General features: G+C 36.5%; 1 protein-coding gene across 2 annotated transcripts; it reads left to right on the top strand.

Moving 5' to 3' along the window:
- The first annotated feature begins 13,735 nt into the window (after positions 1-13,735).
- On the top strand, positions 13,736-54,845 carry LOC118924791 (pregnancy zone protein-like). Of its 2 annotated transcripts, none has more exons than XM_036909901.2 (36): positions 13,736-13,888; positions 15,816-15,996; positions 16,776-16,929; positions 17,088-17,140; positions 17,717-17,737; positions 18,054-18,222; positions 19,517-19,601; positions 21,689-21,812; positions 23,266-23,380; positions 26,493-26,602; positions 28,678-28,839; positions 29,448-29,675; positions 30,745-30,808; positions 34,796-34,938; positions 36,862-37,011; positions 38,902-39,066; positions 40,353-40,452; positions 42,967-43,114; positions 43,496-43,724; positions 44,233-44,356; positions 44,553-44,674; positions 44,884-44,935; positions 46,924-47,007; positions 47,515-47,691; positions 47,979-48,066; positions 48,557-48,713; positions 49,092-49,166; positions 49,435-49,612; positions 50,058-50,281; positions 51,084-51,302; positions 51,449-51,579; positions 51,920-52,010; positions 52,672-52,740; positions 53,111-53,213; positions 53,964-54,005; positions 54,675-54,845. In XM_036909901.2, the coding sequence occupies exons 1-36, from the start codon at positions 13,806-13,808 to the stop codon at positions 54,695-54,697; spliced, it is 4,443 nt and encodes a 1,480-aa protein (XP_036765796.2). In that variant the 5' UTR covers positions 13,736-13,805; the 3' UTR covers positions 54,698-54,845. The 2 variants fall into 2 exon arrangements, with proteins under 2 accessions (XP_036765796.2, XP_036765795.2); XM_036909900.2 differs by having other exon boundaries at positions 38,902-39,141.
- The last annotated feature ends 209 nt before the right edge of the window (positions 54,846-55,054 follow it).

Raw genomic sequence — 55,054 nt, 5'->3', positions numbered from 1 at the left:
ACGAGTCAGTTTGGGCAGGGCTGTTGTCTATATCCTCACTCCTCACATCCCAAAAGAACAGTGTACACAGAATATTTAGAGTATAAATAAGCATTTAACCAAATATAAACTCTGGCCAAAGTTCCCAATCCCCTCCCTGCTCAGGTCTGGCTAACTGCCTACTGCAACAATAAGACTGTCCAGTTGAGATGCTGTTACAATTTTAAATGAACCCAGAGATGGGAGGGATATCAGCAAGATGACAGAATAGGTTTCAGCCCTTCTCCCCACACAGAAGAACTGATTAAACAACCATTCATAGACAAATATCCTTTCAAGAAAACTCCAGAGTCTGGGTAAGAAATGACAGCACCCTCAATAGAACACAAAAACTTTTAAAAGTTGCATTGAAAATGGTAGAAAAATAGGTTCACTTCACCTGCATTGCCCCTCTCCAGGTTGGCAAGGGAAGTCCCTTTGGCCCACAAGTTCTTTTATGGGTGAAACAAAGAAATATTTGACTTCTGCAGCCTTTTGAGTGCTACTTGAGAGGCCTGTTTATGTCACACCTCACCTAGAACACTAAGGGAATCTGTATGGCTAGATTGGAGAGAGGTAGCTAAGAACAAAGAAAAGAGGCAAAGACTCTTAACAACCAGCACACAGATTCCCAAGAGTAGGGCTTTAGATCCCAGTACCAGGGCTGCCTATGGACCAGGCCAACTGGTCAGTCCACAAACCTCACCACAGGCCTGCTCAAAATCTTGGGCCAAGCTGAATGATGAACTGCTTTCCTTGCAAAAGACAGTCTATAAAGTCTTTGCACAGACACCAACACAAGGCTGTGAGGATCACAAAGAATCAAGGAAACATGACACCAACAATGGAAAAAAATAAAAGCACCAGTAATTGACTGTAAAGAAATTGAGATCTACAGATTGCCTGACAGAGAATTCAAAATAATCATTTTAAAGAAGCTCGGTGAGCTACATAAAAACACCAATAGATGACTAAATGAAATTAGGAAAACAGTACATGAACAAAATGAGAAGTTCAATAAAAAGAATAATAAAAAAGGAAATAGAAATCTGGGGGTTGAAAAATACAGTGACTGAACTGAAAAATTCATAAAGAGTACATCTTGACTTCAAATGTATTACAAAGCTATAGTAATAAAAACAGTATGATACTGGCATAAAAACAGGCACATAAAGCAATGGAAGAAATAGTGAGCCCAGAAATAAACCCATGCATATATAGCTAAGTGATATACAACAAAGGGGCCAAAAATACACAATGAGGAACGGATAGTCTCGTCAATAAATACTGCTTGGAAAACTGAATATCCACATGCACAAGAATAAAATTGGACCCTTATCTTATACCATACACAAAAATAAACTCAAAATTGATTAAAGACTTAAACTAAAATCTTGAAACTGAAATTCCTAGAAGGAAACATATGAGAAAGCTTCTTGACACTGTCTTGGCAATGATTTTTTTTTGGATATGACATGAAAAGCACAAACAACAAAAGCAAAAATATACAAGTGAGATTACATTAAGCTAAAAAGCTCCTGCACAATAAAGGAAGCAATTAACAAGATGAAAAACAACCTGCATAATGTGAGAAAATATTTCCAACCTATTTCCAACCCATGTATCTGATAAAGGGTTAATATCCAAAATATATAAGGAACTCCTACAACTCAATAGAAAAATAAAAAACAATCCATTTAAAAAATGGGTAAAGGACCTGAATAGACATTTTTCCAAAGAAGACATACACATAGCCAACTTGTATATGAAAAGGTTCTTAACATCACTAATCATCAAGGATATGCAAATCAAAACCAGAGTGAGATATCACCTCATACCTGTTGGGATGTCTATCATCAAAAAGACAAAACATAGTAAGTGTTAGCAAGGAATCAACAAAGGTGTACAAATCCCTTGTACACTGTTGATGGGAATGTAAATTGGGGCCATCAGTATGGGAAACAGCATTCCTAGTGTTTTTTGGTTCCTCAAAAAAATAAAAATAGAACTACCATATGATCCAGCAATCCCATTTCTGGGTATATATCCAAAGGAACTGACATGGGAATCTGAAGGGGTATCTGCACTTTTGTGCTCACTGCAGCATTGTTCACAGTAGCAAAGATATGGAAACAGCCTAAGTGTCCATTGAAGGTTGAATGGGTAAAGATAATGTGATATATACGTAGAATGGAATATTATTCAACATTAAAAAGGAAGCAAATGTTGCCATTTTGACATTAATAAACCTGGAGGACATGCTAAATTAAATAAGCCTGACACAGAAGGGCAAATACTACATCATCCCTCTTAAACCAAGAATCTAAAATAGTCAAACTCAGAGAAGTAGAACGTGGAAAGGAGGTTATCAGGATGGGAGGAGGGAGAAACAGGGAAGTATTAGTCAAAGGATACAATGTTTCAGTTATACAAAATAAGTAAGTTCTAGGGATCTGCAGCATAGCTTAGAGTCTACAGTTAACAATACTGTGTTGTATACTTAAAAATTTCCCAAAAGGATAGATCTCATGTTAATATTTAATAAGAATAATAATTAGTAATGATCATAATAAAGAGAGCAGGTGAGAAAAAAAAGAATTTAGTGAACACTGTGTAGAAAAGGATATTTGAATCTTTTATTACTTGATGGCTAACACATTGCCAGGAAAAGAGTAAGTGCTTACCATTGGTTGAGAATAACTTAGAATAGTATAGGCTGGAATGAAAAAATAAACCCAGATAAATCTCAATGAATATGATTTGTGACCTAGAACTGTAGGCCCCCTAAGCATTAAACTTAGACCTTGAAAGATCATGAAAGATGAAAAACAAAATGTAAACAAAGGAAGATACATGGAGCCTAAGTAAAAAATTTAATGATAAGAAAAAGATATTAGGGTAGATATTGTACTATTAAAATATTCAGAGAAGTGAAGTAGGGATTGGTAGTAAAGGTCAAGGGGGACTTTGATTTTATTTTCAGTCTTTTAACCATTTTATTGGATAGTCTTTTTCCATATGATTCATGTATTTAAGTAAATATAACTAAATATCAATTATAGATGATTACAGGGATGAATAATTAATACACTTAATTTTTAATAAACGTTTGTAAAATATTAATATGCACCAAACATAAGGCATTTCAAGAAGATGAATCTTAAAGTTTGTCAAAAGTTTATTGTGAAGATTAAATGAATTAATATATATATATATAATTCATTTTCAATAGTGACTGACACAGCAATAATTCAGTAAATGATAGCTATTATTATTGAATCTTGTTCTCAAAACATAAATTCATTTGCTAAGAAGTTAAATTTGACATTTCATATATCAAGTAAGTATTTTTCAATACTATATTTTACCTTCCTCCAGAATTACTTTTATAGTCAGATATAATTGATCAGCAATCTGATGAACTTTAGAGTAAAATTCTGAGAGAACAATTTCCTGAAACTTGGGTTTAGAATCTAACCATAACTCAGTGAGATGTTTTTTCTTAAATTGATTTTTATTTTTACCTGAATAAGTGAGAATAAGCAATATTCATATGTGTCAGCCTTATCAAAAGAGTCAAAAGATTGAAAATTGAGTGTTTTAAAAGTTCTATAGAAACTCTGATAAGTTTCTATTAAGTTCTCTTGTCTTCCTCTTACTTTCTCCTTTCTTTCATTTTCCCCTTATTTATTTTTCTTACTCTTACTTATTTATCATTTAGTTTTACAATAACTTGATTTTGGTAGAGGAAATTGTATGGAAGACTATGGAACAGACTGAAATCTTTTGTGTTTTATTACACAATGAACATAATAATAAATACATATGGATATAAAGGAAAAAGAAGCATGGAGAGGAAACAAATTATCAATGAAGTGAAAAGAGGAAGAATGGGAGAAATAAAAGGAGGAAGAGAGGTGTGGTGAGTGAGTTTCTACATAGGTGTCACCATACATTCAAGGATAGAACTAATGTGCACATTTTAAACTTGAAAACTATTACATGGCTCATGTTTCTAAGCTTATCAGTAAAGTTGGGGAGAAGTGTCAAAAATACTTCGTAAAATTAAACTAGTGACTAATTAATGTATCCTGAGTAAATTAAACAATCATTAATTCATGTATCCTGCTTCCTCCAACTCTAAATATTTTGATGTTAAAGCCCATCACAGTGTCTATAATAATGAAAGTTAGAAAGACACAAAGATAAAAGCATCTTTCCTATCCAACATTTCAATAATTTATACTTTGGTAGGGATTATGAGAAAAGATGTAGTGTCAATAAAATTTAAAGTAAAGTAAAAAGATGAGAACTCAGAATTAAGAAACAGAGCAGAATCAAATGAAGTCTAAGATAGGGAATACGGAACCCCAGCCGAGTCAACAGTCCCGCTGGCCTGATCCCTGGATCAGCATGTAATTGAAAATATGAATCTAATAGGACAAAAACTAGCAAATCCCGTATGTATATTCTTTTAATCATTGGTCCTGCCTCTCAGAATCTGTGCTGGGAAATTCTTAAAGGTTGGAAATATGTCCTGGAAGCCCCAGAATTTTTCAGCCTGCTCCACTACTAGGCCAAGTGTTCACATGGAGAAAAATATACAGAATTATCCGTAAATTATAATGGAAGATCAGTGATCACAACCAGGGTTCTTGCTTCTTTTATATTCACTAAAAATATTGCTATGAGTGTCCCACCTGTGTTAAGTGAGTTTCAGTTTCATTCTCCATATGCCAGTGATTGGAACTCTCCCTCCCCCAATGTCTACTCAGATGGCAAAAGGACACTTCATTCTCTCCCACCCACAGTTGCTCAATGCTCTGTAAACATATTTTTTCTTTGGAAATAACATTGGTTTAGAAATATGTCCAAAGGTAATGATGTTTTTTTCTCACTTTTTAAAAAATAGCTTTGAGAATTTTTTAAAAATCTATTTTTATACAATTAATATTATATCAAAATTACAAGTAACTACAAAGTCAACTTTTTTCACACTTTTTCTTCTATACTGCTTGTTTATATAACCCATGTTTTTATTAGAGTCAGAACTTAAGTTTTATTATTTTTCTTATAGCCATAAATAATTAAAGCTTTTGATGTGATAAAAGCTTCATGCCTGTCACTTTTGATAGATGTATAATATTCTACCAAAAGGCAGTGTATTTCTTAATTGTTGTAAACATTTCAGTTCATCTAAAGTTTTACTAATATTAATTTGTATTTTTATGAAAGATTGGATGTGTGCATTTTTACTCCATATGGGAATTTCTTGATTAAGTCAGTTATATTTGGTACTTAAAACCATAGATCTTACACACCAGTTATTTATAGCAAACGTTATTTAAGGTAAAAAATCAACAATAACTGGGAAGGCATTCTTACTAATAATAACAACGACATAGTACTTAATCTGTGCCAAGTACTCTCCAAGTGCTTTATTTATATTAATTAATGTAATCCAATCATAGGGGAATTATTATAAAGCCAACTTTATATTTGAGGAAGCTGAAGTATCGGGAGGTTATGTCATTTTCCCAAGATGGCACAGTAAAAGGGGAACCTGGGATTCCATCTCAGGCAGTGCGACAGTTGAGTCTTTTCTCTTCACTGTGCTATGTTGCTTTGAGACCAGCTAAAATTTTCCCATATTGTATTTTAGATTGCTTCTTTTCTAGGTGCTTTTCCTGCTTATATGACCATTACTTTAGGCAGGATATGATACAAAATTATTTTATTTATTCTTTAATTCAGCACATATTTATTGAGTGTCTATTGAACTGATGACAAGAATTTCATTACTCTATTTTCATTGATGTGAGTTAAGTGACTAACTACTACTATAAGTTGGAATGCTGTGACACTGATCTTTGACTGACATTTAACTAAAATCTGCCATTCAGGTTCAGCTTTGGCCTCAATCTATTTCAATTTCATTTCTAGAGTCCCTGAAAGTGTGCATGATCAATATCCTATGATCTTTGTAGGTAATAATTATATAAAATCACTATCATAATGATAATACCATCAAAGCAAGACTTGTAGATTTATTCTCATGTATGAAAATTCACTTATTGCTATCTGTATTATAGAGGTATCTTGGAGTGAAAAACTTGCTTGTCTCTTACAAAAAGATAATTCAAAATATGGATATTTGCTAACTCTCTTAGGGCATCAGAAGCCTACTGGTATGTTCATACATCCATCTGTTTTAAATATATTTCTGGTGTAAAAAAGTATGAAATTGGAAATGGGTAATTTTGACCCACTTTCTAATTTCCTATACTCGTACATACTGGAGTGGGAGGGCAGAAATAATGACAATTTTTGTTTAAAAACCCCACGTTGTCCCTCATCCAACTCTTGTCAATGCTTGTATTGACCCTGAAAGTTCCAGAAGAAGAAGGCAGAGCACGTGGAAAGAAGGACTGAAGTGGAAGTGTCCTACTGCATGTACGTAACAAACAGCCGGCAAGTCTGCCTCATCTTAGAGTTCAGAAGTGGGATAATTGTCACAAGGATGCATATTAGTGAGCTTATTAGAGTTAAAAATGAAGCATTATTTTTCCTATCAGAAGCAAGTCTAACTTGACTGATTATTTTGACAAGGAGAACCGGCTTTGAAAATTAGGTTATTGGTGGACATTTTCTAGAAATGTAATCAGCTAAATGTATAATAGTCTAGATAATAACCTCAGATAATAAGGTAAAAGCATCATATGAGGTTTTATACCAACAATAGTATGATTGAATTGATAATATTTCAACTTTCGCCAATTTCTTGAGTATATTAGTTGTCTGTAAATAGGAAAGTAAAATCAGTAGCATTTATAAGTGCCAGTAAGCCTTTTTACACATACTTCCTAGAAACTGAGACTGAGAATGATTCTAATGACTGAGATGCAATACTTTTGCAGTTAATCTAGTTTTCAGGGCTTTGCTTTCAACAAATTAAGGAGGATATATTTGATTTATCAACTGATAGATTGTTAAAGTTATTTTTAAATGATTATTATAATGTGATCTTTGGCTTATAACTTAGATGCCTACACAACTAAATGATATTGTTACAACAGAACTTCTCTCATTTCTCTTTTTATGTGAGCAAGACTTCTTTGTACTTACATCTACTAAATAAGAAATAGAATAGGATTAATCTAGAATAGAAACTGAGTAGGATAGAAAAAATAAGAAGTGAATAGATAGTTGAAACTTGCCTCAATCTACAAATAAGTAATTTTCATCCAAGGATACATAATCGGAAGGAGCCAGATAGATAAAATGTATACTTTATTTCATTAAGAAATGATTTTCAAACAAACTTTTTTTAAATTAAGGTATCTTATGAAGGTTTCACATGAAAAACAATGTGGTTACTACATTCACCCAAGTTATCGAGTGCTGCCCCCATACCTCATTGCAGTCACTGTCCATCAGTGTAGTAAGATGCCACAGTCACTACTTGTCTTCTATGTGCTACACTGCCTTCCCATGATCCACACCACACCATGTGTACTAATCATAATACCCCTCAATCCACTTCTCCCTCCATCCCCACCGCCCTCCCCCACCCCTCCCCTTTGGTAACTGCTAGTCCCTTCTTGGAGTCTCTGAGTCTGTTGCTGTTTTGTTCCTTCAGTTTTGCTTCATTGTTATACTTCACAATTGAGGGAAATCATTTGGTATTTGTCTTTTGCTGCCTGACTTATTCACTGAGCATTATACCCTCTAGCTCCAGCCATGCTGTTGCAAATGGTAGGATCTGTTTTCTTCCTATGGCTGAATAGTATTCCATTGTGTATATGTACCACATCTTCTTTATCCATTCATCTACTGATGAACACTTAGGTTGCTTGCTTCCACATCTTGGCTGTTGTAAATAGTGCTGCAATAAACATAGGGGTGCACATGTCTTTTTGGATCAGGGATCTTGTTTTCTCCAGGTAAATTCCTAGAAGTGAAATTCCTGGGTCAAATGGTATTTCTATTTTGAGTTTTTTGAGGAACCTCCACAATGGTTGAACTAATTTACATTCCCACCAGCTGTGTAGGAGGGTTCCCCTTCCTCCACATCCTTGCCAGCATTTGTTGTTTCTTGTTTTTTGGATGTTGGCCATCCCAACTGGTGTGAGGTGATATCTCATTGTGGTTTTAATTCGCATTTTCCTGATAATTAGCAATGTGGAGCATCTTTTCATGTGCCTGTTGGCCATTTGAATTTCTTCTTTGGAGAAGTGTCTGTTCAGATCCTCTGCCCATTTTTTTTAAATCAGGTTATTTGTTTTTTGGGTGTTGAGGCATGTAAGCTCTTTATATATTTTGGATGTCAACCCCTTATCAGATATGTCATTTATGAATTTTTCTCCCATACTGTAGGATGACTTTTTTTCTACGGATGGTGTCCTTTGCTGTACAGAAGCTTTTTAGTTTGACATAGTCCCATTTGCGCATTTTTGCTTTTGTTTCCCTTGCCCACTTTTTCAGGAAAAAGTTGCTCATGTTTATATTCAAGAGATTTTTGCCTATGTTCTCTTCTAAGACTTTTATGGTTTCATGACTTACATTCAAGTCTTTGATACATTTTGAGTTTACTTTTGTGTATGGAATTAGACAATAATCCAGTTTCATTCTCTTACATGTAGCTGTCCAGTTTTGCCAACACCAGGTGTTCAAGAGGCTGACATTTCCCCATTGTATATCCATGGCTCCTTTATTATATGTTAATTGGCCGTATAGTGTGGGTTTATATCTGGGCTCTCTAATCTATTGCATTGATCTGTGGGTCTGTTCTTATACCAGTACCAAATTGTTTTGATTACTATGGCCTTGTAGTAGAGCTTCAAGTTAGGAAGTGTAATTCCCCCATCCTTTGTCTTCCTTCTCAGGATTGCTTTGGCTATTCAGGGTCTTTTGTGGTTGCATATGAATTTTAGAACTATCTTCTCTAGTTCGTTGAAGAATGCTGTTGGTATGTTGATAGGAATTGCATTGAATCTGTAGATTGCTTTAGGCAGGATGGTCATTTTGACAATATTAATTCTTCCTATCCATGAGCACAGGATGTATTTCCATCAAACAAACTTTTTATCAAACACTCTTTTGTTTCATATTTATTAAGATTGTAATAGATATGTATAATTTTGACAAGTAATATACTAGTAATGCTTGTAATGATAATTTTTTAATTGATTAATTAATTAAATTTATTTTGTTGTCATTAATCAACAATTACATGAAGAATATTATGTTTACTAGGGTCCCCCTTCACCAAATCCCCCCCACAAACCCCATTACTGTACTGTCCATCAGCGTAGTAAGATGCTATAGAATCACTACTTGTCTTCTCTGTGTTGCACAGCCCTCCCCATGCCCCCCCCCACATTATACATGCTAATCATAATGCCCCCTTTCTTTTTCCCCACCGTTATCCCTCCCTTCCCTCCCTTTCTCCCCAGTCCCTTTCCCTTCGGTAACTGTTAGTCCATTCTTAGGTTCTATGATTCTGCTGCTGTTTTGTTACTTCAGTCCTTTTTTATTCCTATTGTCTTTGGGTTTGAGGTGAGTCTCTTGTAAGCAGCATAGAGATGGGTCTTCCTTTTTTATCCATTCTATTATTCTGTGTCTTTTGATTGGTGCATTCAGTCCATTTACATTTAGGGTGATTATTGAAAGATATGTACTTATTGTCATTGCAGGCTTTAGATTCGTGGTTGCCAAAGGTTCAAGGTTAGCTTCTTTAGTATCTTACTGTCTAACTTAACTCACTTATTGGGCTATTTTAAACACTGTCTGGTCATTCTTTATTTTTCTCCCTTCTTATTCCTCCTCCTCCATTTTTTATATGTTGGTTGTTTAATTCTGTGCTCTTTTGTGCTTCCTTTAACTGCTTTTGTGGGTAGTTGATTTTATTTTTTGCCTTTAGTTAGTATTTGGTTGGTCTGCTTTCTTTGCTGTGATTTCATTTTCTCTGGTGACATCTATTTAGTCTTAGGAGTGCTCCCATCTAGAGCAGTCCCTCTAAAATACTCTGTAGAGGTGGTTTGTGGGAGGCAAATTCCCTCAACTTTTGCTTATCTGGGAATTGTTTAATCCCTCCTTCATATTTAAATGATAGTCGTGCTGGATACAGTATTCTTGGTTCAAGGCCCTTCTCTTTCATTGCATTAAATATATCATGCCATTCTCTTCTGGCCTGTATTGTTTCTGTTGAGAAGTCTGATGATAGCCTGATGGGTTTTCCTTTGTAGGTGACCTTTTTCCTCTCTCTAGCTGCCTTTAAAATGCTGTCCTTGTCCTTGATCTTTGCCATTTTAATTATTATGTGTCTTGGTGTTGTCCTACTTGGGTCCTTTCTGTTGGGAGTTCTGTACACTTCCATGGTCTAATTGATTATTTCCTCCCCCAGTTTGGGGAATTTTTCAGCAATTATTTCTTCAAATACACTTTCTATCCCTTTCTCTCTCTGTTCTTCTTCTGGTACCCCTATAATGTAGATATTGTTCCTTTTGGATTGGTCACACAGTTCTCTTAATATTGTTTCATTCCTGGAGATCCTTTTATCTCTCTCTGTGTCAGCTTCTATGCGTTCCTGTTCTCTGGTTTCTGTTCCATCAATGGCCTCTTGCATCTTATCCATTCTGCTTATAAATCCTTCCAGAGATTGTTTCATTTCTGTAATCTCCTTCCGGACATCATCCCTTAGCTCTTGCATATTTCTCTGCAGCTCCATCATCATGGTTATGAGCTTTATTTTTAATTCTTTTTCAGGAAGACTGGTTAGGTATATCTCCTTCTCAGGGTTTGCCTCTGTGATCTTGGTCTGTATCAGTTTCTTCTGCCTTTTCATGGTGATAGATATATTTGTGGGGAGCTGGTGCATGTGTTGGGTAAGAGAAAGTCCCTTCTTGTCAGTCTGTGGCCTTCCTCTCCTGGGAGAACAGCGGCCTCTAGTGGCTTGTGCTGGGCAGCTGCGTGCAGACGGGGCTTCTGATCTTGCCCGGCCGCTAATGGAGTTTAGCGCTGCAGTTGCTGTGGGCGTGGCCTGCCTCAGGTTGCTTCTCCAATATGGCGGAGCCGTGTTGGAGAGGGAACAGGCGGGAGGCTGTTTATCACAGTGAGGGGCCTCTGCGCTGCGCTGCAGGGGTTCGGGTGCCCAGAGTTCCCCGTGATTCCCAGATGCTGGGCTAAGTGTCCTCGGGCACTTCCATCCAGCTGTGGGGTCCCTGTTCCCTTAAGACTACAAAAAAGCACTCGCTTTTCTTTGTTCCGGGTGTGATGGCTGCGGGGACCCACTCACAGGTCTTACTGTCCTGTTTCCCTAGTTTCCAGCACCCCACGCACGCACTGTGTGTCTGTGCTCTGGTGCGTATGGCTAGGACTGCCTATTTAGCAGTCCTGGGCTCCCTCTCCCTCCCGCTCTGACTCCTCTCCTCCCACCGGGAGCTGGGGTGAGAGGTGCTTGGGTCCTGCCAGACTGCGGCTTGTATCTTACCCCCTTCGTGAGACGCTGGGTTCTCATGGGTGTGGATGTGATCTGGCTGTTGTCCTGTATCTTCTGGTCTCTCTTTTAGGTTTAGTTGTATTTGTTGTATTTTCAAAAATATATGCGGTTTTGGGAGGAGATTTCTGCTGCTCTACTCACCCCACCATTTTGGTTCTCCTCTCTGTAATGATAATTTAAACCAGAAAAGTTATATTACTACTCAGAATTTTATAGGTACAAGAACGTTTTTAATAATTTTGATTAACTTTAGTCACAGAGATACATGATAAGGTGATCATTAAAATATACTGAAGCATAAAATCCCAGGATAAAGTTATCTGGGAAATTAGAATGGAAATACAAGATCATGAAGAAACAAATTTCTGACTGGTATAAAAAAGAGATCACATATGTTTTAAATGGATGATGGTAGGCAACAAATGACTACAATATTTAAATTTCTCTGGATATGTTTTAAAAAGTGATATTGCAGTTTTAGTTTCTAAGTGTCCATATTTATAATACTTTTTATCATCTTCTCATGATGAATACTCTTAGCTGTCAAGTTAAGTATGCATGAGGAGTTAAATATTTTAAAAAATACTTCTACGGAATACAAGGCAAAAGGTTGAAGACCACAAGAATATAAAAGCCTGAGAATTCTAAGAAAGTATTATTTATGCTATTTTAAATGCAATAAATATTTAAAATGTATCTGCTAAATTTTTTCAATTAAAAATCACAATAGTAAAGTTTTGATAAGACTTAACATTTATTTTTCCATTCCCAAAATTTAAGCCATGATGATAATTTTTACATCATCCCAATATGGATTTTTAAACTTAGCCATTAGGCATTTGGCCAAAATATAAGCTTATTGTATATCCAAAAATTATTATTATGCCTGGGAGAAATAATACAGAGACCTCTTAAAAGTTATTTAATATGTATTATATGTTAACCGATATCTTATTAAACTGGTGGAGAATAAGGGTTTTCATTTTCAGTAGTGACTGAGTCAGCAGTAATTCAGTAAATGATAGAGAAGGCTAGGAAGATCAGTGGAATTGAAGACAACATAAACATTCTAGTGGATGTATCTCTCCAGTGGGAGAAGGAACTTGAATAAAGCAGAAGAGTTTTTTATTCATTCAGCAAGCATTTGCCAACTACCAAGGGCTAGCACAATGAATTACTACAATTTATTCTGCTTTATTCGATATATACCACCCTATATGTGGTTGTTGATTATCATCATTAGAATTTTAATATCTTATGTATCTATAGTTTTGCAGTTCACCAAGGGTTGTCACATACATTATCTTCACTTCTCAGTCTTTCAGATCATATACAAAAACATATGTCAAGAACAATATATACATCATCCACAGAAGTGTCTGTTTCTTATCACATATTTTACACTTTAAACCAATTGTCTACTCAAAACATACATGCTTCAATTTTGTGGGGTCCTAGTTATTTTAATGCAACAATGTGAATTTTCCTTATTTTCAGAATTCTACAAAAATAGATTGTAACATCCCAACCTCCCTTGGGGGAAATAGGAAAATGAATTGCTATCAATAAAATATGTTTATATTGTTCAAGGTAGAACTAAATAAGAGTGTTCACCAAATAAAGGTCATTTCCTTAGGCAATAAGATGAATGACTTACCATTATATTCTAGATGTTACATGAACTATGAAACAAATACATATCACATGAGTTGTTATATCCAAATGCACTATCACTTTCTTTATAAACAAATATAAGCAAACATTAAGCTTTTGCACAGTGGTGATATTGTCTTCAAACTTATTTTGTTTAAAATCCTGTGATAAATTTCATTAAAGAACCGTACAGGTAGGAGAAAAGTTGGGAGAATATGTAATGCTATGTAGACCACCAAGGAGGGATTTGGGATATGTCTTTACATTAATAGCTCTTAAAAAAAAAAAAGAAAATTAGAACATTGATTAATTTCACCAAGTCATGTAATTTATTTTGTTTTCCCTAAAATATTTAAAGTACCAGTTAATAACCAGAGCCAGTGTGGCCTCAGTGTATTATTTTTCAAGCATTTAGAAAATTTGAGAAAGTAGGTGAAAAAATAGTGATGGTTGTGGAAATAATCTGGAATTGATTTTTTTATACAGGAGGTAGTTAATATATTACAAAAACAAATGGTTAGCAGTTTGCTTTCACTGCCTATCAGGTAAGATAAAAACCAGTGATTCTGGAACAAGAACAGAGTTCAAGGAATCAGGGCTCAGACTCCCATTCTTTCCTGTTCCTCTCCACACCATGAGGGGAAATCAACTACCCAATCCTGTCTTGATTCTACTTTTCCTGCTCCTTCTCAGAGATGCTTCAGCTACTTCAAAACCGTAAGCAGCATTTCCAGAACACTCTATTGTCCTCCTCTTTCCCATTGTGTTTTCTGCTTCTTGATGTCTGTCTTTTTATTTTTATTTTTTGATTTCCTAAGAAATTATCTGTTGTCAAAAGGGTTGGAAGGGTTGTTAACTTGTTATTGCTCATGTAGAAAGAAGTATATTCCAATTCTAGAAAGCTAAGAGATATAGGGCAGTAATAGTTATGAAACATTCACCAAATGAGATACAACATTCATTAAGAGCGAGCATGACATTCCTACCAAAACAAAAAGCTAAATTCTTGGGCTCATGGAAAGGGCAGCGTGTCTTGTCCATCGTGAAATGACAGTGTCTCTGTTTTCCCCAAGCCAGGGATCACCAAGATGGATGTATGCCCTTTAGACAAGTCAAGATTTGTGTATCAGTTCACGCAAACCTTTAGGGCCTGGCATGAGATCTTGGGAGTATACAGATTAACAAACTATGGACTATGCCCTCAATACACAGTATTGTGGAATACAGAGCCAAAGCAGAAGCAGGCAATGCAGGATCCTGTGAGAACACAAACAAAGATCCTCGGGCCGTCTCAGGGAAGGGAATCAGAGTTTCTTGGTCCACTTCTAAAGGGGCACCTGAGAGAGAGCTGCTTTGGAGATGAGTCTTATGATGCAAATAGAAGTTTTCCAGATAGATGAGGACAAAGAGATATGGGTAAGCAGAGTATTTCCAAGTGCAGCATGTTTGGGTGATGATAAATGATGGGCAAAGAGTGACAGGAGAGTGACATTTCCTTGTAGTTTGTATGGTGATATGACAGCCTAGCTTGTCTTGTCTTGTCTAATATCACCAAAGGAAGAAAAGAGCTAAAGCTGCTTCTGCAACAGTAGTGGAAAGCAATTCAGCTCCTTCCTATGTATTACATGTATGTTGTTTGTGTTTCCTGGAATAAAGAAGTTTGTGATATCATCCATATAAAACCCAACACCACCTGCGGACAGGTTTTTAACACTTTCATGATGATTAATTAATTAATCACATTTTGTTGCTGCTAAAAAATGTTTCTCAGCTTTATTGACATATATCTCACAAAATTATATGATATCTAAAGTGCAATGTCATGATTTGGTATACATATATATTGTGAAAGGATTCTCCTTGAGTTAACATATTCATCTCTCACATATTTACTCTTATTGTGTGTGTGAGAACATCTAAATTCCACTCTTTTAGCAAATTTCAGTTATATAATACAGTGTTAACAAGTATAGTCACCGCATTATACATTAGATCTTTGGACTTCATTCATCTTATAACTGAAAGTTTGTACCCTTTTACCAACTTCTCCCTATTTCCCGCTGCCGCCATCCCTCTCTCTCTCTAAGCCCATAGCAACCACTTTTCATTCTGTTTCTATGAATTTGACCTTCTCTTTCTTTATTTTTTTAGATTCCAAATACAAGTGATACCATGCAATATTACCTTTCTCTGGTTTATTTCACTTAGCATAAGCCTTCAAGGTCCATCCATGCTGTTGCAAATGGCAGGAGTTCCTTTTTTTAATTTAGGAATGAGAATAATATCCCATTACTTATAATCACATTTTCTTGACCCACTTCTAAATTTGAAAGTTATTTCTACCCAAAGTACATAATCCCTCATAGATTGCTTATCCATAGCATATCAATAGTTTTTCAAATATTATGAGGGTAAATAGTTCCACAACATAAGAGAAGCATGCGAACATTTGTCAGGGATTTCTGAGTTTCTAAATTTTTTCAGATTGGCCTTTGAGGAATACACTTCTCTAAACCCCTGCTGAAATCCGACGCTGTTTTATGTTTGGCAACTAGAGCAAAGATTACCTAGCAAACAGTCCCAATAATGGTGTCTTTGCGGCCCCTGTGTGGTTGATCTGGACCTGTCTTCTCCCTCCCCACAGGCAGTACGTGGTGCTGGTCCCGTCACAGCTATACGCGGGGGTTCCTGAGAAGGCCTGTGTCATGCTTAACCACCTGAACGAGACAGTGACGCTGACCCTCATTCTGGAGCACAACATGCAGATCAGGGCTCTTCTCTCAGACCTGGTGGCAAAGAACTCCTTCTACTGCAGTCCTTTCACTGTTAGCATCTTTCCCTGGGACAAGGGAGATAGCTGGAGAAACAGTGTATCAGTTGATGCCTTGCATTCTGACCCCCAACAACAAAAAGAGCATAATAAAGGAAAAATGAATAGTGCAGAGCAAATTGCAGATTACAGTCTAAAAATGAAAGTTATACTGTCATAATATTTCATCATCATAAGTATAATAATATAATATTCATAATAGTCATCATAATTGTGCAATATACAAAAGGTAACAGTAGTTATAGGAAAGATTTTGTTTTTCCTAAAGTAAACTTCTGGGGTAAATAGTGTTCATGCTATTATGGATATAAACACTGAGATTCATAAATTTAAGTCAGTTATCTAAGACCTCACAGATAGTTGATGATTAATGTATTGTCCTTGTAACCTTTCATTACTTGAGGTATTAAATATTTAGTCACTCATACTGGCTTACTGCCAATAATAACATATACTGTTGATGTTGACCATTGAAAAATAACATTGAATAATTATTTTAATACCACCATATTGCTGTGAAAATGAGAACATGTCATTTCCTCCACTGTCATAGCTGGTGGAAGAATTGGTTCATTTTATTGCCATAACGTTTTCCATTTAACTACATGGATGAATTGTTACTGTCATGTTACACAGTCATAAAAATCTATAAAACAGGGGACATAATCCTTAACCTTATCCTTTACTAATTTTCTGACACTAACCAGAGAAATGAGAAAAATCATAAAGGCTGAGACATTCTGGGCAGATTCTCAGTTCATTTCCCTTTTACAGATTTCAGAGATGCCAACTTACTCCACGTTCCTTACCGTTGAGGTGGAAGGGCCAACCCACCGTTTCGTAAAGAGGAAGCCAGTGTACATAAGAAAAGCAGAGAGCCTAGTCTTTGCTCAGACAGACAAACCAATCTACAAACCAGGACAAAAAGGTATAAGAGCCAAATGAACAAGGACAACTTTAAGGGGTGGGTGTGGGGTTTTCTCTACTACTTTATTCTGCAGTCATGGAAATCCTGGCATATTGTTGTGTGTTATTACCCTGCAATCCCCACTGAAGAGTTTCATGGGGAAAATCTCTATGTTGCAGTGAGAATCCGCATTGTCTCTGTGGATGTCAATTTTCGCCCTTTGAATGAAACCGTAAGTCTCCTAACAATGGGTGAGGTTGGGAGAAGAGACAAAAATTTAAAGCCTGCTTTTTGGAGAACCTGAAACTCATATGAGATACTTAAATCTGCCACAAAAAGATCTCATCAGAGTACCACTGCAGGAGAAAAAAGGGAATTCAGTTCATCAACTACATTCTTAAAATAAATCAAGTATTCAGTTTGAAGTTATCCTCTTAAAGATCCCAAGTATTTTTATGGAACAAAAGAAAATAAGTGCGTTTGGTTTCTCTCCTAGAGAAATGGAGCATTTCTTGGATAAATATCATCTGCAAAATAAACTTACTATGTGGACTTTTTTTTACCTGAGTATAGGTTTCCTCAATTCTACGTAATTTCATAAAAGGAAAGGCATGACTTAAGAGATGTTCGTCCCTTAAAGCCTGCTTTTACATATGCAGTGTTGTGAACCAGACTGGGGTTCATTTCCTCATTTAGACAAGAAATATACTGAGTCATTTCCTCTGATACAGATACTCTATTAATGCTGACGTCATGTTTTTCTTTAACCAAGCACTTTCTCACACTCATACCATTTCTTTCTTTTCAGTTCCCGGTGGTTTACATTGAGGTAGGTAATATATCATGTATCTCAATTGGAATGAGGACCTGCCACAGGCTATATTAAATTGCCTCTATGCTTCCTCCCTCTCCACTGGCTTTTCACCAAAACTAAACAAACACGGTTCTCCATATCTATCTTAAATCCTTTGGAGAGTGGGTTTTTTCAGTCCAGAATTCCTAGAAAACTTTGCTAATACCTTTGGTGCCAATTTACCAACCATCTGTTACCCAACTTCCAATTTACCCTCCCTGAAAAGCTGTCCCTTTACTCAGAAGTATACGTTTCCGTTGTGTTTATGAACTCATAATGTTTTCCCCTACAGAATCCCAAGAGGAACCGAATTTTCCAATGGCAAAATCTCCAGTTGCAAGGGGGACTCAGCCAGCTCTATTTCCCACTCTCAGTGGAGCCCACTCTGGGTCCCTACAAGGTCATACTGGAGAAGGAATCGGGGAAAAAAATTGAGCACTCCTTTGAGGTGAATGAATATGGTAAGAATTCTGCACGTGTCCAAGACATTTATGACAGTACAGTACTTAAGATTGGATAGTTTCTACACATAGATAGAGCAAAAATCTAGCACATAAGAGCTGACAAATTGACAAGCTTTTATATTTGCCTCAATATTTGCTAAGCACTTTTCATGTACTCTCTCATTTAATCCTCACAACAGCCCTCTGAGGCAGATTTTATGTTACCTATATTTTACAAATGAGCATATCAATACTAGAAAAGTTAGTAATTTACCAAAATCACAGAGCCAATAAGAGGCAACAAAGATTTTATAGATCCATTTGACCCTATTCAAGCATAAATTGTTAACCAACACATTGTATTATTTATACACATCTGTTGATTTATATCTTACCACTGAGGGATCTCCTGAGATTATCTCCTGGCTGTCTAGAACCTACAAATACACTATTCTGATCACAGTAATCAGACATTGAAGCCATCTTGTTAATTATCAGTAATGTGGATTTTCAATTTTTAATTAAATTTTTAATTCCCACTGTAAATTAAATATATTATGCCATGAATGAGGAGACCTATCACAACAACATGATTCCCCAAACTGACCAGAACTGCAATGAGAATTATAAAAGTTGGCTTTATTATGGGAATAGTTAACCTTATGCAGCTGTGGGAGAGGCTGGAAAAGCACGGGTCCACCAGGAATTGGTGGATCAGAATAAATCACTAACCAGTTCTCGTGAAGCATTGTTGAGAATGGATAAAACAGAAATCTCAAGGGCACCTGTAGCTGCCGGAGTGGACAATGAAGAGAAACTAATAGAAAAGTCTGTGGAAGGCTGTTACCTCTTCATAGCTACCATTGCAGTACTTCTGTAACAAAGTATATCTGGTGGTCAGGTAGAGCCTCTGTGAATCAGCGGGCCAAGTGCTGGAAAAAGAGCTGGGCGCACAGAAGGAAAGAATCAGGGCAAACTGGAACCTGCTGGCCCCTCCGCACCTGTTACCACATCTAACCGTACTGACCCTCTGAAATTGATGGTGCTGCTCTCCTTTCACCTTTGAAATCTTGAACAAATCCAGAGGAGGAGATTCCAGGGCACGTAGCAGCAGCTTAACCAAGTTAACATGTTACCAACTGCCCACAGGTTCTGCAGCAGCCCATCGCTCGGAGTGGCCTTGCTGTTCGCCATTGTAACTGAAATCATTTCATGCGATCCTATGCTGTTATGATTCTGTAACAGAATCATTACTAATATTTGCAGAATCTCCTACCCACTCTCACCTCTTTTTCTCTTTTATGCACAACAGTTTTACCCAAATTCGAAGTCCAAGTGAAGATGCCCAAGACCATTGGTTTTCTAGACGAGGAATTTGTGGTCTCCGTCTGTGGCCTGTGAGTTACATTTTTGCATCTCATTTCTATTTCCCTATTCTATTTGTAAATAAATGTTGGTGGACTTGGAAGTATCTTAATTAGAGAAGGAATGACTATCTCTCCAACTTGCCTAAGCCCTGATTTGGAGCAGGGGTGGCAGTATATGACCCTATTGCCACCACTGATAAAATCACTTACTGAACACTTAAAATGTGCCAGTGTTTTAAGTGCCTTGCACTTATTCACATATTTATTCCTATACTAACCCTATGAAATAGTTATCCTCATTTTAAAAATGTGAAAACTATAACACATAAAGCATAGAAACTTGTCCAAGTTCCTGCAGGTGGTAAATGACAGACTGGAATTTAAATTCAACAGCCTGGCTCCAGGCCCTGAACTCTTCACCACTATTCTTTATTGTCACTGCAATTAAAAAAAAAGAACTAGCTTCATGAAAGCATTGATACATCCCAGGCACTGGACTAAACTCAACACAGGACATTCAACTTTGGAGCTCATGCTCATAATTTCTGTGTTATGTGTCCTATTATCCCTGTCTTTTAATTGCTCTCGATTTCTTAAACTATGGAAAATTAGAAAGAAGCTAGGCAGAACTCTCTTAAATGCTGGATTATATAATAGAGAATTAAAAACATATGTCGTAATTATTCCTTCCCTGATTGTTCTTTAGTTCAGTAAATTACCCTCCACCTGCACTGAGGAGACTTTACCTCCTGCTTTTGAAAATAGCATCCTTCCATCCTTCTTTCCAGCTTTGCTACTTTGAAGTTTTCCATCAGAGGGAAAGCCATTTCATTCAGGTCTAAAGATACAATTCAACAAAGTGATTGAAATGTAGTAAATAATTTATTAGTTTATCAGCACTTAGAGAAATATGGAGGAAAAAAACTACCAGAAGGTGAAGATTGGGGCCCCTGAAACCTCATTTGCCTCACAGCTTGAGTTAAAGCAGTAGGTTTCAAGCTTCAGTGCGTACCAGGATCTGTGGAGCTGCTTAGTCAAAATGTAGTCTCCTCTGCCCTACTTCTAGAGATTTTAATCATAAATCTGACAAAAGATTCAAGACTCTGAATCTCGGTACATACCTCAGGGAATTTCAATGTAGGTGATCTATAAAGCATACTTTGAGAAACTTTATAGACTAAGTTCAAATTTGTATGTCTGAGTCCATTCATGCTGCTGTGACAAAATAAAGTACCACTGGGTGGCTTATAAACAATAGAAATTTATTGCTCACAGTTCTAGAGGCTGGGAAATCCAAGGTCAAGGTGCCAGCATGGTCACATTCGGTGAAGGTTGTCTTTCTGTTCATAGCTGGTGCCTTCTCTCCATATTCTCATACGGCTGGAGGGGCAAGGGAGCTCTCTGGAGCCTGTTTTATAAAGGGACTAATCCCATTCATGAAGGATCCACCCTCATGTTTGAAACACCTCCCAAGCTCCTGACCCCCAATACTATAGTCATTGGGGGTTAGGGTTTCAATATATGAATTCTGGGGGGATGCAAACAATCAGACCATAGTACATGGTATCCTTCCATCAGATTTGGCAGAACCAGACTAAGTCTTTATGATACTGCTCATTTATATTTTTGTTTGACAGCTAGTGCCTTTCCATTTAACTTCTCATTTATCTTCCTAAAATACATATGAATTAGGGAGGGCTTAAACATACACTCTTTACATAACCTTAATTTTTCCCATTGAACAACTTAGGAGGTGTTGTCAAAGTCAGAATCATAACCTAGATATTCTGAAGGAAAGAAGGAAATAAAACAGTCCTATAGTAAGACCTCATCTGAAAAGAAGGAAAGTTCTGAGGAAAATTATATTGTTAATTTTCATTTGGACGTGTTTCAAAAAGATTCAGTGAGTATTTTCTCTTAGAGTTAGAGATGTATGCCCACTTAGATAATTAAGGCAAAGATTCAGAGTAAATGCTTCTAAAGTACAAATGTTCTGAAAGGAAATATAATTGCTAGAGATGCAGAAGCTGGGTATATGTAGGCATTTAAATCTCGTGAAAAAAAATCTGAGTTATTTATATTAAATATCTTCTTATGTGACTGATTTACTGTTATAGATACACCTACGGGAAGCCTGTCTCTGGTCTGGTGACAATTAATGTATGCAGAAAATATTCACAATACCGTTCCATCTGCCATGGAAAATATTCGCAAAGTATTTGTGAAGAATTCAGTCAACAGGTATATGGAAACCACTTTCCCCAGGACACTGACACCAGATCTTGTTTTCTCATGGATTATAACACAGTCTAGTGTACAATACCAGGTTGTACTGTGAATACAGTACAATTGAGTTGTATTGAGAATACAATAGGGAGTAGTGTCTAAAATAGTCACCTAAGAAAACTGTGGAGTAAATGAAACATTATAAGATTACCTGGTAATGTGAGGACCCCACCTGAGGGTGGGGCTTCGGGATTTACAGTGGTTGGCCAGTTTTGTAATTTCCTTCTACAGCAATTACCATTCCAGTGACAAGGGCATGCAAGAATGTGGAAGTATCCAAAGTTGGCTTTTATTAAACAGATAACAGAAGAAGAAGGTGCCAGATGCTAAGGATTTGGCTAGTGGGAGAATCAGATAACATGCTATGAAATCTAAACCTCACTTGGAAGAATATGGAATGGTATAAATTTGAGGAGAGGGAGATCTAGAGGGACAATAAACTCATGTCTTGATTACATCACAGGAGACATATAATAAAAATAAGGAAGCAAAATAGGTTGTATTAGAAAATGAAATGGGCAAAGTACTGATTTCAGAGAAAGAGTATGTAAAAGCCCAGGCTGTGGCAATCACTAAAAATTTATTAATGTTAAGGGGGCATGGAAGAGAAAATGAATGAAGCTGCAGAGAGCAAATAAATGAAAGGCTAGGGTGGGTGGTGAATATGGTGATGACTATCAAGAGAAACACTGATAAGCAAGATAAACATGAAAGAAATCTAGCAGCCACATCATTAATAACTCAGGAACACTAGGATGCATTTTTATCCTCAGGTAAATTAAAGACAATTGGATTTTATTGTGCAATAAATATCTTTTTGTAAATAAGTACAAAAATGAAAACAAATCTCTATTAAAATATAGATCCCAATATTTAGTTTGGAAATCTGATTACTATGATGATTCTAGTCAATGAATGTGTATGTTTCAATTAATGTCCTAGACACTGAGAAAATGCAGTTTACAAAATACAATCCTTAGTAGATATTTAGGTAAAGGTGGTTACAGAGGCTTCTTGGAAGATGTTCTGCCTGAGTTAAGTTTAGAAGAGTAGGAACTGTTAGCCAAAATAAGAATGAGAGAAAGAATGTTATCATTTGAGGAACATATTTAAAAAAATAGCATTACAAAATGCTGTCTGTCGCACACTTGGAAACTGTAGGAAGTTTAATATGGCAGAAATGGTATAGGTTTCAGAAGAGTGGGGGAAGGAAAAGGTTGGCCAGAGTAACTCAACGATTAATGAAGAACATTTATGTCACTTTGAGACTTGGGAAAAAATAAGCACCTAAAAGATGATCAGAACATTTGTAAAATTTCTTTCCATGGCCAACAAAACTTTTCACAGGTTGATAGCTGACTTTCTTCATAACAATCAGAGGACCAAGAATACTTTCCTTTCTCTTCAGGCAGATAATGAAGGCTGTTTCACAAAACTCATAAATGCTAAAATATTTCAACTGAGACAAAAAGGACATGACATGACAATACAAGTGGAAGCCAAGATCAGAGAGGAGGGAACAGGTTTGTATTGTTTTAAAATATTTATTAATTAATTTGTTAAGCATTTATCAAACTTCCATTCCATATAAAACACATTCGATAGTTTCTGGGGACTATGAAATGACATGGTCCCTACCCTTAAGGAATTAGAAATCTAATAAGAAATTATATATATATTTATGTATATATGTATGTATGTACATATATATATAACCATAATAAAATTTCCACAAGAAATTTAAAGCCTAAGGGCCAAACAAGTATGAAGAGAGATAATTAATTCTAATACAGAACCAAATAAAGCTTTGTAAAGTAGCATTTGAGCTACATTGTATAGAATGGATATTATGAAAGATAGTGATGGGCTGAGGAAACATAAGAAGAAAATGTGTTCAGTTCCAGAAGAATCTGAAAATGTAGGCTGGTGTTAAGGAGTGTACAGAAGTAAATCATATACTAAAGTGGTTATACTTTATTATGAAAAGCATTGGATATCTTCAGATGTATGTGAGGAGAGTGAGCTAAATAAATTAATATTTTAAAAAGATCATTCTAGTAGATATGTAGAGGACAGGCTAGATGAAAAAGGATAAACATGTTACAATGTGATATATCAGAATGTTATTCATAAATGACCCTAAGATTACAAATTTGGGACCTAGAAAATGGAAATACCATTAACCAAAAAAGGAGTAGATGAGAAAGAACTATGGTGATAAGAATGTGTCAAAAATAATTAAGTATAATTTGGAGCATCAAAAAGGAAGGATTCATTCAGTGGATAATAAAAAAAAAATCCAGAACAAAATTAGGGCCAGAAATGTAAATCCAGAACCATTTCCCATTGTGACCATATCTTCATAAGAATAAATGGGTGGATCTATACTGTTGGAACTCAACCAAGAATTAGGAGAAGTGCAAATTGTAGCGCTCCAAAAGCTTACAACTACAGACTATTTACTGTTAAAAGAACATAAGGGATGTGAACATTCCCCAGGAATGGGTTGTTTTAATTTGTCTGATTTCTCTCAGACTGTTCAAGTTCAGTTGGACAATATCCACCATATCATAGATAAGTTTTCACAAATGCCTAAGGTGCCTAACTGGTTTTCTTGGTTTCACTGGAGATGGCTGGTAATTACAGATATGCTTTGGTTATGTAACTATACTCCTATTATGTTAATGTGTGTACGCAATTTAAGTAGTAGCTTAAAACCTATACATGCTGAAGTTACTCTACAAGAAGATATGTCAAAGAAATAATCAATCTTCACATGTTTTCTTCCGCCTGCTACTTCTATAGCTTTTCTTCTTCCTTCCTAATTACAACCCTTAAATAGAATTCGTGCCTCATATCAAATTTACCGAGTATCATTATTCTTCCAAGTGGTAAAGATACCTCAAGACAAATGTTGGGCATAGAAGCTACAGGGCATAAATATGCAAAGAAATAAAAAGCTAACGATTTCAAACAATAAGGCTTCTCTCTCACTTACCAACTTAACATTTCCCTGTATGGCCCCGGAAGATGACTGGTTAGCCAGAGACGGGTAAGATTCCTCAAGGGAGGAACAACCTAAGACAGGCACAGTCGCAGGGGGGTCATCAGGTGAGAAATTGGGGATCAACAGAGGTGAGGCTTAGAACCTCACCCCCCCCCCGTTCTGAGAGAAAGCTTCTGCATACATGGATATTTTATTGCCCTTGTCTAGCTTGGATTAACACACAGTCTACAGGCACACACCTGATCATCTACATTTGCTCCCTTACAACACTAAACTATGTTTTCTACCTTTATCTTGAATCTACCTACCACTTCAGCATTTTATTAAAAAGAATAATAATAAAGAGAGAAATGTGGTATCCACATATAAATCAAGTATAAAAATCAAATGAGTATTCATATTTGAACTGACTGTTTAGAGTTCATAATGCATGAGCAAAACCGAAAGTTTCTGTGATGACTGCCCTTGTACTGTTCACTATGTAACTTATTCACTATGTAAGAATTTGTTCTCCATGTAAGAACTTGTTTGTTATGCCTCAGAAGATTGGAGACTGACGAAAATTAGGCTTGGGGTGGATTAATGATTGTGCATTGAGCATTGACTCCCCTATACAGAATTTTATTGTCGTTAACAACCATTTGATCAATAAATATGAGAGATGCCCTCACAAAAAAAAAAAAAGTACACACTTCCAATGGTAAAATAAATAAGTAACCGGGATGTAATGTATAGCATAAGGAATATAGTCAAGATATTGTAACAGCTTGGTATGGTGATAGCTGCTACCTAGAATTGTCATGTATATAAATGTTGAATCACTAAAAAAAAAAAAAAAAAAAAAAAAAGAATAAATGGGATTGTTCTGGAATTGAGCTCATTTAGCATTGCTACATTCAGGATAGAGACAGGCAAAAAGGAGCCCAAGGACAGAAATGCAACATTTAGGATATGGTATCAAGTAAGTCAGCATAAGAAAACTAGATGTCATCAAGATGGGGGAAAATTAAAAGAACAGTTTGTTAGAAGCCCCTTGGGAGGATGGGACTTATGGATGAAGTACTTCTGAGAGTTCATTTGTTGAAGTCTGAGATGAGAATACTACATTGGAGCAAACAAGAGATCTGTTGTACTTGGATAGCATGGTGCTTTAGATGATAAAATACAGATTACGCTTCATTGAATGAAAAGCACCACTTTGGCTACACTTTGGATAGGCCAGGCAGTCAAAAGAAGGATCTTGTCTGGGGAAGTAGTGTGTGGTAGAAATGTCAGCACATTTTTAGGTGCGCATGAAGACTCTCACTGTGAGCAGAAAGGTGGAGTCGGGGGACGGTGGTGGGAGAGATACAAAAATAGACGGAGCAAGATTGCAGTGGACATGACTTAAGAGCATGGGCGGCTTCTCATGAAACCAGCAAAATTGGGGGAATATAGATACCAATAATTTTTTATATGAAGGTGAAGCAAATGTTAAATTGCTTGTATTTTCTAAGTGTGAGAAATGCTGGAAAAAAGTTGTAAAAGAGAATATGGGTGGTATTTTGTTATGGAATGAAGCTGGGATGGAGGTAGGAGGTGAGAGTTGAATACACAAGGCAGTTTAGCTTCATTTCTTTCTTTTTCAGAATTGGAATTAACTGGGCATGGATCAAGTGAAATAACAAATACTTTAAGCAAATTGACATTTACAAAAGTGGATTCAAACTATAGACCTGGGCTCCCTTTCTTTGGGCAGGTAAAATATCTTTTCAATACAATTATAATTGGGGGGACGTGGCTTCTAAGAAAATGAATTTTTATATCACAAAATCAAATTTTATTATAAAAATGAATATGTAAAGTGGGAAAAGACATAACACCAAATTACAAACTTAAAAGGCAAATACCATCACAAAATCCAGAAAAAAAAAGCATGCTTTTATGAATTAATAAGACATTTTTCCTGTGTAGTTTGGCTGCCTACTCTGATTGCCTTTTTATAAGCAGTGCTTTGTTACCAGAGATGGGTTCTTGGTTTCATCATGAGAAAGAATTCAAGAAGGGACACACAAAAAAGCCAGTGAGCATTGAGTTTATTTGGAAAGTAAGAGTTCAGAGAAAGACACAAGTACCTGCCCAAGAGTTGGACACAGGCAGACCCAGGGGAAGTTGCACAGAGGCAGCAATAGGGAGCCTTCTTTATATAAAGTGAGATGAATATTCACTAAGTGGGATTAGGTGTCAAAAGGTACAGCTGTGATTTTCTTTGGAGTTTAGGCTTGCTCCACCCGCACATGGGTCATGGTCGGGGGAGGGCGGAGGGAGGATTGGCTGTATTTGGTTTTCACGGGAACGATCACGGCAGTCTCCAGAAAAGGGGTCAGAACTGCAATGTCAAAGTCATGGTAATGAGAATGAGCTTTGGGGTGAAGTTTGAATTAACCTTTCCTCCATCTTGAAACTAGCCATTTTTGGCTGGTCAGTTACCCACATTCTCATTCCCCAAATCCCACGAGAACAGCTCAGTTTAACTACAGGTGTAGAATGCAATCAAGTATCTAGTTGAATGTAAACACTGGCGAAGTCCCCAACCCCTTTCCCTGCTCATGTCTGGCTAGCAACCTACTATAGCACTTTTATAACATGATTTTCCATAGAATAAAAACATACTCTCATCTAGATGATTGAATTTTTTTTAATTAGATAATTTTTAAGGTTTTTTTTTCAGGTTCAGAGTCCGTACTGGTAACAATATTGGTAAATTTTAAGGACTGATAATCCAATTTAGTAAGCAATCAATTTTCTTTCATATAAAAGATGTAAGATTTCTAGGCATTTTTTAGTTTTCTTTTGTAGAAACTAATCTTTGAGTGGACAGTGTATAGGCAATTTCCTCATTTTAGTGACATCTTATGAATTTTATATTTTCTTCATTTATTCCAATATTTCATATCAAGTTGGAAATAAATTAAGAAATGGGTAGATGTGATTAGGCAATGCCAGTTCAGGTCAAGAGAAGGGCAAGAGAAAACCTGGAGAACATGAAGTCTTGAAGGATATGATTTGCCCAGAAATATAACAGATGGGAGAACGGCCGAGGCTCTAAGTGTGAAACTGCTTTTCGAGAGCAAAGAACTGGGAGGTAGCCTGGCTGGGACCGAATGCCTGCTGCGTGGCTGGATTGACAAGACGGTGAAGCGACCAACTGGATGGACCAGAACAGATCCTGAAGGCCCTTTTAGGATATGCTCAGAATTTTGGATGGAGAAGTGACTGAAGGCTTTAATAAGAGAAACATGATTGCTTTATCTCAGGCTGTATAGAGACGGTTGGAGGCAGAATTGAAGCTGCAATAGGGTGGACTACATAAATTAAATAGAAAGATGGGAAACCAAATGGGAAAAAATAGTGTGGTTTTAAGTGGAATGGTAGAGTAGACTTGGAGAGAAGTAAGTAAGAATTAAATGATTTCAGTAGGGGACAAGATAGCACTTGGCAATGGGTTATAGGAGAAAATGATTTTTTAAAAAAAGGGCCTCCAGCATTCATGCATACACCATCAAAGGGATAGAACTGCATATGAGACAGAGAATACCAGGGATGAGGAAAATTTGGGAAAGTTACATCATGAGTGCACTTTTGAATATTCTGAATTGATGCTCATGAAACAGCTAAATCAAAAACATCAAAAAGAAAAAAATAGTTCAGAGACCAGAAAACACATTTTCACATTCTAAGATTTTCTGTAGATGACCATGGCCCAAGGTCAAGAGGTGGAAGATGTTATTGCTCTATATTACCTGAAACCAGGTATCATGGTCACCTTCCTAGGTGCTTCTAGTTGATGAGAAGGACCAGCCCATCCCCAATAAAACCGTACATGTCACTGCGGATGTCGCTGCACACCGTTCCAGCTTTACCACTAATGAGCGTGGCATGGCGGACATTTCCATTGACACCACCGGCTTCACGGCTCCTTTCATCACAGTTACAGTAAGTGGAAAGGGCGTGAAATTACACAGCACAACTTGAGGATATACGGGATGCATGTGAACTCCAGGGATCAAAGAAAAGATGATAAAGAGTAAAATAAACAGAGTCGGCAAGGTAGATACCTAAATTATAAGAAGCAACAAATTCTGTGCTAGAAAACGTTTACTTGAGATACAACTCTGTCTACAGCATGATCCTATTTCAGGAGATATTTATTACATCACCCTGTAGTCCCTTGAAAAATTCAATTTTTTCAATTAGATTACAAATTAGATTTTGCTTGGTGTCTTTGGATTTTTGTTGTTTGTTGTTGAAAATTTGGTTTGTGCTGAATATTCAAATATCCCTTATGCAATTTACAACCAAGGGTATTTAAAAAAGTAATTGGTCTTCATTGTGAATGAGTAATGTCTACTAAATCAGTATAGCATAACCTTAAATAAACATAAAGGAAAGACGTTCATAGTTATGCTTTATTTGAGAAGTTTATAGTGGAACCAAGTAAACATGGGTTATATAAGATCTTCAGTAAATGACCAAGAATGACAAATATATTTCTTAACATATATTAGTAACAACCTTTTTAAGACTTTTATTCCTTCCACTAGGTCACTTACAAACAGACTACCCTGTGTTTTGATAACTGGTGGCTTGAAGAAATTCATTTACAAGCAGAGCAGAGTGTAAGGCATATTTCCTCCCCAAGCAAGAGTTATGTTCACCTTGAACCTGTTGCTGGTACCCTGGCCTGTGGGCAAACCCAGGAGATCTGGGCACACTACATCCTGAATGGACAGATTCTGAATGATGAAAAAGAGTTGATCTTCTATTATTTGGTAAGAATAAAAGCCACTGTAATTCTTTCTAATTGGGTAAACCCCAAGATTGGGTTCCTAAATAATGCTTTTTATAAGATACCAATATTTTTTTCATTCATTCTTATGCTTGAAGAGATGTTGCTTCCTAACAAATTATTAATGCTTTGGTTTCTCATTTATGCTCTGGTTTTAACTGAAACTTTTAAGTTTTTTTCTGAGCTGTAATGGAAAGTTGTTGAATGGGAGAGAAAAAAGTCTAGGACAAATGTTTTGTGAGTCAAAGAGAATGTTTTTCTTAAAACAGTAGGTAACTGTGCAAAGGATAAGACTGAAGACTTTATTCAACTGTCAAATCACTATGTTGTATATGTGAAACCTACCTAATATTGGGTATCAACCACACTTACCTAAATAAGTCATTTTAAGAAAAATACCTGTGTAGAGAACTTTGTATAGGAACATTAATAATAATTAATATCTTTTTAGTTCTATGAAAAAGTAAAAAAATTGACAATGAGGTAGAATCTTAACTTTATTGCTTCCTAGTTATGTGACCTGGGATAATTTACCTAATCTCATCCGTAAAGAGAAATGTCAGTCATTTCACCTGACTGCTGGTGATGGCATTTATGCCTTCTTCATGGAGTTATTGTGCGAATTAAATAAAATCTTAGCACTACATTTTTTAGTTCAGTGCCTGACACATAGTGAGTTTCAATACATGTGTTTTTTTTAATAGAGACAATAGAGAAAACTTGCATATATTTTATATCTGCCTTCACTATATATTGCTTTGCATATAGTATATGTTTAAAATATTTGTTTAAAAAAATCTAAATTTTAAATATTAATATTTGAGATAAATAAATATTAAGTAAAATACTAAACCATAGTAAAATTATATCTTTGTTATTTAAAGTATGTAACTATACATATAGGAAACTATTGGAAGAGAAATTTAGTGATCAAAAGTAACTTATGGGTTGAAGTAGCAAGATTATTATTTATTTATAAATTATAAATATGTTTAAGTATGTTTAATATATACCTTTTAAAATGATAATGAATGTATTTCCTCTGTCTTTAGATCAAAGCACGGGAAACCATCTCCCAGTCTGGAATCCATGTGTTGTCCATTCAACAAGGAGATGGTAAGTACTTGCAGGATTTCCTATTTTTTCTCTCCTATTTTCAAATCTTGGACATTTTAGCAAGATGGACTTATTTTTACACTAGAGGAAATGGTCATCAATCTTTTTCCATCAGCCAAAGATGAGGAAGCAGATACAAAAGGAAGGCAAACTTGGTTCATTTTATTCCATTTAATGTTTTTTCTTCTTTTTATAGCATTTCTGTATTTCAAATTTTGTTGCTAAAGTGAAATAAATTCATTTACCAACTGAATGTTTTTAACATGCAAAAAGTAATTTTAAAATGCAAAAAATCACCAAGTAAGAAAAACTTTACCACATATGTTTTTGTTGTTTTTTTTTCCTGTGGTAATAGATGACCACACCATTTCTGGCTTAAAATGTATTACCTTACAGTCTCACTGAGCTAATACCAAGGTGTCTGCAGGACTACATTCTTTCTCGAGCTCTAGGAGACTCGGTTCTGGCCTCTTCTAGCTTCCAAGGAACTCCTGCATTCCATGGTTCATGGCCCCTCCTCCTGTCTTCAATGCCAGCTGCCCATCACCTTCAAATCTCTCTCTTACATTCTTGCCTCTCTCTTTTAAAAGATTACTGGGATTACATTGGCTTATTTGGATAACCCAGGATAATCTTCCCATCTCAAGGACCTTGATTTAATCACAGGCTCCTTTTGTTATATAAAATTAACATATACACAAGTTTTTGGAATTATGACATGGATATCTCTGGGGAGACATTATTCTGCTTACCACAAGCTTCCCTTGGCCCCAAAGGTTCTCATTCATCCCACATGCAAAATGCATGCACTCCTTCACCACATCCTTAAGAATCTCAATCCATTGCAGCATTAACTCAAGTCCAAAATTTCACAGAAGTCTCATCAGTTCAAAAGTCCCAAATATCAGCATCTCAATTATCTAAAGTAGGTGTTGGTGAGGCCTTGGGCATAATCCACTTAACAAAAAGGGTCAGCAGTTCCAAAGAATTTTGAAATCTGCTGGGCAAACATTAGGTTTCAAGACCTGGTAATTGCACTGTGGTTCATGTCTCACCCTCTAGACTCAGGCCTCCACTCTCAGATCATCCTTTCTTCCGTGAATGAGAGCATATGTGTGCAGCTAAGTAGCTTTATCTGCTTCCTTCCTACCTGTAGAATTCAGTGAGTGTAATACTCTTCTTTTGTTTCTTCTTTCGACTATGGGTAATTCATTAATGTGTCATTTAGTTTCTAAATATTAGGATATTTTTCAGAAATTGTTTGTATTGATTTCTAATACAATGTCATTGTGATTATATGATTCTAATTTTTAAAAATTTGTTCAGACATGTTTTATGGTCCAAAATATGGTCTATCTTGAAAAAATGTTAGAATTTATATTCTTCTGCTGTTAAGTGGAATTCTCTCCAACTGTTCAGTTGGTTCATAGCACTTCTATACCTTAGATCACACTTTCCACCTGGATTGCCTTGAATCATAAATACTGACTTCTGTTAGCTCAGGAAGAATAAGTAACCTTTCAAGAAAAGAGTCTATTAAAAAAGTACACCTTGCCTGTTTATTTGTTCCAAGTCCCCAAGCTAAATCTCATAAATAGATTCCTTTTTTTCCTGTTCATTTAAATACTGTATAGACTGTCATTTTACAAAAGCAGTTTTTATTAACAAAGCGTATTTAGAAAGATCAGAAAGCTTGTTCACACAAGGTGAGTTCATAGAGCCAGGAAAAAAGGAAGAATATGTGTTATGAAGACTAGAATGTTTATGTCTTTTATCTTTGAAACCCTGTTTGTTATTTTAGTACCTGGCACACAGAGGGTATACAATAAATACTTTTAAATTAAGTCATAAACAAAGGATAGGATATCTCTTTTTTTATAATTTGTGATTGTGAAACTTTAAAAAAGTTTCTCTGTCAGAAATACATTAGAGAAGAATATCTCTTTGTGTCTAGATATATCTCTGTAATAGGAGTTTGGGATAAAATCATCAATAAAACATGATCTAGGGTCTCAAGGTGCCCTCAAGATGTTACTCTTTTTAAGTGCTCTTCTGCTGTCCTGTTTGAACAAGTTCCATTCTTTCTTAAAAATCTGAATGAAGAACTTAGAGATTATTAGTCCAGTTTCTTTATTTTGTAAGTAGGAAAACTAGTAGCCAGAACAATGTCTCAACTTGCTTGAGATAAACTAGTGAGCCAAGAAGCATCCCCTCTCAGTTCTATTTGTCTAATTGCCCTTTATCTCTTTTTATGTAAATAGTTCAACACAACATGAAGCAAACATGAATATCCATGAAGAAAAAAATATATCATTTAGAACTTTCCAAATGAAGTGGTTTTGATTAGTCAATGAATTCAGTTATTTACAACCTTTATTTTATTAAATACTCATATAAAACTTGATTAAACATACCATTACAATTAACCATGAATTTTAGATTGTGCTCAAAATCTTAATTTGTTATTCTTTGAATTTTAAATTAACCTCCTACTAAATTTCTTCTAACTCCACATCCAGATGCAAACTTCCTTCTTTCTAGTCTTTTTGATTTTCAGTCCACATGAGGCTATCAAGGCTGTGATAAAGATGCACTATTCTGGAACCCTGCTTACTGTAGTTTCTCCTTAGGTCTATAAAATCTCTTACATACATAAAATTTCTCTTACGAAATGCTTTCTTATTGCTTAAAAAATTTAATTCATTCACTCAAATATAGGACATTCACACTCAATCTCCATTTAATCATTGAATTTTTATGGGATTGAACATTATACTGATTTTTCTAGAGCAGCTAAGTTTGTTCCTAATAGCATATTAAAAACCAAACTGCCTGTGCTTCAGAAGATCAGAGACTGTTGAGAATTAGGCTTGGGATGGATTAATGATTGTGCATTGAGTCCCCTGTACAGAATTTTATTGTTGTTAACTGTTAACAACCATTTGATCAATAAATATGAGAGATGCCCTCTCAAAAAAACAAAACAAAACAAAACAAAACTGCCTTGTAAAGCAATTTCTTCATAATTAGTTCATGTAATAGAGTTTAAATCCTATATGGATCGAGCACCTGAAGAGGTAGAGTGGGGAGAAAGGAAATGTCTCTCTCATTAAGAAAAAATATACTTCATTTTGTTTGATAACTATGCAAATGGTTGTTTTTCCATTTGTCTATGACCTCCAGAAAACTCAGTACGAAATTTAAATACTCTAGTGTATAACCATTTTGTACAGTTTCTTAATAAAATTAATTCCTGTGTTTAACCCTGCTCCAGAAATCTACCCCTGTATCATTTCAGTATTTTAATTTCCAGTTTATTTAAAGTGTGCTGTTTTTGTGTATTTTTACCGCAAGCTGACCTCAATCTTCCACAGACACAGGAAATCTATACTTTTAAAAGGATTTTATGGTGTAAAGATCAAACCTAGAACATTCATTAGAAAATTAAGTGGGTACCTTATGTAAACCTATATAATTTACACAGAAAGCTGCCACTAAGATAAATACATGAAATTCATTTATAAAAATCAAAGGTGCACCTTGATTTGTATGTGATTATTTGAACTTGTATCTCTACTTTATTGAAAATGGTCTGAAGCGCCTGTGTTGTATTCTTTGAATTGCCCTCTTGGATCTGATAAGAATTGCACTGATTTTGGTCATAGAGATAAAGATGTGTACAAGTTCTTCTCTCTTGACTCCTTTCTTAATCTTTTTTAAAATTTGAAACTAGCAAATGCACTAAATGTTTTCTTCTACTGAAGGAGAGGAAAGGAACAGTTTAACCTACATCTTTAAGGAAAAAATATCATTAGATCAGCTTATATTTATTGAACATACCACATGCACAATGATATAAATGAAAGGCTTTGTTGCTTCATATGCTCTGCATGGAAGTAAGTTAAATAATTGAGAACCTCTTCTTCACCAAATTGAGAACTCTTCCCTCCTCCTAATCTATTATCTTGAACTTCCTTTATTTTCCAGTGAGAGGGGTGTTTTCCTTCTCCTTCCAAGTGGACTCAGATATTGCTCCTACTGCCCAGTTGCTTGTTTATACTATTTTACCTAATGGAGAAATTGTTGCAGATACTGAGAGACTCAAGATTGAAAATTGTTTTGCCAATAAGGTAGGTGTTTGGTGTAAGCCCAGTCCTTTTACTCTCTCTTTTGAAGTGTGGAAAATAAGGAGATTATGTATATTTTAAAAACTTGCCATATAGTGGCGTGCTCTTAGAACTTTCCTTCAAAGGACCTCTAGAGGGAGAGTGACTCCATGCCCTGGGAGGGCTGGTGGACTAGTCCAAAGCAAAAGGCTATAAGCACAATTTGTTGTTAAGTTTCTTGTTTTACCTTAAAATTCATGTGAAATTCAAAATCTTTTCCATTATAAATAAGTGACAGTTTTAATTTTGAAATATTCTTTTCCCAAAACTTTGGATTAGAAATGATGTTTCACAAGGATATGTCAATTTTGTCCCATCACACTTTCCTGTCACACCTCTGGTACTACTGCAGAAACTTACTGTGAATTTAATTCAGTCTGGTAATACAGAACAAGAGTATATGTATCCCATTTTGGAAACACAGTCTGGACATTCTAATAAAGACAATAACATAAAAGTGTAGTGTAGTTGCAAATGGGGTCTTCTTATATTTCCAAAGAATACATAGCTGTAATGAGAAGTCTACTGAGATGTAAATAAGCTATATTCCAACAGAATTTGATGCTATAATCTTAATGTTAAAATCAGAATCTACCAACTTCAGATATCTTTTAAAAAATATACCTAGAAGGACTCTTCAACATGAATTCTTTGGAGAGTAAAATGATACACATTTATAGTAAAGGAACATTTCTGCAATGAGAACAACATTTAGATTATACTTCTTTTTACTATATAATGATCTAAGAAAAATGCATGGGGGATTCTGATATATATTTTCAATTCCATCTTACTAAAGAATGTTATTAAACCCAGACAGACGTCCAAGAGCATTATTTCTGTTCTGTTTGGCTGTTCTCACAGGAACCTAGAAGAGATTTCTACATCAGGCGTCTATGCCTTTATTGCTAATCAGGGGTAGCTAGTCATTTGTTAAACTTCATAATGACCATGGTAAACTACAGCTTCCAGCACACTTTACTCATTCTAGCAGTGGTCTCTCTGGTGCAGAACATGACAAGTCCTACATAACATCATCAGCTCCCACACAGAGGCAGAAGTCCATGGACATGGTATTCAATCACTTCATGTCAAATGCATTTTAAATTATCATTGATCAAGGATGAAAATAAGCTGTGACAACATAAGGATAAAGATGGAGAGTTATGTAATATGTACAAAAAAGTTGACTACTTTTATTTACCACAAAAAGTTAGAAAAGAGAGCTATCAAAGTGAAAAAATAAGTTAGACATCCTGGCAGAATGGAGGGAAAAAGATAAAGCGGAGGCTGAGAATGTGAGGCAAGATGTGAAGACAGTTGGAGATGTGTATTCCTTCAAACCAAAATACTGTAAATATTTTTTCAGTCGTGGTTGGGATACAGAAAAACTGTTTTCTACCCAAAACCTATATACCTCCTTCTTAACTTTTAACAGATTTAGCATACACACTAAATATTATGTAACAGTTTAAGTTGCCTGTCATTCTTAACTGGATAGAATTATTGGTTAAGGACAACATTGATTAACACAGATAGATACAGACTCTGAGATTTCTTTTTTGGTTCTCCTATCAGTAAAACATCTTTATTTCCTAACATATCCACTTCTTGGTTAATAGCATTTTCAGTTGATTATAACCCCAAATAACTCACTTATTCATCTGATGTGGACATTCACAATTCTGATGCACTTAAATTTTCAAAAACCGAACACAAACCTGTTAAAAATGGAGTGCTCCATAAACAGTGTTTTCATAATATATTGAACGATTGATCAGACTATACCTGCATCTTGAGGATAAATCAATAAATTATTTATTTTTCATATATGTGTATAGTGAGATTGTAGTACTCAGAACATGTGCTGCCATGTCCCCTTCACAGGTCAATCTGAGCTTCTCATTAGCCCAGAGCCTGCCAGCTTCGAACATGAACCTTAAGGTCACAGCCACTCCGCACTCCCTCTGTGCTCTCCGGGCGGTGGACCAGAGTGTACTGCTGATGAAGCCTGAGGCCGAGCTCTCACCTCAATCAGTGAGTCCCTTTTAGGCCTGGATATCCAAAAATGCACCCATGATAAGTCCAGCTCTGGAAGTTGGAAGATATAGCTGCAAAGGACAAGGTTTTCAGAGTGTCAGGCATAATGTAGTAAGTTATATATGCATTGGAATTCAATTCAGCTCCACAAAAGACATTGCACAAAGGGCTTTACATATATTATCTCATTTCATTCTCTGTTACAATACATTCTTAGGAGGGAGCCGTCTTGCTCACCACTGCATTCCCTATTCCTAGCACAGGCACCTTATGTCTAAAAGATGCTCAACAACATTTTTAATGAATAATCATTCCTTAAGGTGGCTTTTTTTACCTTATTTTTATGAGCAAGGAAAATACAGCTAGGATAGATTAAGGAGCTATAGAAAGGGTTTGCCAAGAATGTATTTTAAAGGTGCAATTTGAATCAAATTTCATTCAATGCCACTTCTAATGTACCATATTTCAAAGCAGTAGGTGAAATGCCAGATTTTAAAGCTTTCCCTAAAATCCAGGCACTTATGCATTGGTTTTAAGTACAGACAAAAGAGAATTTCCATGCAAACTTGTCTTTTAAGAATATCTCTCATAATGAAGCACTTCCAAAAAGCCCTTATCATCTATGGGCCTCATAATCCACTTACCTATTTAAGAAACATTCTCTGCAGTTTGACCTTCGGATGGATCCTGCTCTGGGAGAAGGTGTAATAGTGAACAATCAGACATGGTCTTTGACCAGTTTAGACTTAGAGTTTTGTGAGGTGTTAAAACAAAGAACAAGCAACAAAAACATATAAACATATAATGGTTCCAAATTTTGATAAGTATAGTAAAAGGAATAAACAAGATATTGAAATAATTTAAAAAAAAACATTTGAACAACTTTTGATATAGTGAGTAGGGGTGTCTTCTTAGATTGACAGGGGAAGGCAGACAAAGAATGAAACAACAGGCCCGAAGGTCTTGAGGTCAGAATAAGTCTAGAATGTTCTGAAAGGGAAAGGTAATGGCCTAACATGTACTGATGAGAGAAGAGGATGTAGAGGCTGTCAGTGGAATGGGCAGGAAGGAAGAGCATGATGAACTGTGTTAGCCTGGAAGTAGAGTTTAAGTTGATGTAAATGCAATGACAAATCACAGAAGCGGTTTAAAAAGAAGGGTGACAATTTAGATATTTTATTAAGAAGATCCTGTCTGCTGCCAGGAGTATGACAGCGAGCAAGAAAGAATGCTAACAGGTAGGAGGGTATTGTAGTAGTTTAGATAAGAGATGACCAGAACAAGATTAGAAGGTCTGCATAGAGTCCAGTGTGTTTAATGCCTGAGCAAATGACTGGCCAGGTAGGTGCCCTTACACTAGACTCTGGGCAAAACTGAACTGGAATTGATTTCTTTCTAAGTTGCCCCTATACTAGTTTTTTCTCAAGCTATACGTGGTCCTAAAAGTGTAGACTAAAAACAAAATTGGTAATAACTTAATCATATAAAACAGGAAAAGGAAAATAATCAAATATTTACAGAAGTTATTTCTGGGTGATGAGTTTGTCAGTGGTTTTTATTCTCTCATGACACTCCTGTGTACTGTCTGTAATTTTTGCTTCCTCTCAAAAGTAGGCATTAGGGCTGGAAGACAGAAGACTTGGGTTTTATTCCTACTCAAGCAAAATGGGCTCTGAGAATTTGATCAATTAATTTTATTTCTATTAGTTTCTTTTGTACAACATGAGAATTAAACAAGACTGGACCTATAATATCTCCCTATGATTCCCTGTGTTGCTTTTATAATGCTGACATGGGAGGGGTGAAAATCTTTTAAATCCCAGATTGAACATCATCACACTTAAAATTAAAAAAAATTTTTTTTCCTTTGTTATCTCAATTTTGCAGGTTTATAATTTGCTATCAGTAGAGAGTGTCTTTAGTGGTAGATACAGAGGTTCCATGAATAAAGATGGTAAAAAATGCATCAATGCAGAAGATATAACTTACAACGGAATCATTTACACACCAAAGCAGATCCTGGATGATGAAGATGTTTACAGTATCTTTGAGGTAATTCACCTTCCTGAAAACACAACCAAAACTGACTTCTTCCTGGATAATGAAGATGTTTATAGTATCTTTGAGGTAACTCACCTTCCTGGAAACACAACCAAAATTGACTTCTAAGTCTTTGTTAAAATAGAGAAGAGTTTCTAAGCTCTAGAATATGATCTTAGTCAATTCCAAGAAAACAAAGCTATGATTAACAGAAAATATTGAAACCTCAGAGGCATAGAGAACTTTGTATACATACAAATATGGACTCATGAATTTCTCAGGTACTATAAACAGCATGTGGTAAAATTGTATGGCCTACACCTTAACCAAGTTGATCTGAAACCTAATTGCCACAATCATACTTCCCTCTCTGTGCTTCCCAGGGATTCCAGTATGTGCAAAAACAAAACAAAAAATTTTACATAGTGCTTCCAACATCCTTGGGAAAGTGAATACCTTATTGGCAACCATCAGATCAATCATTCGCACAATAAATAGATGTTGAATGAGTCAATGACTGCATACACACAGTCCAATAATTCAGTTATCACCTTGTATGTAGTAAAATTTCAGGAAAACTGGACTTAGACTTTCATGAAGAAAAGACTGATAATGCTTGGGGTAGAAATGTTAGCATGCTTTAGGTACGCTAGAGAAAACGTGCATCTTTAGGATTAACTATAACTGGGCAGAGTTGTAAAAAGCAGTTTATCCAGGTTGTGAGATTAAACTTTATCACTACCAAAAAGAACTAAAAACTCTCATTCTACCTTGAGGAAAACATGTCATTCTCATGACAGAGGCCTGCAGCTTAGCTGAGACCAATTTAAATCTCCCTCTGGAGCCTCCAGAATCATAAACCAGTCAGTGGTGGAGGGATTGAGGGAGGACTCTAGGCCATGAGGCGTGTGTGTGTGTGTGTGTGTGTGTGTGTGTGTGTGTGTGTGTGAATTTAATTTATTTATATAAAATACTTGTTTGGGTGGGGAGGAAAATAGGAAAGAAAAACATCGAAGGCTAAAATACTCAGTTTCCTGGATGCAAAAGTTAATTGAAGTGGCCTAAGCATGCAGCAAGCGAAATTCAGAAATAGGTATCAGAAGTGGATCCTGATCCCAACTTTCTGTGACTCAGTTTTCATATTTATAAAACAGCTCTTTTTCCTGTTGTGTGGAATTTTCGTGATGATCCTATGAGCTTTGTGTATAATAATAGTGAAAGTGTGATACAAATGTAAGAAAAGAGTCCAGTCTCAACACTGGACTGCCAGTCTGCTTTAGTAATTCAGTTTGTTCCAGTCTGCAGGATTAAATATTTTTACCAACTCAAAATCTCATAAGCCACGTTTTTGTCAGCTGACTCATCTGTACCCTGGACCGCCTATGGCCTATTTGAGCGGTAAGAGTGATTATTTGTCTGCTAGGATAATAGAAGAAAAATGATGCTTTTCTGGGTTGGAATTGGGATAAAGAGCTATTTTTCTAAGTATTCAATGTTGTGACTATGCAGGAACTTCTTGGTAAATTTTCTTCCAATAACATTTTTCCCGGAAAAATAAGATTTTTTAAAAGTGATTATTGTTTCTGTCTCTCACCCTCTGAAATCAAAATTGACTACTTTTTTGTCTTAGCTTTCCATAGTGTTGCTTTGAAAAATCCTCCTTATCCACTGTGGATTCAATATCTAAATTAGTCAGGATAAGATAAATTATACTGCAGTAATAATCAAACCCCCACACCCCAGTGGCTAAGCATATAACAGTGAATTTTTCACTCATACAAAAACTGCCCATGAGTCTGGTAGCTGTCCAGACCAGCTCCCTACCCATTAGTGGCTCGGAGATTCCCACTCCACTTTCATCCTGTGATTCCACCGTTCCCAGGGGGCCTTTCAAGGAAGGAGCAGTTTGCACATGACTTTTAGGGCGGGCGGTGGAAGTGGCATGTGACACATCTGCCCTAACTGCTAGGGAGGCAGAGAAATGGGAAGACTCATCCAGGTATTGTCTCTGTCGTGTTCTTTTATGGAAATCAAAGTGGTCTTGATATGCTGAATAAAACAGAATAATTCAACTTCGGGCAGAATCACTGCTAGCCTCTCTGTGTGTTTCAGGTATAAATAAGGAAACGTTAAAAAGATTCTACCTCTTGAGTAGTCTTTTCTGCAGCTCTCAGGCCAAAAGAAATTTCTCTCTGTGTGCTTGGAGTCACTTTCTAATAAGAAATGTGGTGGCACAAAGTGTTTTTTAAAAATAAGATAAATACATTTTAATACGGCAGAAATTATTCACCTGGGAAGACAAAGAATAAAGTTCTAGTTGAAAACAGAGATGTGAATAAGAAATGCTGTGTCAAGAAAAATAAATATTGTGCTGAGAGCAAAGGGACATGTCTTTGTACACCTTTCTGGTATGACATATGTGACTTTGGAAATTCACAGAGTCATTTAACTTTTTGGAGGCTCAATTTTTTTCATATGTGAAGTCAGAGCAACAACACCAGAGTCACTGAGGTGTTATGAGCATGAAATGAAAATATATAATTACCATTCCATGGAGTACCATGTTTAAAGAAAACCTGAAAAGCACGGCCACTGTATTTTCATATTCCTCTTAATACCAACTGTGTATTTTTCTTTCTAGTCCTAAGAGAAAACATTGACGGAATGATCCAGAAAAACCTGAAAAGCGTGCCATCATTACATACTTATCCCAAATGTGCTGTAATACTATGTACAAATTTGGCATTTGGTGTTTGTCACCTACCCATTCTTTCCTTTTCATTTTCAGTTCCACCACTTTGGTCCTGTCCCTCATTATTTCATAACCAGATTACTTAAACATCACACTAATTGACCATCCTTGCCTCTGGTCTTTCTCCACTTCAGTCTATCCTGTACACTGTGAAAGGCATCCTTAAACATTGCTTTTATCATGTCCCTTATTTCTTACACACAGCCACGACAGAATTTATAGAATTATTGTACTTAAGGTTTTAAAAGACTGTATGCAACTCTATTATAATACCTACATACCTATATTTACATATTTATACATATTATCTTTATATATCTTCTGATCTATGGAGTATCACCTTTTTTTAAATCCATCTACCTCCTGCATTAACAGATCTAATTTGTATATCCTAATCTTCATGGTGCTTTATTATATAATTACACCTATATTTACTCATTAACTATACTCATTAACCGTATTAAGCACACGCTCAAAATAGACATCTTACTCCAGAGGGGTCCGTTTTTCATTTTCCCTTTGGAGCGTCCCCTCCGACCTCTGTGTAAATACCCATAGAACCATTTCTTTGGAATATCTCTCCGTTCTCCCCTGTTAGTCATCCTTCAATGATCATCTAAAGCTCTACTTTGTTAAAGTCTTTTCTGGCCAATCTGAAGTTCATTTCCTGTCTTTTATTGAGTCTCTGCTGTCTATAACACACACTTTACTATTTCCTGTTGTTTATGTCTCCAGATCTCATTCACTGTAAATAGTCTTTCCTGAAATCCTCTAGCTGTAGCACTACTCATTTCTCTTGTTTGATTTTCATGTGGAGACACGTTATCATCATTTCGGTGTGCAAGCAATATTTGGTATGTTAAATTGCTCTTTGATCTTCCCTTGACCAGTTGAATAATCTACTTAGGGAGAACTACATGTGTTTTTCTCTCTACAGGAAGATACACCTATTCTAGACTATTTGAAGAAGCAAATAGGATTAAACTTACGATAGGAAAAATAGATAAGTGAACAAAGTAACAGGCTGGGAGAGTAAATTAGTCCAATAATAAACATTCCCTGAGCAAATTATCTTATTCTACTTGAGAAATAAGGCAACTATAAGAAATTAATGATAAAAATGAGATTTACGTGGGACCCTACATATTGTCTTTCCATAGTTCCACAAGGCTTACCATTACAACATGGATTTGCTCAAGGAATGAATTACCCAATGACCACGAGAGAAGACTTGCTGGTGGTGGAAGTGAAAGAGATAGTCCGGAAGTATTTCCCGGAGACCTGGATCTGGGACTTGGTGCCCCTGGAGTAAGCTGTGTGTTGCCTGTCATTTAGTTTAGGAGATTCGAATCCTCCTCTCTGATTCTGGGGTTATCCTTGGTTCCCAATCCTTTCCATTGTGCTCCAGGTCTTTCTGGCAAAAATTTAGGTTCATAGTTCATTTATTGCATAGCTAAATGATGCAAACTTTTTTCTAACTTGGTTCTGAGATACCTAAAATAATAGAATGCTGGAAGCCACCCTCGCCCCTAGAAATAAAGAAAAACTTTCAGGGACCTTACTAAGAATGCCAAGCCTTACATCACATTGAACATTTACCACACCGGGTTCCTAAGTTACCATGCTCTAAGATCAGCTATGGTTCCTGCTGCAAAGGGATTCGTTCACTCTCCTCTTTCCTTTCTCTAGTGTATCAGGTGGAAGTGAGCTGTCAGTGAAGGTCCCTGACACCATCACTGAATGGAAGGCCAGCGCGCTCTGCTTGTCTGGAACAACAGGGCTTGGCCTCTCCCCCATCACCTCTCTTCGAGTCTTCCAGCCCTTCTTCATCGAACTCACTCTCCCCTACTCTGCGGTGCGAGGAGAAGCCTTTACACTCAAAGCCACCGTGTTCAACTATCTGTCCCACTGCATCCGGGTAAGGGCACTTCTCTGGCAGTGAGCAGAAGTAGAAGAAACGAGCACTATTATCATTCATTACCTAGGTCTTCTAGGCAACCTGATAAATCATAACCGAATATGATGTAGCCTAATTTTGAAATAGAATAGGGAATAAGAGCAAAGCTACCCGACAGGTCCAAGGTAGTATGGTTAGGCTCATTTAGGAGTCTACATTGTCTGCATATTCCTAAATTCGGACATCACCTCCACTCTATCACTTCATTTTTTTCACTCTAAAGAAAATATCTCTAGGCCCAAGCCTAAATCCTTGGTATTTATCCTAATTCCAGCCAGTTTTTTTAAACATTGCCAACATCTTACTGCAAACATCTGAACTGCCAAGTGTTTGACAGGATGTACTGTGTTTGAACAATTCCTCAAAGCCTTTCATTAGTACGCAATGCTCCCTTAAGCTTCTTTCCCCTACTTACAGACCCTCTCTGTCTTTGTTCTTTCTCAAATTTGTGGATGGGAATGGGAGACAGGTCAGCATGCAGCTGGAGGCCTCTCCTGCCCTCTCGATCATCCCAGTGGAGGATAAAGAATCTCACTGTGTCTGTGGAAATGGGCAGAAAACTCTGTCCTGGGCTGTGACCCTAAAGTCACTGGGTAAGTGGTAAAGTTGTTGACAAATCCTACTTTTTGTGTTGTCATGATTTTCTTTCCACTCTGACCCAGGCACATGTTTTTTCTTCTCCATTAACAATGATTGATTGAAAGATTAGTTATGTGAGGAGTAACTTAAAAAGAAGAAACCATTCCATATAGAATCACTGTTTAATGCCTCTAGAATCTTATTCCCCAGGAAAGGTGAATTTCACAGCTACTGCGGAAGCTCTGCAGTCTCAGGAACTGTGTGGTAATGAGATGCCCCAAGTCCCAGAGCTTGGACAGAAGGATACCGTGATCAAGCCCTTATTAGTTGAGGTATGTGGGTTAATTTTTCTGAGTCTCAGAGGCCTTATTATGTACTGTGGCACTATCTCATATGACAGTGTCATTTCATTCCCAAGAATATGAATGTATCCACAACTCAATTTTTCACTGACATTTTCTCTTTTACTTTAAAGCAATGGATTTTTCCCCGATCAATTCAGCATTACTTTACTTTTCTGTTTTTTTCTTTCAATACAAAGCCTGAAGGAATAGAAAGGGAGGAAACTTTCAACACACTCCTCTGTGCATCAGGTAAGTGCCAAAAATAGACCAAATTCTCATGTTAAGCCACTTGCCAAAGTATATAGTTGTAGAAAGCCTTTTGGGGCAAGTTTTCCCTGAGAACAAAACTCTAGCATGCTCTCCCATGTGTAAATCTAAGGACAGTTGATGAAGAAGAATCTTTTCCTGATGAAGGTGTAGAGAAGTTAAAAGAATTACCTAAAAGTTCTGGACTAATAATGAAGACTAAAGCTGTTAGCAATAGGACAGGATTCTTTTCAACACACCTGTGTTTCCCAAAGTTCTCCCTAAACAATTTAAAAAGTATTGAAATACCTGTGTGATAGCTCTACTATTCAATTCAATTAATAGCTTAAATGTACTCATATTTTTATTTAAGCAAGTTACTTTAAGAAGAATTTCAGGTCACTAACATGTATAGAAAACCAATATTTTACTAATATCATTAACACAATCATATAAAATTACCATTAAAATATTCAACTCTGCACCATCTAGAATCATCTTGAGGACACATCCCTTCTCTTCCCTGTATAAGCATCCCTTGATAATCTCATCTAGCCACAGAACTTTAATAAAGACTTTATACTGGAGACCACAAAATTCACATCTCTGGTCTATTCCTCTTTCCTGAACTTAGACTCAAGTAAGTGTTCAAACTTCCCACTTATCTTCACTTATAGGCCTGTGCGTCCAGCGGGCTTCTCAAAACAAATGTGTTCAAAACTGAACCTCTTCTGGTCCCCACAAACCTGCTCCCCTTACAATTTTCTCCATCTTCAATGATGGAAATTCTATTTTTCTACTTGCTGGAGGTCAAAACTTTGGAGTGATCCTTTGTTATGGTCTTTCTCGTATATGCTACACTCAACCATTCTCAAGTCTAGCTGGCTTCACCTTCAAATTATATCCAGAAACTTCCTGCTTCTCACTATGCCCACTTCTATTTTCCTTCCTCTCCTGGACTATGTAATCACCTCCTGACTGCTCTCCTGATCACCTCCGTTGATCTCCTGTAGCAAGAGGGATCAATTAATAGATTAAGTGTACTCGTATTTTTATTTAAACAATTTTTTGTATATTTAAAGTTTTTTTTAACTCGTATTTTTATTTAAATCAATTAAATGATCTGATCATTTAAAGCATATTTCAGATCATGTCCCTCCTCTGTTCAAACCTTCAAGAGTTTCCCATATTTCTCAGAGATAAAACAAATGTCTGTGAAGTCACCTACAAACCCTCGCTTCCCCCATGACTCACCCTGCTCTGGCCACACTGACCTCTTAATCTGCCCTTGGAACACACCCAGTTTGCTTTAACCTGTGGAGTCTTCACTTTTAGTTCCTTTTTCCTGGAAGTCTCTCCTGCAGACTTCTTACTCCATGACTTACTTGAAGTTTCCAGTTACCTATGATTTTTTTATTGAAATTTTTAGTAGGGAGCGCCCTCCCCCCGTCCTGTGCTTCCTTCTTTGCCTTGTCTTAGTAGCTCACCCATGTAAATACTAACTCTGCTTTCATTTTCTCTACAGAATTTATCAGCATCTATCATACTAAATATTGTTATCTAAATGCTCCCATTAGAATGAAAACTTCAGAAGTCAAGAAATTTATTTTAAAACTTGCTGTATCATTGCACTTCAAATAGAACCTGGTAGATAACATGCACTGAATACATATTTATGGAATGAATGTGATTTTTGAAAAACACTAACAATAGAAATTCACATAAACACTAAAGAGAAGGAAGTATGTATACCATAAGCTACACACTTATAAGTAAATCTGTAGAAATTTAACACAAATATATCTGATTAATATGAACTTCACTGTGAGATAAATCATGGCTTTAGGAGAAACTTGGGTTGTATCAAAGAAATAATGTAATGATCAAGAGAAATGAGAGGTTAGATCTTGATCAGGTAGAAGAAAATAATTCAAGCAAAAATGCAACATTTGTCTCATTTTTCCCTCCTTTATATTTATCTTTTTTATTAGAAACTGGAGCATCTGAAAAGTTGTCACTAAAAGTTCCTTCAAATGTGGTTGAAGGATCTGCCAGAGCGACATATTCTGTTTTGGGTGAGTCTCCAGCCCCTGGTAAGTGGCTGGCTGTCTCCATAATTCCGGTGCATGCAGCCTCACCATCCATGGCTAATGAAGGCATTGACTTTGGGCATTGGATTGAGAGAAAAGTTCTCAGCTAAAGATTGTACTCTGTGTTAGTCAGAAAGGGGGTTGATTTACTCTAAAAAGTAAGAAGCCTCACCTCTCTGCACCCTCATCTCCAAGAGATTGACAAAGTGGTGATGCTTCCTAATAAATTTAAAAATAGTTGGCTTTTACCAGACATGTGGCTCGTTAGGTAAGATGTATCCTGCCATTTGTTTTTTTTCCTGTTTTTTTCCATCTTTAAACCATTTACTTTAGTTGTCCTTAATTTTCTCTTTCTATTTCTTGCTTTTCTTCACTTCTTATGCTTTCTTGTCCTCCCATCCATGACTTCTCACCTAGCTAGCAGTCTGTCTTCTTATGCAAACAGAAATCGGGTCTGCATTCCTCTCATTTTTTTAAATCTTTCATTCCCAGGTGACATATTAGGCTCTGCAATGCAAAATCTTCAGAATCTTCTCCAGATGCCCTATGGTTGTGGAGAGCAAAATATGGTCCTTTTTGTCCCTAACATCTATGTTCTGAACTATCTGAATGAGACACGACAGCTGACAGAGAAGATCAAGTCCAAAACCATCAGCTACCTTATCAGTGGTGAGAGATTACTCCAAAAGAAGAAACCCTAATTGATTCCCTAAATATCTCCTTCAGGGAATTCAAGTCACCATCCCTTTGGCTAAGATTTAATAACCATTGTTTTTGTGATAATCCTTTAAAATATCCCTCTATACAACCAGAAAATTCAATGGCATCATTGAGTCTTGGAGACATATTATTAAAGTAGTAATTTTCCTATGATTCCCCAGCAAGTTTTGAGGAAAAAACTGATTAATTCCCCATGTCTCTGCTATTTCTTAAATCTATGAAAACTTCCTCTACAGGGTACCAAAGACAGTTGAATTATAAGCACAGCGATGGTTCATACAGCACCTTTGGGGATCATGATGGTAGAAGTCAGGGAAACACTTGGTAAGACAATTATTTCCATATGCTCCCTATAGACCCAGGATATTTTAGAATTCTGGAAATAGCTGTTTTTTCATGGAAATTTGTTATCCTTTAAAAACATATATATGTGTCATCATGCTGGGTAATCTCACCATTTCATCTATGAAAGCTCACCTGCTCTGGTAGATCCCAGTAAAATAAAGATCTGCCAAAAGGGAAAAATATAAGGCAGAAAACAGCAGGTTTGGTGGTGGGAAAGCTTGGAGGCTCCAAGGAAGATTTTATGAGAGAAAAAGTAGGAAGTATCAACTCTGGAGAAACCAATAAAGTTGAGAGACTTAAAGAAGAGATTCAGATGTTTGCTGGACAAACACAACTTTCCACATCCAAGTAACATTTCCTTACCAATTTCGTCCTCCGACTTGTGAAGAGCAATGTCTGGGGGCAGTTGTACAAGTGAGCTTTCAAAATGAGATGGTCCTCATGTCTCAGTCTCTTCTTTGCTGGACAGGCTCACAGCATTTGTGCTCAAGTCCTTTGCTCAAGCCCGATCATACATCTTTGTGGAGGAATCACACATCACTAGTTCCCTCACGTGGCTCTCACAGCAGCAAAAGGAAAATGGTTGTTTCCAACGCTCCGGAACTCTGCTAAACAATGCGATCAAGGTGATGCCTTCAGTTTTGCTCTGGTCCTTGAAGGTAGTGATACGTAAGAGTGCTGATGCTCCTATTAGCCCCTCAAGTCCTAAGGACATAATTTTGAGGAAGGGTGGCAGATTCTAAAGCTTCTGAAATCCAGCAATAAATTAGTTTTTTATTGAATGAAAACAGTATTTTAAAAACCCAATATATTACTAAAAGTGAAGGAACGTGATTGGGGACAGATGGATGAATTTTAAGTTAGAAGAGCAAAGGGGAATATCAGTAATACTGCACAAGAAAATATGTTTTCCAGTGAAGATGCCCAAGGGGAGAAGTAGAATTAGCCAGCTCTACCTGATGAATACTAGAGTGACCGAGTGTCTCTACCTCTGATCCATACAGGGTGGGGTAGATGATGAGGTGACCCTCTCTGCCTACATCGCCATTGCTCTGCTGGAGGTTCCGCTTCCTGTCACTGTAGGTACCAGCACATTCCCTGCACTTCCCTCACAGGTGTAAGGAATAAAAATCACAGAACTATGAGGAAAATGGGTTCTGATTTTTGTATTATTTAATTTTGGTATATTTTGCTGAAACTTAAAAGACTAGATCTTCATAGAAGATGCAGAGGAAATTGTTGGCTGGTCAGGACCAGGCTCACTGAGGTTTTTAAACTGAGCTTAGCCTGGGGACAGTTCATCAGCTTGGTTCTGCTTCTTCCTGCCTCCTTTCATCTCCCATATAGCACCCAGTTGTTCGCAATGCTCTATTCTGCCTGGAAAGAGCCTGGACCCCCACCTCAGAGGACCAAAGCAGTCTCGTCTACACGAAGGCGTTACTGGCCTATGCCTTTGCCCTGGCAGGGAACCAGGCCAAGCGCAACGAGCTGCTTGAATCACTAGACAAAGAGGCTGTGAAAGAAGGTGAGAGCTGCTCCTGCAAAATTCACTTCCAAAAAATCACCAGTGAGTCAAAAGGGAGAAGACCTATTGAAGTCACATTTACCATGCTTATCTCACATTATTTTTATTATATTTTATATTATATGAATGATAATAAAAACAATTATCATTGATCCAATACCTCAGTTCTCCAGGTAACATGGATCATTTTATCAATGCACATGTTACAGACTCTATACAGCCCAGCTTCTAATGTCACACAACTATGAAGTGAACATGAAAAACAATGGGATTTGCTGGAGCCTTAATTTACTTTCTTGGCAAAAATTTGCTTATTTGGGGATTATTTAATACTTCTTCTTCAATTACATCAATTCTTAGTGAGAGCTAATTAAAATGATCGTTCACGAGTTAGATTTTGCAACCATTCCCTAAGCTTAAGGTGACACCTTTTTCTATTTCAAAGATGACTCAATCCACTGGCAACGTCCTGGGAAAGTTCCAGAAGTTCAGACCCTCTATTATCAACCCCGGGCTCCTTCTGTTGAAGTGGAGATGACATCCTACTTGCTCCTCGCCTATGTGACTGCCCAGCCTGCCCCATCTTCGGAGGACCTGTCTGTGGCTTCACGTATTGTGAAATGGATCACCAAACAACAAAACGCCAATGGGGGCTTCTCCTCCACTCAGGTCCGTGGAGAGACCCTAGGAAGAAAAATAAATACACTAATATACATGTAGACACAACCATATTCTAGGAGTTGAATAATTAATTGGATACTATTTCAAATTCCTGCCTTCTCCATTCCTCCATCACCAGAAGGGTTCCAGCCTTATTATTTTGTGTACGGATCATTGCTCTGTTCTCCATACCGTCTCTTGTAGCTTCTTTCCTCAGTGGACCCTCGTAAGATTATTCCCCTGATAAAGTAAATCTTTTTTCCACCCGAAGACTAAAATTATCTAATATTTTACCTAAAGTATTTCCTCTCCCCAGTAAACATGAATATTTCTATCTAATTAGGCTGATCCCTTCACTTTTTCTGGGATTGGCTCCCTTTTCTGTTTTCACTTCGAGCATTTCCTGCCGCTGGTACTCCCTGATGGCTCTCTTCTGTTTATATAAACCTTTCTCATTATTCAGAGAAAATTTTATTTATCACCTTCTTTATGGTCTTCACTTACTATTCTGGCTCCAACGTCTTCTCCCTTCTCTGAATTTTTACAAATATTTTTACCTGATTTTATAAATTTTTGCAATATTTGAGTCTTATTTCCATATGTATGTTGTAAACTACTTAAATGAGACATTTTCATTTCATACCTAGAATAGTTTGTGATTAGTGACCAGGTCTGAATTGAATTGAAATTCAGTTAATGAACTGTGTTTATGGCTAAATAACTCTGAGAGAGAGTAGCGTTGATAGGGTTTACATCCAGTTTGATTTTGTTACCCTCCTCTCCAATGATTTCTGCACCCATCTTTTTTCAGGATACTGTGGTAGCTCTCCAAGCCCTCTCCAAATATGGAGCTGCAACTTTCACTAAAAGGGAGAAAGCAGCTACAGTCAATGTCAAATCTTCAGAGGACTTCTCTGAAATATTCCAAGTAGATGAAGCCAATCGCCTATTGCTGCAGGAGGTCCAGCTGCCGATGATTCCAGGGGAGTACAGCACAACAGTGTCAGGGTCAGGATGTGTGTACCTCCAGGTGAGACTACCAGGGTGTAGGGGTGCTGCAAAGGGGAGGAAAAGTCTCAAGAATTAGATTTGATTTTTAAAACAGAACGAAAAATAAATGTGCTAAGGGGGAGTATGAATCACATACAAGAGAAAGACTTTTTCCATTTGTTTTAGACATCCCTGAGATATAACATCCTGCCTAAGAAAGAAGAGGAAGTTCCATTTGCTCTGAAGATTGATTCTCTCCCGAAGAATTGTGAAGGCTCAGGTGCTCACAGGAAATTCCAGATTAACATCAGCATTAGGTAAATCCTAAATCACTACAGACCTTTGTAGAACATGGTGAAACTGATTATCCAAAGTCACATATGATGAATATTGAGAACTTGCAATATTTATTCGCAAGAAAATTGTCTTCACTCTTACTGAAAAACCTTACTATTGTGAATATGGCTTTGCCATGCCTGCAGAGTATGATGGGTTTTCTAAGCAGCCATGGGAGAGGCAAATAGAGCATATGGAGAAGCTGAATGGTCGTTTAGGCATAAGAAACACTAGAAATAAAAGAGAAGGAGCAATTTCTGTCTTGACTGAGTTCCAAAGGATTTTGTTTGAATGCCTTGTCCTTATGCCTTGACTTCATAGCTACACTGGCAAACGGCCCAGCTCCAACATGGTCATTGTTGACGTGAAGATGTTATCAGGCTTCATACCTGTGAAATCATCAGTGAAAAAGGTAAATCCGAAGTCCCCTGCAGGTAGCAAAGTCAGGATAAATGTGGACATGTGTGCTTGTCAATTTCATTTTATTGATTCCGTTTTCAAGAGGCTTATCCCTTAAACTTGCTTCTCTGGAGTATGTTTCCATCATTTCCATGATGGGTATCACAGTTATGTATAAGACATGACTCCTAAACATGATTAATAATGTTCCAGTGGGCCCTGAGACATCTAGGTATGTGGAGTGTATTGAATTATCTTCCAACTATATATAAAAAGAAAAAGGGGGGGGCAAATATAACATATATAGCACAAATCATATATATGTATATGAACATGTATACATATACATGACATATTCTCCCTTTTTCTCTCATGTAAATGTGTATGTTATATATGTACAAGATGTGTATATCATTGAACATGATATATGTGAGACATATATAGAGAGAGAGAGATAGAGAGAGGGGCTACATAGAGAGGGAGAGAAATTGAAAAAGGCTCCAATAAATATTACTATTATTATTATTGCTATCATTAGTACCATTATTCTTGAAGAAATCAAAATTAGCAGTTTGGATGTTTCTGAGCAGCCATTTATATCATCAATACCTGAAAACTGCTCTCAGTCTAAAATGTCCTCATCCACACCTCTGGCTTCTGCCCTTGGTCAACAGCTCCAAGAAATGCCTCAGATCGAAAGGACTGAAGTGAGCACCAACCACGTCCTGATTTACTTTGAAAAGGTGAGATTTTCTGTAACTCTGTTAGATCTTGGAGAACTGTTAGAGGTTCTAACCAACCAATCCAGATTCCAAATAGTATTTTTCACATACACAGGCAAGGGGAGAGAAGCTAGTACACAGGGAAATGAAGTCTGGACTGGTCAACAAGGCTCAGTTTACTACATGGGACCGCCCATGAAATCATCTCTTCTGCCCTCCTTTAATCTGTCACTGAGTGTGTTAATGCAAGTCTCAAAATGTCCCATTCTTTCTGTAGGTTTTGGTACAGATGGACAGCATAATTACATGGTTTGTTAATATCTTAAGACAGTATGGTAACTAGTAACTAGATTTAATCTTAGATTCCACTTCAGTTTTTCTGTCTCTCCAGCTAACCAATCAAGTCCTGAGTTTCTCCTTCTCAGTGGAACAGGACATCCAAGTAAAGAATTTAAAACCAGCTACCATAAAAGCCTATGATTATTATGAGACAGGTGAGTGGGATTCAGACATCCTGAGCTTCAAAAGAATAAAAATGACTAACCTAGTAAAGAGTTGTCTTAACTAAAACAAAACTACACAATCTTTCAAGTGAGCTTATGGTCACTAAATAATCACGTTCTTGATTATTAACTTCTCATGTGCCCCCTAAACAAGTTTTAGAACCATTCTTAAAAATTGATCTTAAAACAATAAGGAGATCCATTCTTTCTAAATGTCCCTGTAAAGTTGTTTGTGCTGAGTTATTCCAGAAAGACAAGAAAAGTAGCAATAACTTTAAATACCACATCTCATACTGATTTATGGCAGGGAGACCTAAGTTGGATCTGTTTTTGACTTGTGTCTTGCATAGTCTCCAAATTTGGGGGCACTTTGTAATATATCAGGAAATTCATTTGCTCATAACTTCGAACTAGAAACTTGCCAGCATCATAACATGCTGTTAGTGTTAAGACTATAATCCTTCTTAGATTCGAAGAATTGTTCAGAGAGGAAGGTTATCACCAATATGAAAAAGGGCTCTACATAGACAGTGGTGAAACCTTCCCCTCAGTTCTGTATCCAAGCCCAATTTTCTCTTACTTCCCCTTCATCAACTCCAAATAGGTTAGTGGAGAAGTCATTTCCTTTGGCTCCCTGACTGCTTTATATGTTCTTCCATAGTTTACAAAATTTGCAATTAACTGCTCATGCGCTTATTACTGAGTATCTTCACTCTCTGCCTCATCATTTTTTTGTTTCAGAGGAATTCACTATTAAAGAGTACAGTGCTCCCTGCAGTTCTGGTAATGTATACACAGTAAAACCTAATGCCAACATAAAGAAAATAAATAAACATCTGTTGTGTGCATAAGGCTGCTTCTTAAGTATATCTTTACCATATTATAAAAACCTGTGGTGTATCACTTATGAATTAAACTATGTTAAATGTATTATAGACTTTTACAATACGAAAAGAAAATACAAGTAACATATAATTAGTGGTTATAGGTAATTACTGGTTATATATAGATACAAATTTTGGAGTTAGGGTGACTTGTTTGAAGATGAATTGGGGAATTTGACATATATAACACCTAAATCATCTAATATTTTGTTTACATTCTATACCTAATGATGATATGTTTATTACCCATGAGCTTTCCAGGAAATTTCTAAACTTATAATAGGTATGGGCAGGAAACTTTTTGCTGTAATTATCCACATAGCACAGCATTAGACATGTGACCTTCAAGACCTTCCTTAAGGCTGGTTGACAAGGTTCATCTTTAACAATATAACACTTGCTACGAGACCTTTGGTTTTCCACTCTAAAATATTAAAAAGCTGAGAGCAGCCCTATCATTAAGAATTAAAATATATTAAGTTCAAATACTTATACTTGAAATATGAAAAATTATTCCTTTAGTGATCACAGAATTTCCCTAATACCTAACTTTTCTTTTACTGTTTAGAAGCTGAATATGGAAATGCCTGAAAATGGCAACTTATGGACCTCATCAAATGATCTTTCCAGAAATGAAGAACAAACATTTATCAGAAAAGAAGATAGTGGGAGAAAGAAGGGACAGGAATTGGAAATGCATAAGTTTGTATGTTGAATAAATTTATGACATTTACAACTCTATGTTTTCTTTTGTTTTTTATCAATATTTCCCTTCTGAAGTATGTATCTATTCCTCATACTGTTTTTGAAAACACTGAGAGAGCTATATAAAGAGGTGTCCTCAAAAACACTATAGATAAATTAAAATGGAATTCCAAAAAACATTCAAGTAACCCACAGGAACATAGAGAAAAGAAAACAATGTTTCTAAACATTGAAAACAACCAA

This window comes from Manis pentadactyla, chromosome 14 (assembly GCF_030020395.1).
Source record: "Manis pentadactyla isolate mManPen7 chromosome 14, mManPen7.hap1, whole genome shotgun sequence".
NCBI lineage: Eukaryota > Metazoa > Chordata > Mammalia > Pholidota > Manidae > Manis > Manis pentadactyla.
This window is presented reverse-complemented; position numbering and strand designations above follow the sequence as displayed.

Excerpts from the sequence above, each read along its gene's own strand:
- LOC118924791 (XM_036909900.2), top strand. The coding sequence starts at position 13,806 with ATGAGGGGAAATCAACTACCCAATCCTGTCTTGATTCTACTTTTCCTG. Across the intron at positions 29,676-30,744 it reads AGTTGATCTTCTATTATTTG|ATCAAAGCACGGGAAACCAT; the intron begins GTAAGAATAAAA and ends CTCTGTCTTTAG. Across the intron at positions 44,357-44,552 it reads TGTGACCCTAAAGTCACTGG|GAAAGGTGAATTTCACAGCT; the intron begins GTAAGTGGTAAA and ends CTTATTCCCCAG.